This window comes from Dioscorea cayenensis, chromosome 19 (assembly GCF_009730915.1).
Source record: "Dioscorea cayenensis subsp. rotundata cultivar TDr96_F1 chromosome 19, TDr96_F1_v2_PseudoChromosome.rev07_lg8_w22 25.fasta, whole genome shotgun sequence".
NCBI lineage: Eukaryota > Viridiplantae > Streptophyta > Magnoliopsida > Dioscoreales > Dioscoreaceae > Dioscorea > Dioscorea cayenensis.
Genome location: NC_052489.1, coordinates 16,955,201 through 17,027,289, shown reverse-complemented (window position 1 = coordinate 17,027,289; position 72,089 = coordinate 16,955,201). Strand labels below are relative to the sequence as shown.

The following is a 72,089-nucleotide window of genomic DNA, read 5'->3' as shown; positions in this document are numbered from 1 at the left end:
AACTAAAGTTGTATAAGTTCGAGCGACGCAAGCTGCGAACCACATAGAGGTTATGGCGCATCTCGACATCCTACAGCAGCTGTCAGAGCGAGACGCCGCTTCATCATTCATTATGAGAGCCAGGACACCTCATGCACCTCCAGCATCACCATCACCAGATCCACCGGCACCATTTGACTTAGCACCAGCAGCACCAGTGCCGACCACCAAGGACACCGACGCTTGATGCGTTGTTACTTTTCTTTTAGTTTCTTTATATTTTTCGTTTTTCATTTCCATTATTATTTTTTATTTGTATCACTCAAAAAGGATCTTCCTTCTGAGTTTATAATTTATTTTTGTCTCGAGTTGAATTTCATTGCCTTATCTTTATATACTCGAGTTGTTTTTGTTTTTGTTGAGCTTCACTGAACCCCCTTGTGTATATGTGCAAATGGTCTTGTGAGTATGGAATTTAAGAACTAATCATGGACCCGATCTTATGGCCGTTTGTGCTCCACAACCCATTGGGACTCAACTCTTAATGAATATAGCTCCATCAAACGTACTATTCGGAGTTTTTTTGTTGCCTCCATTAAAAGTGTGGATTCGGGAGTGTTTTTGGCATAGTACTGTAGCATGACTGTAGCAATCATCGTAGCAATTTAATGCATTAATTACTATTCACAGCCCGCTAAAAAACCAAGTTCCGCAGATTTACGCGGGCATGTGGAATTTTCACACGCCGTGTGGATTCCCGATTCCAGCCTATATAAAGCCGCAATTCAACTCGATTTCAAAAGCCTCTTTTCCATCTGTTCTCCATCTTTTCAGCGACTTTGGAGAGTCCTGGAGCTAGGCTTTAGAGAGGCTTTGGCATGGTTCTAGAGTGGTTCTATGGCCATCGACACCGCATTCCTTTGGAAGAGAGTTATTGTGGGAGCTTTCGTCGGCACCGATCCGGTAAGGTGTGCCGTAAGCTTGACAAGGGAACCTTTGAAGAGGACGAGGCTACTCCACAAGACCATCGACACGAATACCGAGGGAGTTTTACTTATGGATTGTATGTTTTTTACTTTCGATTTCATTATTGATTGTATCTTGCTCAATGGAGATCTAAACCCCAAGTGGGTACCTGGACTTGTAAACCCTAAGATGTTATTGTTTCATTGATCTTTTATTATACTTTCATAAATTGATGTCTTTAATTGAGTTCCAATCTTGAATGCTGGTTGAATGATTTCTCCCTTAGAGTGACACTAGGGTTGAGAGTCTACATTGGTAGTCTTTGTGAGTGAGTGACACACCATATGGGTTAGAAAAAGCAAGATTGGAGAAAGTCGAGAGGGTGAGTTGAGAGGTAGCGGAGAGTCCCCCTTTCCACTTCGTTGTGATTAATCCTACCTACGTGTTCCAAGAGTTCTTTGCGGTCACAATAAAGTGAAGTACTAAGAGAGGAACTCCGCTGGGGCTTAGTTGCGCAAGCAACTGAGTGAAGCTTCGACGTAATCCTCAGTGCTGGGGTTTAATTGTGACTAGAGGTCTTTTCCCTGGACCAAAGGGTTAGACCTACATTAGGGAATATGGTTTATCACTTGGAATCCCTAGCGCTTCTTGTAATTGTACACAGTGTGAGGTGTTGAGACTGATTGATTTCTCCACCGAGGCATAGTGTAGAGTTAGTCACGGTTGACCTTAGGTTTGGGACCGTGTATTTTAGTATTTCCATGTCTCATTAAGCATAAGTTAGGAGACATTGTAGTTGGTCTTGCACTTGAAGCAATAATACTATGGGAGCAATGTCCAAATGCCCCACTTTCTATCGATTGCCTTTCCTCTCACATTATTGTGCCCCTCTTTCTTTTCTTTTTTTTTTATTGATTTTTTTCACAACACTATTGATTCATTTTCACTTTAGTTAAATAGCAATCTTTGTGTTTCTGATCACTATTCTATATGGATTCGACTACCCTCTCACCGGGGTATTATTACTTCGATAAACCCGTGCACTTGCGGGTCACATGGAAGGGGTGTGTCACTCTTACGGAGCACAATACAATCAATAATGAAATCAAAAGTAAAGATTTGCAATCCGAGAATAAATCCCCTTGGTGTTCGTGTCGATGGTCTTGTGGAGTAGCCTAATCTTCTTCAAATGTTCTCTCTTCAAGCCTAGGGCACACCTCGCCGAAACGATATCGACGAAAGCTCCCCCTATAACTCTTTTCCGAAGGAATGCCGTGTCGAAGGCCGTAGAACCATTCCAAAAATCTTGCCAAAGCCTCCCTAACCCTAGAAGCGGGAGCCTCCAAAGATGGGGAAAAGATGAAGAAAGGATGGAAAGATGGATCCCCAAATTGATTGAAATCACGGCTTTAAATAACCTGGAATCTGGCATCCACACGGGATTATGGAATTTCCACACGCCCGTCTGAATTTCTAGAAAATCAGTTTTCTGCATGGAGGTTGGCACACATTCACGTATCTTAGAGCCCCACTTGTGTTTTCGCGTTTGTTGCTTCCAAGATTCCACTAAATAGTGCGTACACGATCTACTTTTGACTTCTTTTCTTAAAACAGAGCTTCACAACCCTCCATGCGCAAAAGAACACAAATACACATGTATTAGCGCTAAAACCTAATCAAAGTGATGCTCATTGTAAGGAAAGAACATTTACATTCTTAACACACAAGCACTTATCAAACTCCCCCACACTTAAGCTTTTGCTTGTCCTCAAGCAAAGAAATAAAACATTGAAGTGTAGAAGAAGGAAAGATTGAAAGTGCTCGGCCATAGGTTCACTAAAGCATGCAAAGAGAGCATTCTACAAGTAAAGGAAGTTTGAACACTAAATATGAAAAATCAATGCTCTAGCTAAAAACTCGAATAAGAAAAAAAGACAACAAACCCAAGATCATGTAAGTGTGTGTAAACTCACTCAAGTAAAACCAAAGTATACTCCTCAATGTTTCAAGTATAAGGGACTTATTTAACGACAAAAAGTAACAAAACAAAAAGATGGGCTTCACACATCCTCTAAAGTAGCCGTTTCCAAAGCGGCCGTTAAGGTGGCTTTCACACTTTCGAGGTGAAAATAAATGAAGATTGGGCGAAGAAAAGAGTAAGAGAAGCTTACCGACAAAATGAGAATGAAAGAATAGAAAACGGAAGGAAAACTCATGTAACAACCCTCTAAAACAAAGGTGAGACGTCAAGAGAGTGCAAGGATGCGTGCTCAGAATGTTTGGGAGTAAAAAGATGAAAAGGCAAAATAAATTTATAAAGAGGAAACGCAGCCTTTTGAGTTCTATACATCCCACGGGTGTGTGGAAATTACCCACGCCCGTGTAACTCCATAAGAGAGACCCACAGGGGCAGACGCACGCCCCTGTGGTTTCTCGAGATGACACCTTATGCTTCAGAACGCATCCACACGGGCGTACAGAAAATTCCCATGCCCATGCACCTGACCCACAGGGGCAAACGCACGCACCTGTGGCTTCCCTGTCCAATCGAGAAAATTCTCTAAGTGTTTAATACCCCCGTGCGGAAATTCCACACGGCGTGGATCCCTACTAGGCAATTCACAGGAGCAGAGACACGCCCCTGTGTCTTCTCAGGATGGAGGAGAAATTCTCAACAGAGAACCACACGGGCATGCAGAAATTATCCACACCTGTGCGTTTGTTGACAAAATAATCCACAGGGGCGAGTCCATGCCGCTATGTCTTCTCAGGAAAAATCTCTGTCTCTACAGGGAAACACACGCCCGTGCGGAAATTTTGCATGGGCGTGGACCATCACAAGGTCGCTCACAAGGTGAGTACACGCCCCTGTGCCGTCTCTGGATGAGCTCTGAACGAAAAACACACGCCCGTGCGAAAATTTTACACGGCCGTGTGTTTTCTCTGGACACTTAGAAAAACTTTGCAGGCTCTATAGAAAATTCTTGAACACAAACATACACTCAGAGCCTGCCTAAAAATCAATTTTAACCTGAGAAAACACAAAAAAAACATGCTCAAACGACCAAGATTCTTCGGCACACACGATTATTCACATGATAACACCACAATGTCCACAAGAAAATCACAGTGAAAGCATCTAAGAATCAAGACGCCAGCACTCAAAGCCTTATTCATGCAAATACTAACTAAAAACTAGAAAAATATTAAAAACTTGGGTTGCCTCCCAAGAAGCGCTTGTTTTACGTCACTTAGGTTGACGTACCTCTTCCTTACCCTATGGAGGCTTGAAAAGAGTATGTTCTTCTAGACTAGACATTGCAAAGCTACTTCCTTTAAACCAAAAATCTACTTTCCGAGGCGGAAAATTTGTTGGAGAGTCCAACCATCTTACATTTGGCCTCCAAGGAAACGATTTGGGTTGGGAATTATTCAAGCTTAGCACAGGTAGGTCATTGGATGGTTTCAATCTCCTACCCACATCTTCTTCCAAACCCAAAATCTCTTTCTCGCAATTTATGAGTTGATCAATCCCAAAGAGAGATGCTTGTTCCATTACCTTAGGTTTTGCTTCTTATTTCATTTCAACTTCAAAGCAATATGTCTTCACCAAGCCTTCTTGCATCATTCCTTGCTCACAAACACACTGTCCATTGAAGCAATCCCCACTTTGAAAGAAAGGTTCTTCTTGCATCCTCTCATTCTCTACAACATCATACACATTTTGTCCTACTTCTTCATTGTCATTCACTACCATATCATTTCTAGAAAGAACTTGAATTGCTTGCTCAAATACTTGTGGTTCCTTAGAGAGTGTGTCAAGTATCACTCCTAATTGATTCTCAAGGTTTTTAAAGGAGGCTTCATGACATCTAAATGTGGTCTCGATATTTTGGACACGGACATCGGTTGCTTCAATAAAATTAGCTAATACTTTTTGCAACTGAAGCGCATCCTCTCCAAGTAGCTCACCCTTTTGACATTCACCTTGAGGTGCTTTCCAATGATGTCCATCATTATTCAATAATGGGTTTGGGTAGCCCACTTCAATTGGATGATATGTGCCATAACATGGATTGCTCTGTTGTTGTGAAGTAACAATTCTATCAACTTTTTTACTTAGATCTTCAACTTGAGAATATAGAACAATGAGCGAATCAATCATCATTTAAGCTCCTTGCTAGAAAAAGTAAGACATGACAAAAGAAAACAAATGAGAATGATGGAAGAATAAGAAAGTGTGAAATAGAATGAATGATAAATAGCTAAAATAGCAAAACGCAAAGTGTTTTTAAAATGCCTATTCCCCGGCAACGGCGCCAAAAACTTGGCACGGCCAAATATGTGTGTAAACCGCAAGTGCATGGGTATCGAAGTAATAAATCCAAGGTGAGTGGGTATTGTATCCACATGGAATAGTGAATAGAATCAAAAAGATTGCTATCTAACTATGATGAGAATGAATCGATGGTATGATGAATGAGATTGATATAAAAAGAGATAAAAGAAATAAGAATGAGAGGCAGAATAAAATTGAGAGGAAAGGCAATCGATAGAAGTGGGGTACTCGGACAATGCTCCCCCTAGGGTTAATATTTCAAGTGCAAGACCACCTATTATGCTTCCTAACTGATGCTTAATAAGTCATGAAAATCCTAAAACACACGGTCCCAAACTTAAGGTCAACCATGACTAACTCTATCTACACTATGTCCCGGCGGAGAAATCGCTCATTCTCAACACCTCACACTGTGCAAAGTTGCATGGAGATCTAGGGATTCCAAGTGATAAACCCTATTCCTATGTGTAGATCTAACCCTTTGGTTCAGTGATACTAAACTCACTACAACGCTTCACTCTATTACTCACGCAATTAAGCCCCAACGGTGTTCATCCTTTAGCACTTCACTCTATTGTGACCGCAAAGAACTCTAGGAAATGGAGGCAGGATAAATCACACCGGACGGGAAAGGGGACTCTCAACCCTAGTATCACTGTAAGGGAGAAATCATTCAACAAGCATTCAATATTGGAACTCAATTAAATACATCAATTAAGGAAAGCATAATAAAAGGTCAATGAAATAATAGCATTCTAGGGTTTACAAAATCCAAGTACCCAGTAGGATGCTTAGCTCTCCATGGAGCACAATACAATCAACAATGAAATCGAAAGTGAAAATAAACAATCCATAGGAAAAGACCCTCGGTATTCGTATCGATGGTCTTGTGGAGTGGCATCATCCTCTCCAAAGGTCCCCTTGTCAAGCCTAGGGCACACCTAGCTGAAGCGGTGCCGATGAAAGCTCCCCAATTACTATCTTCCAAGATAATCGCGGTGTCAAAGCCGGAGAACCACTCCAAAAGCCTTGCCAAAACGCCTCTAAACCCTAGCTGCAAACTTTTCAAAAGATAGAGAAAAGATGGGAAAAAGAATGCTGAAATCAGGCTGAAAACGGCTTTAAATAGGCTGGAATCAGGCATCCATACGGGCCTGTGGATGTTCCATATGCCCCTGTGGAATTTACACACGCCCGTGTGGATTCTCTGGAATTCTGATTTTCGGCCTGCTGTGAACAGTAACTACTATATTAAATTGCTGCATTGATTGCTACAGTACCTGCTGCGTTACCCCCGCCAAAAACACTCCTGAATCCACTTTTCATCAAAGCAACGTAAACGGGCACACGTTTATAATGTAGATTGCGTCGCTTATTCAATAAACGGGTTCATTGGTTAAGATCTTGCTATCAATGCACAAGTTGGGATACACAAATATGACTGCCTTCGTGGCCCTCCAACTCATTGTAATGGCCTAAATACATGAAGGTTAGCACACATTCACGTATCTTAGAGCCCTACTTGTGTCTTCGCGTTTGTTGCTTCCAAGATTCCACCAAATAGTGCATACACGATCTATTTTTGGTTTCTTTTCTTAAAACACAGCTTCACAACCCTACATGTGCAAAAGAACACAAATACACATGTATTAGCGCTTAAACCTTATAAAAGTAATGCTCATTGTAAAGAAAAAATCATTTCGCATTCTTAACGCACAAGCACTTATCAATGCTCATAGATGCCAATGCAAACTTTTCAAACTGATCCAGCACATATCCAACTCGCAACTCTGATCTTGAATTCTGTCAATGTCATCAACGGGATGGTTAATGGTGAATTGCTCTTGCAGGGAACAACATGAAGTTTATTGTACTGCAAACAACTGAACTTTTTGTTTAATATTTTCAACTATTCCCGTTATTGTGTCAAATAAATCGGGTATCTTGATCATTTTTCCTAAAATCAAAGAAAAAGAACAAATTAGAATGATGAAAGAATAAGAAAGTGTGAAATAGAATGAATGATAAATAGCTAAATAGCAAAGTGCAAAGTTTTTCCAAAACGCCTATTCTCCCAACTGATGCTGAACGAGTCGTGGAGATCCTAAAATACACGGTCCCAAACCTAAGGTCAACCGTGACTAACGCTACACTATGCCCAGGCAGAGAAATCACTCAGTCTCAACACCTCACACTGTGTACAGTTCCAAGAAGCTCTAGAGATTCCAGGTGATATTCCTATATATAGAAATAACCCTTTGATTCAGGTGAAAGATCCCCAGTCACAATTAAGCCCCAGATACTAAGGATTATTTAACCGCTTTACTCTGTTGCTCATGAAACTAAGCCCCAGCGTAGGTCCTCTCTTAGCACTTCACTCTATTATGACCATAAAGAACTCTAGGAACATGAAGGTAAGATAAATCACACCGGACGGTGAAGGGGACGTTCCGCTACCTCTCGACTCACCCTCTCAACCCTCTCCAATCTAGCATTGTTTAACTCTCATGGTGTCTCACTCATCCACAAAGGCTACAAAAATGGCCTCTCAACCCTAGTTTCACTCTAAGGGAGAAATCATTCAATAAGCATTCAAGATTGGAACTCAATTAAAGACATCAATTAAGGAAAGCATAATAAAAGGTGAATAATAACATCTTAGGGTTTACAAATTCAAGTACCCAGTAGAGGGTTTAGCTCTCCATGGAGCAATATACAATCAATAATGAAATCGAAAGTAAAAACATGTAATCCATATGGAGATCCCCTCGGTATTCGTATGGTCTCATGGAGCAGCCTCGTCCTGTCAAAAGGTCCTCTTTTTAAGCCTAGGGCACAATACGCCGGATCAATGACGACGAAAGCTACCCCAATAACTATCTTCCAAGAGAAATGCGGTGTTGAAGCCGTAGAACCCCTCCAAAACCCTTACCAAATCCCCTCTAAACCCTAGCCGCAATGCTCTCAAAAGATTTAGAAAAGATGGAAAGATGGATGAAATATGGCTCCAAAAATCGGTACAAGTCACGGCTTTATAAAGGGCTAGAATAGGGCATCCAGATGGGCGTGGGTAATTTCCACAAGCCCATGTGATCTCCTTGATGAAGAGACTTTGGCAATTGAAAAGGGAAAACAATGTTGGCAGATGTACTTCGATGGAGCTTCTTCAATACAACCAGCTATTAGACCCAAAATTCCTCAAGTCAGAGCTGGTATTGGACTTATTTTCATTTCTCCTGATGGTGGGATCCTGAGATACTCTCTTTCTTTGTCAAAGCCATGTACTAACAATGAAGCAGAATATGAAGCTCTTATTGCTGGATTGGAGCTAGCAGTCAGTATGGGGGTTCAAAGCTTGCATATATATGGCGATTCACGACTCATTATAAATCAAGTTGAAGGGAGTTTCAAGATTCATAAGCAAGAACTCCTTCAGTATCATCAGAGAGTTATTGAATTATTGAAGCAAATTCCTGATGTTAAGCTGGAGAGAGTTTCCAGGTCGATTAATGGAAAAACAGATAGTTTAGCAAAATTGGCAAAAGAGTTGGCTGATCCAGATCAAGAGGAGATCCAAGTCACCATTCGAAACAGGCGAGTGCTGAGTTCATGCTTTGATGAAGAATTAGAAAACAAAAAGCTCAAAAAAGAAGAAATTCTGACAGTGGTTGAAGATGATTGGAGAGAGCCTTCCATTAAATACTTGAAGTATGGCGAGCTCCCAGATGAAAAGTCTCGAGCTACGCAGTTAAAGAAAAGGGCGATGAGGTTTACCCTTGTTAATGATGTTCTCTATCGAAGATCATATGATCAACTCCTGCTAAGATGTCTCTCGAAGGAGGAGTCTGTAGAAGTCATGCATGAAGTCCATTCTGGTATTTGTGGAGCTCACCAGTCTGGACCGAAGATGCGGTTGAAGATTAAACATATTGGGTACTATTGGCCAAGCATGATTAACGATTACCTACAATATGCAAGACGGTGCAAACTATGCCAAGCCCATGGGGATTTCATTCATCAACACCCCAATCCTTTACACCTTACAATCTCTTCATGGCCTTTCGATATGTGGGGGACTGATGTGATAGGCCCTATTGAGCCACCATCATCAAGAGGGCATCGCTTTATATTGGCTGCCACTGACTATTTCTCACGTTGGGCGGAAGCCATTCCTTTAAAGGAAGTAAAGGCAGAAAACATCATCAAATTCTTCAAAGATCATGTGCTATATAAATTTGGGACGCCTCGAAGGATTATCTCTGACAACGGGCGAGCATTCAAAAGTTTCAAGGTTGGAAGGTTTGCTCAACATCACAAAATAGATTGGAGGTATTCCTCTATCTATAATGCTCTAAATGGTCTTGCTGAAGCATTCAATAAAACATTATCCAAATTGTTGAAGAAAGCAGTTTCGAAAAGTCAAAGGGATTGGCACGAAAGGCTTCCTGAAGTTTTATGGGCATACCGGACAACATACCGAACACCAACTCAATCAACACCATATCGTTGGTATTTGGTACAGAAGTTGTTCTTCCACTTGAAGTCCAAATTCCATCTTTAAAAATTGACTTACAAAATGAACTCACAAATGAAGATAGAGTTCGCTTGCGTTTGGATGAGCTTGATGCTTTAGATGAAAGAAGGCTAGAGGCTCAACAAAATCTTGAAGTCTACAAAGCAAGGATGGCTCGAGCTTACAATAAAATGGCTCGTATTTGAACTTTCGAGAAAGGAGAGATGGTATGGGTGTTAAGAAGACCAATCATCACCAACAAGCATGCTGGGGGCAAGTTCAGGTCGAATTGGGAAGGCCCGTACATCATAGAGGTCGTCTACGAAGGTGGAGCATATCAGCTAATCGACGCAGATGGAAGGAGACCTTTGGCACCCATCAATGCGCGTTTTTTGAAAAATATTATCCATGATGTACATGTAATGCATGATTTGGAAATGCTAAAAAAAAGAAGCAAAAAAAAAACCAAAAAAAGAAACAAAAAACAACAAAAACAACAAAAAAAAAACAAAAAACAAACAAAAAAATAATAATAATATAAAAAATAAAATAAAAATAGAAGAAGAAGAACTTGTGTTTGCCTATGACGGAATGTTCAGTGCTCTTGTTTGAGCAGGTTGGTCAAGCATGGTATATGCTTCTCGAGGCAAATTACGAGTTCTATTATCTTGTTTCTCTTTTTCATTTGAATAAAAACACATTGAAGGAAAATTTGTGTTTGCCTATGACGGAATGTCCAGTGCTCTTGTTTCAGCAGGTTGGTCAAGCATGGTATATGCTTCTCAAGGCAAATTACGAGTTCTATTATCTTGTTTCTCTTTTTCATTTGAATAAAAAACACATTGTAAAAGGAAAACTTGTGTTTATCTATGACGGAACGTCCGGTGCTCTTATTTGAGCAGGTGGTCAAGCATGATATATGCTCTTTGAGGCAAAGTACAAAATTTCATCACATTGTTTTCTTTGTCAAATCGAATAAAGATATGATTCTATGAATTTTGAAATGATGCTCGTAAATTTCGCTCAGAGAGATTACATGCAAATCCTATAAGAAACTATAAGATCAAAAAGTAAAAAAAGTCGTAGAAAAAAACAAAAAAACAAAAACAAAAACAAAAACAAAAACAGAAAAACAAAGAAAAAGGGAAAGAAAAAGCGAAAAACAAACAATCAAAGAAATAAGTTGGAAGGCAAATTCTACAATTTTTCATAGAAAAAGATATTTTGATCAAGTAGCTCATCGGGTATCTAGATCAGCTTTGATCGTCATGAAATTTTGAACACATCATGAACACATGACAATAGGCAATATGAACGGCGGAGATTGAGGTTGAGGTCCATTTACCTCTCATAGAAATTCATAAGTTCAAGTCAAATTTTGTTAAACATTGCGGTATCCATTGTTGTTCTTTAAGTTGATGATCAGGTGGCTAAATCTTTCCTGGTACTCATGAATTTTTTTTAGGCTCATAGATTATTTTTCTTTGAGTTGGATGGTCGAAATCATGTTTGAAGTGCAGTAAACAAAAACAAATCAAACAAAAAAATAGAAAGAAAAATAGAAAGAGAGAAAAACAGAAGAAAAATTCTATAAAAAGTAAAAAGAAAAAAGGAAGAAGCTGCACATGAAGTCAAAGTTTTAGTTGAAAAAAAAAGAAGAAAAGAAAAAGTTTCTAAATTGGGGAAATTGAGCAAAATATCATTCAATATGGTATTTAAAAAAAAAAATTATCTCAAGTGGGCTGAAAATTTTTGAAGTTTGAAAGTACTTGTACCTTCCTCCCTCAACTATTGTGTGTGAGTAAGCTACAAGGGGGGGCATTTGTTTATAAGGTTTTCTTTTAATTCCTAATTCCATTTGGAATTTATTATTAAAATAAAAAATAATAATAAGATATTTTAAAAAATGAAAATGAATAAAAGAGAGAGGGAAAAAGAGGAGTTTGAAGTTTTTTTAAAAAAAAGAATTTAAATTCAAAAAAAAAAAAAGAAGAAGAGATAAGAATTGAAAAAAATTTGAATTTAAATTTTGAAAAAAGATTCTCACGTAATTAAGGATTTTCTGGGGGTGTTGAGGATTTTTGGGGGAACAGATGCTAAAAAAAAGAAGAAAAAGGAACAGAAAAGGAAGAGGAAAGAGAATATATATATATATTTATATATTTAAAGATATATACGATATATATATATATATATATATATTCGTTTGAAATTTCAAATATATATATATGAATAATAATAAAAAAGGGAGGGAAATTCAAAAAATAATAATAATAATAATAAATATTAAAAAAAAGGAGATTATGGATAGGGATCGGAAATTTTGAATTCAAAATTTTTTTTAAAAAAAAAACAAAATCTCTCCCGGGAGTTGGAGATTCTTCGGGGTGTTGAGGATTTTTGGGACAAAAAGAGGGACAAGAAGAGAGACTGAAAGAAGTTAGAAAAAAAAAAGAATAAAAATACAGAGAGTTTTGAAGGGAGATGTGAGAAGAAAAAAAGGAGAGGGGAGAAGGAAGAAGAAAAAGAAAGCGGGGAGAAGAAGGTGTAAAGAAGTCGAAGAAAGCTTGACGGACGACAAAAGAAAGCCTGTAGAAAAAACGGGATTATTTTTTACAGGAAAAAAAGGGTACAATATTTGTTTTTTTAAATACTTCCCGTCTAAATAATGAAAAGAAAAAAAATAATGAAGTGTCTTATTTTTGCATGATGAACATGCCTAAGATCATACATTTATATTCAACGGACCCCACCTTTTTTATTTTTTATTTTTTATTTTTTTGAATGCATGTCATGCATGTATATGCTGCACATGATCCATCTCTCATGCATTAAGAAGAAAAAAAGCAATGGGTCCCACCTTTTAATAATTTTTTGGAATACATGTCATGCATGCATATGCTGCCCATGATCCATCTCTCATGCATTAAGAAGAAAAAAATGCAATGGGCCCCACTATTTTGTGATTCTTTCATGCATTTAAAGAATAAAAAAAAAACACATGCACGTACATGCATCATGATCCAAGTTAGCATAAATTTCTTTTCTTCTCTCCCGTGTTTTCTCTCTCTCATGCTCTCTCTCTTTATTTTATCATTATCTTTTCCATCAAAACCGGATCTGATCGGCGATGGGCGCCGTCGAGGTCAAAGTGAAGTGCGTCGTCGACCTCAAGATGGGTTCCATCACAAGGAATAAGGTTCGGAACAAGTATAAGCAGTGCCGGTTTTTTTCTGGCGATTACCGAAGGAGACAGCCGGCAACTATACCAGCGTCCCTGTGTTCGTCAACACCTTGTACAACCTCGTCACCGACGTCTACGAGTGGGGATGGGGCCAAAGCTTCCACTTTTCCTTTTCCAGCCCTAACCTCTCTTACCGCGACGCTGTGCACATCCATGAAAAACACGCTGACGATCTCATCAACGCGCATCCGGGCCTCAAGGTCCTCAACGTTGGGTGCGAAGTCAGTGGTCTGATGCGTGCAATCACGGCCCGCCTCCGTTCCAACATCACGAGAACCACCATCAACGAGTACCAAGTTGCTCGTGTGTGCACTCATAACCAGAAAGCCGGTCTTGACTTAATCTGCGATCTGGTGTGCGACAACTTCCTTTCGATACCCTCCGTCTTCTCTCTCTCTCTCTCCCTCACTGTGCTTGTGCTAGAAACCATTTTCAATCGGTGATGGTTGTATGGCCTCATAGAGTCTATAAGAAGTTGTATATTCCTATAGAAGAGAACCCATAATATAAGCTTCTCGGTCTTATTATTGATCCTCGTGAGAACACTCAAGGGAGAATGGACAAGGAAACGGGTGTTAGGATCCTTATCCGAAGTAAAGGTTCTGCTAAAGATGGAAGACTGAGAAAGGACGAGAGACCCGATCTATGAAGAGAGACACAAGAGTTTGCATGTCTGTGTAGATGCAGAGGCACAGGATTCTTTGGGTGCATCTCAGAAGATGGTTGAGAATCTCCTAGTTCCCCGTTGAAGATGAAGCTAATGAGTACAAGCATCCTAGGCTATTGAGTCGGGCTAAGTTGAGATAGAGAGTAATCTATGCAAAGAGTAACCAGGGCCAATTCCTTGTGTGATATTTGTGAGGTCGGAGATGAAGGTGTGTCTCCATTCAACCGTCCCTTCGCCTCCCTATTCCAAAAGAGGCCATGCTAAGTCGAGTATAGTATTGAATTCTTTATTGGAATAAAGACGGCAAGAATAAGAAAGTGATTGATCAGGGTTAATAACCATGTTATTTCTCTTCCATGCACTCGGGATGATAATAGACCCGATAGAATAATATTCATCGTTTGGTGCGTGTGATCAAGGACAAACAAACAAGCTTGAGCAGAGGATAATTGCATCCACTTTAAGTCCTATTACACAAATGAATGCCTGCAAGCTCGAAAGGAAGATATTGTCTGTTCGTGTTGCGAGGCTACTGCTTTTTATTCTCACCAGCAGTTTACATATGGTTCTTCTTAGAGAGAACAATGATATTTTGTTTTGGAAAAGAGAGATGGAGGAGCCTATTGGCGAGGGGCATATCTGGTAAAAAAATGATGATGAAAATGATGAAAAATGAAGAAAAAAAATATATGAAGGGGGTGAGTAAAAAAAAAAGAGAAGAAAAAAAAGTGAAAAAAAAAGAAGAAAAGAGGAAAGAATGATGAATGGAGAGTAAAAAAAAAAGAAAGAGAAAAATAAAAAAAATGAAGGGTGAGTTTAAAAAAAAGGAGAGTAAAAAAAATGAGAAAAAAAAAGTAAAGGATGGATTTGAGTAGGGGTATTTTGGTAATTTTTTTTACAGGGCCTTCTCTAGGACAATCCTATAAAATTTTCTCTAATTCCACCTTGGGTCTTGACTTTCTTGGGGTAACGAGAAATTTTCTTAAATTTCTCTAATTCCACCTTGAGTCTTAACTTTCTTGGGGTAACGAAAAAATTTTCATAAAATTTTTCTAATTCCACCTTCAAGTCTTGACTTCCTTGGGGTAACGAGAAATTTTCTTAAATTTCTCTAATTCCACCTTTAGTCTTGACTTTCTTGGGGTAACGAGAAAATTTTTCATAAAAATTCTCTCTAATTCCACCTTGAAGTTTTGACTTTCTTGGGGTAACGAGAAATTTTCTTAAATTTCTCTAATTCCACCTCGAAGTCTTGATTTTCTTGGGGTAACGAGAAAATTTTTCTTAAATTTCTCTAATTCCACCTCGAAGTCTTGACTTTCTTGAGGTAACGAGAAAATTTTCTTAAATTTCTCGTATTTCACCTTGAAGTCTTAACTTTCTTGGGCGTAACGAGAAATTTTTCATAATTTCTCTAATTCCACCTTTGAAGTTTTGACACTCTTGGGGTAAAGAGAAATTTTTCATAAAAAAATTAAACCTTCTCTTCAAGCTCACTTTGAGGTTTTTTGACACTCATTGGAGTAATAAAAGTGAGATGAAAAGAAGAATAAAAAATATTTCTTGAAGTGAAAAGAAGAGTAAAAAAAAATATGAAAAGTTCACAAAAAATATCTCTCATCAACACTCATTAAAAAAAAGAGAAGAGTTGACAAAGATTTTTTTGAAGCTCGCTTGGATGTCTTTTGACACTCGTTGGAGTGAAAAGAGGTGAAATGGAAAGTGCAAAAAAATTAAAAAAAAAAAACTTTTCTTGAAATGAAAGGAAGAGTAAAAAATGAAAATTTCACCAGAAAGAGATAAAAAATGATGATGAAGGAGAAAAAAAAATGAATGGAAATTTTCACAAAAAAAGAAGGAAAAAATGTTTTCGTAAACACTCATTGAAAAAGTTGAGTTGACAAAGATTTTCCTAAGTCCATTATGAGGTCTCTTTAGGTTTGAGATCCATTTTAAAATCAAGTCAAAATTATCAATTTAATGACCTAACCATGTTGAAGGTCATGACTAAAATCAAATGTTCAACATTCATGGAAAAAAAATGATGATGAAAAAAAAATGAATGAATAAAAATTTTCACAAAAAGGAGGAAAATGTTTCTCGTCAACACTCCTTAAAAATGTTGAGTTGGCAAAGATGTCCATTACGAGGTCTCTTTCGAGAAAAAAATGAGTTTGAGACAAGTCAAAATTATCAAGTTAAAGACCTAACCATGTTGAAGGTCATGACTTAAAAAAAATCCAACGGTCAAGTCTCAAAAGCATTGAAGAGTCAAGACCAAAATGCCTTATATAAGCGACAAATGCAACTTTGAAGTTTCAAGACACCAAGAAGTCAAAGACTTGAGGAGTTTCACAAGTCAAGGAGCTGGAGATTTTACAAGCGCAAGAGCCAAAGTCATCAGCGATAAAAGAAGCAAAAGTGACCAAGTAGGCAACTTGTAAATGTAGAGTGGCTGCAGCTTTGACTAAGCTATGTGTCAAGACACAAACCCACATAAAAAAAAGAGAAATCGAGGAGAGCTACATCCACAAAGCTAAAAGGATCTTCTGACATACTTTCAGTATAGGAGTTAAGAGCGCCAGCTAAAAACTTTTTTTGAAGAGCATGATAGAAATAACTCTTTCTAAAAAATTTCTTGTTAAGCTCTCTTAGAGAATAACTCTCTTACTTTTGTATTCCTGTCTATGATCATGTATTCGTATGCATCTTTGAAATTAAATATAAAAAAATTATTATGTTTACTCAGTTACATCTCATTCACACTTGTTTCTTAATCGAAGATTGCCATGACATTGTCTAGGGTAATTAATATTAGGGGCTTTCCTCTAATAAGAGTCATGAACCTGCAATCATCTGAAATATAAAAAAAAAATTAAATTTGATTTGTGATCCATGCTTTTTAACCGGTCATACCCTAATTAAAGGCCGGGTGAAAAGAAAGGAGCCCACAGTCACGATTGACCTCAGGTTTGGGACCGTGTACTTTAGGATTTCTACAGCTCCTTAAGCATCAGTCAGGAGCTTAATAGTTGGTCTTGCACTTGAAGCAATAGTCCTAGGGGGAGATGATAAGTGCTTGTATGTTAATAATGCGAACTATTCTTTCTTTACGTTGAGCATTACTTTTATCAGGTTTAATCGGTAATACATGTGTATTTGTGTTCTTTTGCGCATGTAAGGTGGTGAAACTAAGTATTAAGAAATGATGGAAAAAGTAGATTGTGAACACACCTTTGTGGAATCTTAGAAGAAACAAACGCGAAGACACAAGTAGGGTTTTAAGATATGTGAATTTGTGCTAACCTCCATGTATTCAAGCTATTACAATGAATCGGAGGGCCCCAAAGGCAATCACATTTACGTATCCCGACTTGTGCATTGATAACAAGATCTTCACCAATGAGGCCTATGATTGAAGTAGAGTTGTGATCTACGGCATAAACGTCTACCGGTTTATGTTGCCTCAATGAAAATTGTGCAAGGTATTGTAGCAAATCACAGTAGCAAAATACTGTTTCAGTTCTTGTTCACATATGTACTAAAATATAGTTTTATAGAGAATCCACTTTGGCGTGTGGAAATTCCACATGCCCGTGGGAAAAATCCACAGGGGCGTGTGGATTCCTGATTCCAGCCCTATTTAAGCCACGATTCAGCCCGATTTTTGGAATCTTTCTCCCCTCTTCTCTCCAAATATTCTCCATCTTTTAAGATTCCGTTGGCTAGGGTTTGACATTGCAAGATTGGAGAGGGTCGAGAGGGTGAGTCGAGAGGTAGCGGAGCGTCCCCTTTCCCCTCCGGTGTGATTTTTCCTACCTCCACGTTCCAAGAGTTCTTTGCGGTCATAGCAGAGTGAATGGGCTAAGAGATGACCCTATTGGGGCTTAGTTGCACAGGCAACAGAGTGATGCGTTGAAGTAACTTTAGCACTTAGGGCTTAATTGCGACTAGGGGTCTTTCGCTATGACCAAATTGTTAGATCTATACATTGGAATAGGGTTTATCACTTGGAACCCCTAGAGTGTCTTGCAACTCTACACAGTGTAAGGTGTTGAGATTGATCGATTTCTCCGCTTAGAGGTGCAAACTGGGCCATGCCGGCCTGAGCCCGGCACGGCCTATCACGGTTTGGGTGGTGCCTGGCCTGGTACGGTCACCTATAAATACCCTCAAACACTTACATATTTCTCCACACCAAATTACTCATTCTTGTTCTAATCTCTCAAGCATTGAAGACTCCAAGCTCTCTTAGTTCTCAATCTCTTCAAGTTCAAGATTTGAAGTATGTCAAATTTGGCTCAAGTGTTTCATCAATCCGGCAATTCCCCCACCTTTTCATCAATTCATCAATTCGGAATTTTCAAAAAATCCACAAATTAAATATACATCATCAAGGTTGAGGTAGCCCTAAACCCTTTTTTTAAAATTTTATAATGGCCGGCTCTCCCAATTTTCCTTTCGATACACCTTTTTTTTTAATGAAAACAACTCCGAAAATTGTTTCGAAGTTTGTAATTTTCTAAGTTGTTTTCATAGTTATAAATGGCAAATTTTTTTTTTATATCTATTTGTAATTTATTTTTAGTTTATCTCTATTTTTTCTATGTAATTTTATTTTCTAATATTATGTTAAATTTTAAAAAATTATCGTTTTTGTATTCATGTAAATTTAAATTTTTTGCATATTTTTAATTATTTTTTCTATAGTCTTTATGTGTTGTATATTTTTTACAATCAAGAAACTTATATTTTATGATATTTAGATTTTTTTAAAAAAAATTCCTTAATTTTTAGTATTTTTATAGTATTTTATACAATTTTTACAATATTTTTAAAGAATTTATATTTTAAAATAAAAAAGGTGGGCCGGCCCATCTTGCAACTCTATCTCCGCTAGGACATAGTGTAGAGTTAGTCACGGTTGACCTTTGGTTTGGGACCGTGTGTTTAAGGATTTCCACTACTCATTAAATGTCAATTAGGAGATATAATTGTTGATTTTGCACTTGAAGCAATTGTCCTGCGTGGAACAATATTTGAGTACCCTACTTCTATCGATTGCCTTACCTCTCATCTATTTGTGCTTCTCTCTTTCTTATTTCTTTTATTCTTGCTTTCACTACATTTTATCAACAAAATCATTATTCCGTCTTCGTTTAGTTAGATAGCAATCTTGGTATTTTTATTCCCTACTTCCTGTGGATACGATACCCACTCACCTGGGATTTATTACTTCAACAAACCCGTGCACTTGCAGGTCACACGCAAGGGCTACTGTCAAATTTTTAGCGTCGTTGCCTGGGAGTAGACGTTTATAGATACTTTGCACTTTGCTAGTTTAGCTATTTAGTATTCATTGTATTTCACATTTTCTTATTCTATCATCGTTCTGATTTTTCATTTCTTTTAGTTGCAGCTCCAGGTTATGACCCAAGGGGACCCTTCACAAATTGTTGAAGGAGATCCTGAGCTTTAGCGTACACTTAGAAGAAGAGGGAAAGAACCTGTACAAGAGCCATCAATCCGAGTTAAAGTAGAAGGTCAAGGGTCGGATAATATAGCAAAACAGAATGAGCAATAGAGAACATTTTCTGACTATGCCAAACCTTCAGTTTTAGGCACACAATCGAGTATTGTGCGACAACAGATCGCACCCCGAAGTTTGAGCTTAAACCGGCATTCATCCAAATGATTCAACAGTCACCGCAGTTCAATGGTTTGGCCGATAAAGATCCGAACAATCATATTGAGAACTTCTTGGAAGTTTGTGATATGTTGAAGATTAATGGACTGTCTGATGATGCTATCAGATTGAGGGATTTCCTATTTTCTCTCAAAGGAAAAGCCAAGCAGTCACTTCATTCATTCCCAAAGGCTTCCATCACGACTTGAAATGAAATGGTCGAAGCCTTTCTTGCGAGATACTTTCCCCCGGGAAAGTCAGTAAGGCTTCATAATGAGATATCCACATTCATACAAATGGAGCTCGAATCATTGTTTGAGACATGGGAGCGATTTCAGGACCTCTTGCGGAAGTGTCCGCAACACGGTTTCCCCGACTGGATGATGATTCAAACTTTTTACAACGGGTTGAATCCAAGTACAAGACAGCTTCTAGATGCTGCCGCAGGAGGTACAATGGGGAACAAGACCCCTGATGAAGCTCGGCAATTTGTAGAGGAAATGGCCGTGAACAGCTACCAGTGGAACACGCGGGAAAGGGGGAAAGTAGTCGGACTCCACAAAATCGATGCAGTTACTTCTTTGGCGGCCCAAGTGGAATCATTGAGCAAGAAGTTAGACCTTCTAACTTCTAATAGATTGGCGGTCGTCACTACTTACATAGGTTGTGGGAGAGGACATGATCCAACCGATTGCCCTATTTCTATTAGTGATGCATCTTTAGTTGAGCAAGTCGATTTTGTGTGTAATGCCATGAGGAACCAAGGTAATCTATATAGAAACACCTATAATCCGGGTTGGAAGAACCACCCCAACTTTTCGTGGAGTAACCACCAAGGGCAGTAGAAGGCCATAGCACCACCGGGTCTCCAACAATAACAACAAGCTTAAAACATGGAGAATCGTGTTTCAGGTTTAGAGACCGGGATAAATGATTTAGAGAAAATTTTGACCAGATTTTTGCAGACATCGGACAATCGGTTTCAGTCGGTCGAAGCTACACTTCGCAACCACACCACTTCATTGCACAATCTAGAAACCAAGTGGGGCAGATTGCGAAGTCTCTATCGGCGAGACCACAAGGAAGCCTACCAAGTAATACCGAGACTAATTCGAGAAAACATGTGAACATGATCACTTTGAGAAGTGGTCGTGAGGTTGAGGGTAGACCTCCTAGTATGAAGACCAATGCTGAAGTGCCCGAATTCGTGGAGGTTGAGGAGAGAGCAAACGAAAAGAAGGAGGTGGCACCCCCACCTTACAAGCCGAGAATTCCCTACCCTTCAAGATTGAAGAACGACCAAAATGATAAGCAATACAAGAAGTTCTTGGGTCTATTTAAGCAATTGCATATCAAAATTCCTTTTATGGAGGCGTTGTCTCAAATGCCTCGGTATGCTAAGTTCTTGAAAGATTTATTGACCAACAAGAGGAATTGGAGGAGAGTGCATCGGTGATCTTAGATGCCTCTTGTTCGGCGGTGTTGCAAAATAATATACTAAACAAGAAGAAAGACCCGGAAGCTTCATCATCCAATACAACATTGGTAATATGGATGAAGAAATGGCATTGGTGGACTCTGGGGCTAGTATCAACGTCATGCCATATACCTTTTTCAAGAAGCTAGACTTGGGAGAGCCTAGGCCCATTCGGATGACATTGCAATTGGCTGACCAAGCAGTGAGACATCCGAAGGGCATCATTTAAGACATACTTGTCAAGGTGGACAAGTACATCTTTCCTGTAGAGTTCGTAGTGTTGGATGTCGACGAGGATGTAGATGTTCCTTTGATACTTGGGAGGTCATTCTTGCGTACTTCCAAGGCATTAATCGACATGGATGGCGGGGAGTTGACACTGAGGTTTGGAGATGATAAGCTCACATACCGGCTCGCCAAAGCCATGCGACATTCTCTTGACTTTGATGATACTCTATATTTTCTTGACACTACTGATGAGATAATTGATGGATATGTGCAGAAAATGTTGAATCCGGGCCCGTACAAGGGGTTGCTAGAAGAAGAGGTGGATAATGAAGAAGTAATAATGGAAAAGTACCATCTACTCCGAGGATCATGAAGAAGGTGCTCCGGAAGATGAAGAGGGCAAGGAGACACTTGAAGAAATGCCCCAAGGCTGTTGGGAATGCGCAAGAACACAACAAGGTTGACGAACCCTTATTAAGTGGTACCAAGCTCGACAACTCTCCCTCTACCGTCAAAAGACTATGTTCATCGTGCTTCCAAGTCTTGGGTAAGAGCGAAACCTTCATCTATGAGCCCCGGTGAGGTAAAACAAGGTACGTCAACCTAAGTGACGTTAAACAAGCGCTTCTTTGTAAGCAACCCAAGTCTTTATTGTTTTCTTAGTTTTAGTTTAGTGTTTGCATGAATAACGCTTTAAGTGTTGGTGTCTTGATTTTTAGATGCTTTTGTTGTGATTTTCTCATGGACATTGTGGTGTTATCTTGTGCCTGATCGCCTATGGTGAAGAATCTTGGTCGTTTGAGCGTGTTTTTCATGTTTTCTTTGGTTAAAATTGAATTCTTTGGTAGGTTCTGAGTTTATATTTGTGTTCAGGAATTTTCTGCAGAGCTTGCAAAGTTTTCTAAATGTCTAGAGAAAATACACGCCCGTGTGGAATTTCCGGATGAGCATGCATTTTCGTTTAGACCTCATCCAGAGACGGAACAGGGGCGTGGACTCGCCACTGTGAACGACCTTGTGATGGTCCATTCTCGTGCGTAATTCCCGCAAGGGCGTGTGTTTCCTTGCAGAGACTTAGAGATTTTTCCCGAGAAGACAGAGGAACATAGACTCACCCCTTTGGATGATTCTATCACAAACGCACGGTCACGCCCGTGTGGTTCTCTGCAGAGGATTTCTCCTCAATAACGAAAAGACACAGGGGTGTGCGTCTACCCTAGTGAATTGCCTAGTAAGGATCCACGCCGTAGGGAATTTCCGCACGGGCGTGGGAAACATTTAGAGATTTTTCTCAAGAGGACAGTGAGCGACAGGGGCATGCGTCTGCCCCTGTGGGTCGGGCACACGGGCGTGGGTATTTTCTGCACGCCCGTGTGGATGCATTCAGAGCAAAGGAGTGTTATCCCGAGAGCACACAAGGGCGTGCGTCTGCCCCTGTTGATGCTCTCCTGTGGAGCTGGTTGTTTGCTCACATGCAAGTGTACAGGGTCGCCAAGTAATACCTTGTGCAATAGCCCAAGGATCATATTCCACGGGGCTAAAGATCTCCTATTACTCCTCCATTACTAACATTCTAACCTACAACTTAAACATGGTATTTCACTCTAATACATGCAATAATACAAATAAATCGCAAGTATAATAATTACAAGGCAAGGAAGAAATCACAAGAGCAATGATAATGATAAATAGGCCTAGGGATCTAATCCCATACGAATAATGACAAGGATCTCTCCCTAATCACATTCCTATGATTGCATTAAGTAAAGGAAGATCACGCAATAAGGATACACTTAATCTAAGTCTACCCTTATAGTTCGGAGGGGCTACCGACACCCAATTTCTCAGCATATCGATTCAAGAAAAACCCGTTCTAGCTCATTAATAATCTAGTACATGCGAGTAGGTCACATCTACATGTACAACTCAACAAAGAACTAAGGATCTCTCCATTGTATAGTTCTAGACATGAAGAACAATAAGCCAAACCATAAATCACACCAATGCACTCTAAATAGAAGTATAGCATCCACAATACATGATGAACCCCCCAAGATTCACCTACATCTGGTGCCCTTGGGGATCTAGTATGCCATCATACAAACAAGTATCACAAACTCAAAAAAAACAAGAGACAAATGCATAAATGTCACTCCCTAGTTCGAAAGATGATGAAGAACAATAATGCCCGTTGAATGACGCTTCCTAAAGCCCAAGGAATGCCGAACTCTCCTCCTCCCTTGATGATGAAACTCTCCCCTTGAGATCTAAGCTCTTGATCACCTCCAAGCTTTAAGCCAAGCTCCACCAAGATGATGTCTTGATTTTTCCTCTTCTTTCCTCAGTGTTGGCTGCCAAAAGTCCCCCAAAAAACTCCCAAAAGTTCCCCAAGAAGAGCCTCCAAATGCCCTCATATACTTTCGGTATACCCTCTCTCAAAAACAGCCAGTATGCCCATCAAAATAGAATCAAAAGCCCCCAAAATGGCCTCCATACTGGCTCCATACTGCCTCAATGCGGGGGTGCATTGAGGCAGTATGAAGTAGGAAAACTCCATTTTAGCTCTCGTAACAGTATCCATACTGGCTCAATGAGCACCTCATTGACCTAGTATGCCTTCAAACAAACTCTCCTCTTCTCTGTCTACAGTATTTATCCTGGGGTCAATCCAGGGCAGCAATGAGGCCGTATGGCCTAGATTAAATCCTAACTCGAAAACACTCCAGGTGATATAGTGGAAGCTACAGTGTTCTTGCTACAGAATAAATGGTATAGTACTCCAGCTATAGTAATCTGCTTCAGTGAATATGCTACAGTACTGCGACCTGGTTTTCTTCTCTTTTTCGTCAGAATCATATCTTCGTATCCTCCATGGCTCTCTCATGCCCTACAAAGCAAATAATACACGATTAAGCATGAAACGGGCATCAATTCTTACAGAAATACATGCTAGAGATAACAGATACTTATACTAAAATACGTACATTTAGACACTTATCAGGAGCCACACCGGCATGGGTAATTTCCATACACTTGTGTGGATGTACAGAACATCAAGATGCGCGAGTTTCCTTTAAAGTCTCATCGTGTTTCTTCATTCTCACACTCCTAATCAATCAAAGAGCGCACACTTACTCTCTCCCGACCTCGCATCGTCATTTTAGAAGGATTTTTACTTGTTTTTCCGGCCGATTCCAAGTTCTACATCTTCAACTTGTCGGTAAACAGTCTTTCCTTCTTTTCTTCATCAATTCTTGATTTTAATTGATGAAACTAGTAAATGTTGCTTCGTTTCTTCATTTAGAAGGGGTATGCATGCTTAGGAAAAAATTATAAGAGATTTAATGATGTATTTGTGAGTTTTTAGCATGCGGCCGTGTGGTTTTCACTCCCCATGGATCCACACGACCGTGTGGATTTCTGCAACATTAACCTGTGAGTACTCTTAATCAGATTTCTTTTCAAATCTCACAGGCATGGCTCCCCGGTCAAAGAAGCAAGCTAACAAATGTCCACATGAGCAGTCCCTTGAAATATATCACATAAAGTTTTCTATTCCTGAGCATCAGGCCATGTTTGAGCGGCTATCTAAGCTCAGGTTCGGTTAAACCCGATTCCTGAACATGAGCACGCTCAGGGAAATTCAATTAGCAGAAGACATGGCAGATGAGGTTAAAGAGATGTTGTCGATCCGAGAGCCAGCTATTCATCAACTCACTTTTGGAGGTGCTTTCGACCTTTGAGTTTGACCAATCTTACTCGAGATTCGACAGTGTCGATGTTATACAATTTAGAGCACTCGGACATCATTATAATATGAGTGTTACACAGATCTCCATCCGTCTGGGCTTGTATGATGAGTGCTACACAGATACAGAGGAGTATGATCGATTACCCACAGATTATCGGGCAGTCTGACAACCCAGAGAGCATATAGAGCACTTTCTGGGTAGGGGTAGTATGAGCCAGGAGTGTCCAAGGCTACTTGCCTTTCTCGGCCAGCATATAGATACATCCACGTCGTTCTTAGCCGATCAGTGAACGGGCATGGTGATAGCACAGGAGTACTAAGTAGACAGGAGCTACTATACCTGTACTCCATGGTGCATAGAGAGCCGATTCATTTGGGGCACATTCTGGCTGAGTACATGCGCCACCAGAGCCAGTACGCCAAAGTAGTAGTCATTTTGTCCAGCCCATATATCACGAGACTCGTCATGGGTATGGGTCTCCTAGATGCGATTCGAGGGACCGAGAAGGCGAGTATACCTGCTCCCCTGGCATAGAGACGATGAGGTTGATGGGGATGGTTCGCAGGGTTCAGCCGTGAGTGTATGCTTTGATTACACCCGCCCTAGAGATAGGGTGAGGGTGATGATGCCGAGAGTTCTCAGAATGCCCCCGAGCCTCAGCCTACACTGATAGAGACCGAGGCACATCATGCGACACAGGAGCCACCCCTAGTATGCATGTTGTCACCTTCTCGAGCTTATGATCATATTGAGAGGTTCGAAAGTGCTATAGGGGTGCTTCGGACAGAGATCGCCGAGGTTCAGGCGACACAGGTTATGCAGTACACAGAGTTTATCGCACGTTTTGATACTTTACAGCAGATCCTTGAGCGAGACGTTACCTCCCCATTTGTTCTGAGGCCGTGGACCCCTCAGGCATCTCCGGCACCACCATCACCCGTCCTAGCACCAGTTGATCCACATAATACATCATCGCCACCAGCAGCAACGGCAGAGGAGTCCCAGCCATACACCGACGCTTGATGCGTCTTTCTTTTTCTTTATTTCCTTCTTGTTTTTGTATTTTATTTTGTATTGTTGCTTGATTTGCACTACTCACAAAGGATTTTCCTTCTGAGTATGTCTTTTACTTTCATTTTGTTATCTCGAGTTGCATTCATTACCTTATATTTTATATACTCGAGCTATTTTTGTTTTTATTGAGCTTCACTTAACCCATTTGTGTATGCGTACAGATGGTCTTGTCAGTATGGGATTTCAGAACTAGTGAAGGACACGGCCAATGTGGGTCGTGTGTGCTTCACAAACCTGTTGGAACTTCACCACGAAGGATTTAGCTCCATCAAACGCAACATTAGGAGTCAGGTGAGTATTGTTTCAATTGTCCACTCCCACATATTTGCTTGATTGCTATACTTTCTATTGTGCTTGCATGTGTACGTTAAAGGCAATATACATCTTAAGTGTTGGGGGGAGTTCACGTTGCACATGTCTTTTACACAAGTTTGATTGACATACATGCTCACGTAGTCAATGGAGGTTCACCTTGGTTGCAATATTTGTATTCTTGAGTTTAGGAGAAGTTTTAACATTGAATGTTCTCATGCTCTAGTTTTCACTTGAATTTCTAGGAATTTTTGCACGATTAATATTTGTGCACCACACACTTATGAAACTCTTTTGGAAACTCAAGTTTGATGTTTAAAGGACTAATTAGTTTTGTTTCTTGTTCCATTTTGCTACAAAAACAAATAGATTGTGTAAGTTGTGCATTGGGGGTGGAAAGAGCTACCACCTATGAAGTATAAAGTTGCTCTCATAAGTCGGATACTAGTTATGCCCTAATGAGAGAAAGAGCTATCTCATGTGATGAGTGAAAGCTACCACCCCGGTAGAAAGAGCTTCCACCTCGAAAGTGTGAAAGCCACCTTAGCGGTCGCTTGGGAAAGGGCTACCTTAGAGGATGTGTGAAGCTACTTCCATCCTTTTGCTTTGGTTTTCTTGTAGATGAATAAGTCCTTTGTACTTAGAACTTTGAGGAGTATACTTTGGGTTTACTTGAGTGAGTTTACACACACTTACATGAGTTTGGGTTTATTCTCCTTTTTTATTCAAGTGTTTCGCTAGAGCATTGATTTTTTTCGTATTTAGTGTTGAAATTTCCCTTACTCATAGAATGCTATTCTTTCATGCTTTGGTGAACCTAAGGCCGAGCACTTTCAATCTTTCCTTTTTCTATGCTTCATTGTTTATTTCTTTGCTTGAGGACAAGCAAAAGCTTAAGTGTGGGGGAGTTTGATAAGTGCTTGTGTGTTAAGAATGTGAAGTATTGTTTCCTTATGTTGAGCATTACTTTTATCAGGTTTAATCGCTAATACATGTGTATTTATGTTCTTTTACGCATATAGGGTTGTGAAGCTAAGCAATAAGAAAAGAAGCCAAAACTAGATCGTGAACGTACTATTTGGTGGATGTGTGCCAACTTCATGTATTTAAGCTATTACAATGAGTCGGAGGGGCACGAAGGCAGTCACATTTGCGTATCCCGACTTGTGCATTAATAGCAAGATCTTCATCAATAACGCCTTTGATTGAAGAACAGTTGAGATCTACGGCATAAACGTGTGCCTGTTTATGTTGCCTCAATGAAAAGTGTGTAATTGGGAGCGTTTTGACGGAGTACTATAGCAGGGTACTATAGAAAATCACTGTACCAAAATACTATAGCAGTTCCTGTTCACAGCCGGACGAAAATACAGTTTTCTAGAGAATCCACACGTGGATGTGGAAATTCCCCACGCCCGTGTGGAAATTCAACAGGCCCGTGGGAAAAATCCACAGGGGCATGTGGATTCCCAATTCCATCAATATTTAAGCCGTGATTCAGCCCGATTTTTGGAATCTTCTTCCCCTCTTCTCTCCAATTTTTCTCCATCTTCTGAGAGGCGGTCGGCTAGGGTTTGGAGAGGCTTTTGGAAAGTCTTTGGAGTAGTTCTACAGATTCGACAACGCGCTTCGCTTGGAAGAAGGTTATTGGGGGAGCTTTCGTTGGCATAGATCCGACAAGGTGTAGGGGCCCTTTGGAGAGACTAGACTACTCCACAAGACCATCGACATGAATACCGAGGGGGTTTTTCTATGGATTACTTGTTTTTACATTTGCTTTCATTGTTGATTGTAACTAGCTCTATGGAGAGCTAAACTCCTAGTGGGTACTTGGATTTGTGAATCCTAGGATGCATTTGTTTGATTAATCTTCTATTATGTTTTCCTTAATTGATGTCTTTAATTGAGTTTCAATCTTGAATGCGTGTTGAATGATTTCTCCCTTAGAGTGACACTAAGGTTGAAAGTCTACATTGGTAACCTTTGTGAGTGAGTGGCACACCATGAGGGTTAGACATTGCAAGATTGGAGAGGGTCGAGAGGATGAGTCGACAGGTAGTGGAGCGTCCCCTTTCCCCTTTGACATGATTTATCATACCTCCACGTTCCAAGTGTTCTTTGCTATCATAGTAAAATGAATGGGCTAAGGGATGACCTCCGGTGGGGATTAGTTGCACAGGCAACGGAGTGAAGCATTGAAGTGACTTTGGCACCTAGGGCTTAATTGCGAGTATGGGTCTTTCGCCTGGACCAAAGGGTTAGATCTATACATTGGGATAGGGTTTATCATATGGAACCCCTAGAGTGTCTTACAACTCTACACAGTTTAAGGTGTTGAGATTGATCGATTTCTCCCCCTGGACATAGTGTGTTTAAGGATTTGCACGACCCATTAAGCGTCAATTAGGAGATATAATAGTTGATTTTGCACTTGAAGCAATTGTCCTAGGTGGAACAATATCTGAGTACCCCACTTCTATCGATTGCCTTACCTCTCATCTATTTGTGCTTCTCTCTTTCTTGTTTCTTTTATTCTTGCCTTCATTACATTTTATCAACCAAAGCATTATTCCATCTTCGTTTATTTAGATAGCAATCTTGGTATTTTTATTCCCTACTCCCTATGTATATGATACCCACTCACCTGATATTTATAACTTCGACAAACCCGTGCACTTACAGGTCACACGCAAGGGGCGCTGTCAGGAGCAATGTCTGAGTTCCCCATTTTCTATCGATTGCCTTTCCTTTCATTTTATTGCGCCCCTCTTTCTTATTTTGTTTAGTTGTTTTCATATTGATTTTGTTCACACCACTATTGAGATAGTGGAGTATTCCCTTTCTCTTCCGATGAGTGTTTCCTATCTCCGGATTCCCTAGACTCTATGCAACAATATTTGGTGTGAGGCGTGAGATTGATAGATTTCTCAGGCAGGACCTTGTAGGCGGTTAGGGATCCTTCGCCTAAAAATAGGGTTGGATTTATCTTTATGAATCATTTTCACGTTTAGGTATCCCATAGAGCTTGGTGCAGTCATATGGGTTGTGAGGTGTTGAGATTGAATGATTTCTTTACCAGGACCTTGTAGAGGACTAGTATCGGTGGCTTGGAAGCAAGGGCCGATTGTTCTTGGATCACCTCAACTCATTAAACTTGGTTAGAGGCATTTAGCAAATCTTGAGCGTCATGTTAGATCGTAGGGGGAGCATTGCCCGAGTACCTCACCTTTATTGATTGAGATCTCCTTTACTTTCTATCTTGCCCATTTGTTTGCTTATTAATATTCTTGCAATTAGTTCATTTCGTCACATCCATTAATTTCGACAAGATAACTAAGAATTGGTTATTACTAATACTTCCGTTCCCTGTGGAGTCGACTACCCACTCACTAGGGTAATTATTACTTTGACACCCGTACACTAGCGGTTCATACGCAATTCAGATACATGTCAAATGCCAACTACCCCCGAACCTCGGTAGTGTAGCCCTAATCTAATACAGGTTCCTCCATCCGATTGATACCCCTATGATGTCTTTGGGAATAGGGAGTCTTGGTTAGGGTAATTCTAATGCTCACTTTCGGCTAAAATTTCCCTAACTTCACGGCACATTGAATCCCCCTTCAATCATTGTGCAACCTAATATATTCAAGCATCCCTCCATACATATACAATTTATGAATCAAAACCTATGGAATCCATCCATTGTAGTTTGAATGACAAGTAAAGAATGTGAAGTGTTCTTTCCTTATATTGAGCATTACTTTTAGCAGGTTTAAGAGCTAATACAAGTGTATTTGTGTTCTATTGCGCATGTAAGGTTGTGAAGCTAAGTATTGAGAAAAGAAGGCAAAAGTAGATCGTAAACACATTATTTGGTGAAATCTTAGAAGGAACAAACGCGAAGACACAAGTGGGAATCCAAGATACGTGCATGTGTGCCAACCTCTATGAATTCAAGTCACTACAATGAGTTGGAGAGGTACAAAGGCAGTCACATTTGCGTATCCCGACTTGTGCATTGATAACAATGTAACAAATTCTGTAGTAGTTACTATTCATATCCGTCCGAAAATAGAATTTCCAGAGAATCCACATTAGCATGTGGAAATTCCCCATGCCGGTGTGGAATTTCCACAAACCCGTGGGAAAAATCCACAGGGACGTGTGGAATCCTGATTCTAGCCTTCTAGTGTTGCGGCGAACTCGAGATGGGTCACCCATGCGTCCCCGCGGTACACGATAGCGCCATCCCACGGCGAGCTAGCGAGGGCTTCGTCGTCGAGGTCATCGTAGACTGTAGTGAAGTCGGTAATGTCAAAAACTTCGATGAATTTGGAGGAGTTGGGGGAGTTGAAAAGGGGTTTGATGGGAATGGAGGAGTAAAAAAATTCTACCAAAAGGCCCCAAACTATAGAAAAAATAATTAAAAATTATGCATAAAAATTAAATTTACATGAATACAAAATTGATAAAATTTATTAAAATTTAACATAATATCAGAAAATAAATTATATAGAAAAAATAAAGATAAATTTTTTTAATAGATAAATTTTTTTAATAAATAAATAAATTACAAAAAGATATATGTTTATGTTAAAAAAAATTGCATATCCTGATTCAAATCGAATAAAAATTTTAAAAAAATTACATACAGTCAAATCATAATCGAATTAGGACAACATGTGGTTCAAATAAATAAATTTCATTATATTTGGATATATTCAAGATAAGTCCATATGACATTTTCGAGATAATCTAAAACGTTAGAACTCCATGCAACTTTACACAGTGTGAGGTGTTGAGACTGAGCGATTTCTCCATTGGGACATAGTTTAGGGTTGGTCACGGTTGACCTTAGATTTGAGACCATGTGTTTAAGGATTTTCATGACTCATTGAGCATTGATTAGGAAGTATAATAGTGGGTCTTGCAATTGAAACATTAATCCTAGAGGGAGCATTGTCCGAGTACTCCAATTCTGTCGATTGCCTTACCTCTCACTTACTTGCGCCTCTCAATCTTGTTTCTTTTATCTTTGTTCATATTACATTTTATCGACACTATCATTGTTCACTTTCACGTGGTTAAGTAGCAATTTAAGTATTTTTCCTCCCTACTCCCTATGGATACGATACCCCACTCACCTGGGATTTATTACTCGACAAATCAGTGCACTTGCGGGTCACACGCAAGGCGTGTTGTCATTGAACATCAAAATAATAGATTCAAACCAGCAAACATGTCAGCATTCAATTAAAACTAACAATGATCATCCATCCATACAAAGAAGTTCCTCTCCCATGGTTCACCGGAGCCCGGTGGCCTTGGGATTCTGGTTCCACATCAAAGGATAGAATACACAAAATAATCAATAAAAATGCTCATAAGAAACTCCCTTAGATGTAGACTAGAAAGTGGTGACGAAAGCTATCCAGATCCGCACCGTCGAGCTTCTTGATTTGTTCCTTGAGTACAACCTTCTTCTTCCCTTGAGTTCTTGCTCTTCAGATTGTCTTCTAATCCGGTGATGGTGGTGGAGAATGATGGAGATGATGGCAGAGAACTATGGAGATGATGAGGGAATATGATGGAAGAGATGGTGGTGAAAGCCCCTTCTTCCCAAGCACTAGGTTGAATTTTAAAACCTAGAAAAAGAGTTATGCCCATGTGTGTGCAGCTGGTGTGAGGTTGCACACCAGGCTGCACACCTCTTGTCTCCTCTGTACAGGTCGTGCACTAGCCGTACACTGCAAGAGTGGAATTGCTACAGTGATGCAACTATAGTAACCATTGCTAAAGTAATCAGTACCTGAAAGTCCACTCTTTTCTTGCCTAGACCCTGAGGATGTGTGTAAGCTTCGATAAATTCTTTAATTTATACCAAAACAAAGCTCATTCATGCACTAAAACACACTAGAACACACTAGATGATCATTCGATATCCAAAAATAATAATAATAACAAATAAAAAGCGTAAAGTGCATCGGAATCATTGAAATATACATGAAAGTGCATAAAAAATATATAACAAAGGTGATGTATTTAGACACTTATCAATACTTCCTTTGATTTCAAAATATTTGCTAGCATTGTAGGAGCTCGCACACTGAATTATTCACCAGTAAATTGTGGCCTCTCATAATCTGACAAAGTCCTCCTTGGTTCTACCATGCCTAATGGTCACTTTATTCAATATGGACCTCTTGGTACACTAAACTCGCAGCCACTTCCCTTAACCATTTATGCAAGGTTATCTCAATTTTGTTGTCTGGCTCTACCAAGTTTGTTTGATTTGCACGTGTCATAAGATGAGTACCTTGCACAGTATTAAAAACCAACAATCAAGATTCAAAAAGAAAAAATAAAAATAAATAAAAGCAAAGAAATGAAAATATATGGATAACAAAATAAATAAAAACAAAGGAAACAAATAAACGAAACAATGGCCGAATCAACAAGCTCAAAGTTTTCCGAGTATTCCTTATGGTTCCCAAGAAACGGCTCCAAAAATAAGATTGTAATCCCGCAAGTGCAAGGGGTCGTCAAGTAGTACCCAGTCTATGTGACACACCGCTTGCATGTGCGTACTACAAGTGCACGGGTCATCAAAGTAATAAAATACCCCGGTGAGTGGGTAGTCTAATCCACTAGGAATAGTGTTCGGAAGCACAAAGTATTACTATTTAGCTAGGGTGAAAACCAATTTGTGAGTTAGTTCAAATAAGAGATGCAAATAAAAGTAAAAGAAGAAAAAGAAAGCAAGAAGAATGAGGAGAGATAATCGATGGTAAAATGGGGTACCGGAACAATGCTCAACCTTGGATTATTGTTTCAAGTGCAAGACTAATATTATATCTCTTAATAAGTTTAATGAGTTGTGGAGATCCAAAGACATACGTCCCAAACCTAAGGTCAACCGTGACTAGCCCTTTACACTACACCACGATGGAAAAGGATACTCTCAATGCCTCACACTATGTAGGACTGCTTGAAGCTCTAGGGATTCCAAGTGATAAACCCTATTCCCTAATATAGATATAACAATTTAGTCCAGGCGGAAGACCCCTAATCGCGATTAATCCCTAGCACTAATGTTACTTCAACACTTCACTTGGTTGCTCGCATAACTAAGCCCCAGTGGAGTTTGTCTCTTAGCACTTCACTTTTTCATGACTGTAAAGAACTCTTGCAACATGGAGGTAGGATAAATTACGTCGGAAGGGAAAAGGGCCGTTCCGCTACCTCTCGACTCACTCTCTCAATCCTCTTCAATCTCGCTAAGTCTAACCCTAATGAAGTTGTCACCCCTTCAAAGGATTACCTAGATAGATTCTCAACCCTAGTGTCACTCTAAGGGAAAATAAAAAAAATAAGCACACAAGATTGAAACTTAATTATAACATCAATTAAAGGAAACATAATAATAGTCATTGAAACAAAATCATCCTAGGGTTTATAAGTCCAAGCACCCACTAGGGGTTTAGCTCTCCATGGAGAAAAACAAAATCAATAATGAAGTCAAAAGTAAGTGCAAGCAATACATAGAGATACCTCCCTTGTTGTTCGTGTCGATTGTCTTGAGGACCCCACCTTGTCTTCTCCAAGTACTTTGTCAAGCCTAGGGCACACCTCACCGAATCAATACCGATGAAAGCTCCCAAAATAGCTCTCCTAGAAAGGACCTCAATGTTAAATGCCGTAGGAACACTCTAAAATCCCAGCAAAAACCTCTCGAAACCCTAGCCACACTCTCCCCAAAAGATAGGCCAAAGATAGGAAGAAGATCCCTAAATAAAACCCTCAAAGCGGTATTTATAGGGCTGAAATTAGACATCCACACGGGCGTGTGGATTTCCAAGCTTCATTTTCCTGCGCGTTGTGAACAGTAGATCACGTCGCGTTTTGAACACAACCATGCGGTAGATCACGTTGTGTTGGGCACACAACCATAAATAACTGCTACAGTACTTTAGCTACAATGCTCTCGACTTCATCTTTTTTATTGAGGCCGCCATGTTGAGTATACAACCAAGAGGTAGATCATGTCGTGTCTTGCTTTCAAATGCATTGACAAAGCTCTTGACAATGTTGCACAAGTCGAAACACATGAGTGTGATTGCCTTTGTCCCCCACCACCTTATGTATTCAATTGACCATTTTCTAGGTTGGCACACACCCACATGTCTATAAAGCACAACTTATGCCTTGATCCTTGTTCAGTCCAAGAATTCCCTCAAAAATTACATCCATGATCTATTTTTGCTTCCTTTCTTCCAAAATTATCTCCACAACCCTAAACGCACAAAAGAACATAAATACACATGATTAAGCCATAAAATCTGATAAAAGTGATGCTCAATATAAGAAAAGTATACTTTGTAATAATTATACACAAGTGATAAGTGCTTGTGTGATAGGAATGCGAAGTGTTCTTACGTTATGATGAGTATTACTTTTATCAGGTTTTAGCGCTAATATGTGTGCATTTATGTTACTTTCATGCATATAAGGTTGTAAAGCAGAATGGTAAAGAAAGAAGCCAATGCAGATCGTGAATGCACCATTTGGAGGAAATCTTGAGAAGGATCAAATGTGAAGACATAAGTCGGGCTTAAGATGCGAGAATGTGTGCCAACCTCTGTGTATTCAAGTTAACACAATGATTTGGAGGGGTACAAAGACAGTCACATTCGAGTATCCCGGGTTGTGCATTAATGGCAAGATCTTCACCAGCGAAGCCGTTGTTGAAGAAGCAAAGCGGCCTACTATGTAAATGTGTGCCTGTTTACGTTACCTCGATGAAAACATGGATTCGGGAGTATTTCGGGACAACTGTAGCAGGGCACTGTAGCAATTCATTGTAGCATATACTGTTCATAGCCGCCTGTGAAAAGTGAATTCCAGAGAATCCACACGGGTGTGTGGAAATTCCTCGGGCCGTGTGGTGAATCCACAGGGGCGTGTGGATTCCGGATTCCAGCCCTATTTGGAGAGGTATTCGCTAGGGATTGAGAGAGGCTTTATGGCTCCGACATCGCGCTCCATTTGCAAGAAGGTTAGTGGGAGAGCTTTCATCGGCACCGATTCGGCGAGGTGTTTCCTAGGCCGGACAAGGAGACCCATGGACGAGTAGAGGCTTCTCCACAAATGAGCCCTAGAATGTATTTGTTTCATTAAACCTTTCATTATGCTTTCATTAATTGATGTTTTAATTGAGTTCCAATCTTCAATACTTGATTGTGTGAACACTAGGGTTGAGAATTCTTATTGCTAACCCTTGTGAGTGAGTGACATACCACGAGAATTAAACAAAGCTAGATTGGAGAGGGTTGAGAGTGTGAGTCGAGAAGTAGCGGAGCGTCCCCTTTCCCCTCCGATGTGATTTATCTTACCTCCATTTTCTCGAGTTCTTTGCGGTAATAGTAGAGTGAATGGGCTAAGGGATGATCTTCCATTGGGGCTTAGTTGCAGAGGCAACGGAGTGAAGCGTTGTAGTGATTTTACAACCTAGGGCTTAATTGTCACTAGGGACCTTCCACCTGAACCAAAGGGTTAGTTCTACATTTAGGAAGAGGATTTATCACTTGGAATCTCTAGAACTCATTGCGATTCTATGCGAGTGCGAGGTTGAGAGATTGTTCAATTTTTTCTCCGGGACATATATAGAGTTAGGCATGGTTGACCTTAGATTTGGGACCATGTATTGAACGATCTCCACAACTCGTTAATGCATTAGATAGAAAGCAAATAGAGGGGTTTTCACTTGAAACGAGTGTCGTAGGCGGAACAATATCCGGTACCCCATTTTTATCGATTGCCTTACTTCCCCTTTTATGTGTGCTCTCTTCCTTGTCTCTTTTACTTTTGTTATGTTATATCTTGTCACACAACTATTGTTCACTTTACACTTAGTTAAGAAACAATTTAAGTGTTTTTATTCCCTTCTCCCTGTGGATACGATACCCACTCATTTGAGATTTATTATTTCGACAAAACCGTGCACTTGCGGGATATACACAAGAGGCATTTGTCAAGTTTTTGGCGCCGTTGACAGGGAGTAGGTGTTTTAAAAATACTTTGCACTTTGTTTTGTTAGCTATTTATACATTCATTCTATTTCACATCTTCTTTTTCTATCATCGTTCTTGTTTGTTTTATTTCTTTGGGTGCAGCTCCAGGTTATGACCTGATGGAAACCTTCGATATTGATTGAAGGAGATCCTTAACTTGAACGTACACTCAAAAGAAGTAGAAAACAACCTGTGCAAGAACCAAATCAAGTTGAAATAGAAGTTAAAGGGTCAGATAATATGGCATAACAGAATGAGCAACAGAGGACACTTTCTGATTATGCTAGACCCTCAGTTTTGGGCACACAATCGAGTATTGTGCAACCGCCGATTACAGCTCTGAATTTCGCGCTGAAGCCAGTATTCATCCAAATGATTCTGCAATCAGCGCAGTTTAATGGTTTGGTAGATGAGGATCCAAGCAACCATATAGAGAACTTCTTGGAAGTTTGTGATATGCTGATGATTAACGGTGTATCGGATAATGCTATTAGATTGAGGGCTTTCCCATTCTCTTTCAAGGGAAGAGCCAAGCAGTGGCTACATTCTTTGCCCAAGGCCTACATCACGACTTGGAATGAGATGGTCGAAGCTTTTCTTGCTAGATACTTTCCTCCAGGGAAGTCAACTAAGCTTCGTAATAAGATATCGTTGTTTGTGCAGATGGAGTTAGAGTCATTGTTTGAGACATGGGAGCGCTTCAAGGATCTTTTGCGGAGGTGCCCGCAATATGGATTTTCCGAATAGATGATTATTCATACTTTCTACAATGGGTTGAATCCGAGTACAAGGCAATTGCTAGATGTCGCAGCAGGAGATGCAATTGGGAGTAAAACGTAAATACAGTTAGTAGAAGACATGGCCATGAACAGTTATCATTGGAATGCTGACATGACTGAATATGCGTGTAAACCGTAAATACACGGGTGTCGAAGTAATAAATCCCAAGTGAGTGGGTATCGTATCCATAGAGAATAGTGAATAGAAATACAGTGATTGCTATCTAATTATGATGAGAATAAATCGATGGTATGATGAATGAGAGTGATATAAAAAGAGATAAAAGAAATAAGAGAGAGAGGCTCAATAATTTAGAGGAAAAAGGCAATCGATGTAAATGGGTTACTCGGATATTGTTCCGGCTAGGATTATTGCTTCAAGTGCAAAACCAACTATTATGGTTCTTAAATAATGCATTAATGAGTCGTGGAGATCCTAAAATACATGGTCCCAAATCTAAAGTCAACCATGCCTAACTCTATACATGTCCCGGAGGAGAAATTGAACAATCTCTAAACCTCGCACTCGTATAGAATCGCAATAACTTCTAGGGATTCCATGTGATAAACCCTATTCCTATGTGTAGACCTAACCCTTTGGTCCAGGTGGGAAGTCCTAGTCACAATTAAACCCTAGGTGCTAAAATCACCTCAACACTTCACTCCGTTACCTCTGCAACTAAGCCCCAGTGGAAGGTCATCCCTTAGCCCATTCACTCTACTATGACCGGAAAGAACTTGAGGAAATGGATTTAGGATGAATCAAATCGAAGGGGAAAGGGGATGCTCCGCTACCTCTGGACTCACCCTCTCAACCCTGTCCAATCTAGCTTTGTCAAGCCCGCATGGCATGTCACCCATCCACCAAGTTTACCAATATAGACTCTCAACCCTAGTGTCACTCTAAGGGAGAAATCATTCAACAAGCATTCCAGATTGAAACTCAATTAAAACATCAATTAAGGAAAGCATAATAAAAGGTTTAAAGAAACAATAGCATCCTAGGGTTCACAAATCCAAGTACCCACTAAGGGGTTTAGCTCTCTATGGAGCTAGTTACAATCAATAATGAAATCGAATGTAAAAACAAGTAATCCATAGAAAAACCCCATCGGTGCTTGTGTCGATGGTCTTGTGGAGTGGCCTCATCCTCTCCAAAGGTCCCCTTGTCAAGCCTAGAGCACACCTCAACGAATAGATGCCAACGAAAGCTCCCCCAATAACTTTCTTCCAAGTGGAGCGCGGTGTCGAAGCCTTGCCAAAAGCCTTGCCAAAACCCTTCTAAACCCTAGCCGCCACACTCTATCATGTTGCAGAAAAAGATGGAGAAAAGAATGCTGATATCGGGGCTGAAATCGGCCTTAAATAGGGCTGGAATCGGTCATCCACGCGGGCATGTGGATGTTCCACATACCCCGTGGAATTTCCACACGGGCATGTATAATTTCCACATGCCAGTGGAGATTCTCTGGAACTTTGATTTTCGGGCGGCTGTGAACAAACACTCCCGAATTCACTTTTCATCGAGGCAACATAAACGGCATATGTTTATGCTGTAGATTGCATCATTTCTTCAATAAACGGGTTCATTGGTGAAGATCTTATAATCATTACACAAGTTGGGATACACAAATGTGACTGCCTTTGTGCCCTTCCAACTCATTTTAATGGCTTGAATACATGGAGGTTGGCACACATTCACGTATCTTAGGGCCCTACTTATGTTTTCGCGTTTGCTGCTTCCAAGATTCCACCAAATAGTGCGTTCACGATCTACTTTTGGCTTCTTTTATTAATACTTAGCTTCACAACCCTACATGCGCAAAAGAACACAAATACACATGTATTAATGCTTAAACCTGCTAAAAGTAATGCTCATCATAAGAAAAGAACACTTGGCATTCTTATCACACAAGCACTTATCAAATGCGCGGGAAAGGAAAATGGCGGCCGGGCTCCATGAAATAGATGTTGTAATTTCATTGGTGGCTTAAGTGGAACCGTTGAGTAAGAAGTTAGACCTTTTAATTTCTAATAGAGTGGTGGCCGTGACTACTTGCACCAAATGTGGTGAACGACATGCTCCCTCCGATTGCCCGATCTCTATTGGTGATGCATCTTCAGTGGAGAAAGTCGATTTTGTGGGTAATGCAATGAGGAACCAAGGGAATCCACATAGGAACACCTACAATCCGGGTTGGAAGAGTCATCCCAATTTTTCGTGGAGCAACCAAGGACCACAAAAGGCCATGGCACCAACGGGTTTTCAACAACAACAAGCCCCAAACATGGAGAACCGAGTTTCAGGCTTGGAAACCTGAATGCCCGATTTAGAGAAGGCCTCGACTAGATTTGTACAATCATCGGATACAAGGTTTGAATCTGTCGAGCCTACACTTCGCAACCACACCGCTTCTTTGCACAATCTTGAGAATCAAGTGGGGCAAATTGCGAAATCTCTATTGGAAAGACCACAGGGAAGTTTACCAGGTAATACCGAAACCAATCCTAGAGAGCATGTGAAGGCCACTTTGAGAAGTGGTCGTGAGGTTGAGGGTAGGCTTCCGTGTGAGAAGCCCAATGTAGATGCACCCGAGGTCTTAGAGGTTGAGGAGGAAGCAAGCAAAGAGAAGGAGGTGGCACCCCCACCTTTCAAGCCAAGAATTCCTTATCCCTCTAGATTGAAGAATGACCAAGGGGATGATGAACAGTACAAGAAGTTTATGAGTTTGTTTAAGCAACTCCATATCAACATTCCCTTTGTTGAGGCATTGTCCCAAATACCGAAGCATGCAAAATTCCTGAAGGACTTGTTTGGCGGTTTTGCAAAAGAATATGCCGAACAAGAAGAAAGACCCCGGAAGCTTCATCATATCGTGCAACATTGGCAATTTGGGTGAAGAAATGACATTGGCAGACTCAGAGGCCAGTATCAACGTCATGTCATATTCTTTTTTTTAGAAGCTAGGCTTGGGAGAGCGTAAGCCCACTCGGATGACGTTACAACAAGCGTATCGAACGGTGAGACATCCGAGGGACATCATTGAAGACGTGCTTGTCAAGGTGGACAAGTAAATTTTTCCTGTAGATTTGTAGTGTTGGATGTCGATGAGGATCCGGATGTACCTTTGATACTTGGGAGGCCATTCTTGCCCACTTCCAAGGCATTGATCGACATGGACGGCGGGGAGTTGACACTGAGGGTTGGAGATGATAAGCTTACATACCGCTTAACCGAAGCCATGCGACATTCTCTTGACTTTGATGATACACTTTACTTTCTTCACACTACTGATGAGATTGTTGATGAATATATGTAGGAAATGTTCATGATCAGGGCAAGGAAATGTCATACAAGCACTTATCACATTTCTGGAGCACCTTCTTCACAATAGTGATAAGTGCTTGTATGATATTTTCTACATATGTGATAATAAAAGTATACTTTGTAATACTTATACACAAGTGATAAGTGCTTGTATGATAGGAATGCGAAGTTTTCTTTCCTTATGCTAAGCATTACTTTTATTAAGTTTTAGCGCTAATATGTGTGAATTTATATTAATAGCAAGATCTTCACTGATGAAGCCGTTATTGAAGAAGCAAAGCGACCTATGACGTAAATATGTGCCCGTTTATGTTACCTCGATGAAAACATGGATTTGGTAGTGTTTCGGGCCGGTATTGTAGTAGGGCACTATAGCAAACACCATAGCAATTCATTCATAGTCGGCCGAGAAAAGTGAATTCCAGAGAATCCACATGGGCGTGTGGAAATCATCCACGCCCATGTGGAAATTCCACGGGCCGTGTGATGAATCTACAGGGGCGTGCGGATTTCCGATTCCAGCCCTATTTAAAGCCGATTTCAGCCCCGATTTCAACATTCTTTTCTCCATCTTTTCCCCAACTTGAGAGGGGGCGTCGGCTAGGGTTTGGAGAGGTATTGGCTAGGGACTGGGAGAGGTTCTACGGCTCCGACATCGCGCTCCATTTGGAAGAAGGTTAGTGGGAGAGCTTTCTTCGGCATTGATCCATGCAACTTAAATGTTACTAGGGGCCTTTCGCTTGAACCAAAGAGTTAGGTCTATACATAGGAACAGGGTTTATCACTTGGATTTCCTAGAACTCCATGCAACTTTACACAGTGTGAGGTGTTGAGACTGAGCGATTTCCCCGCCGGGACATAGTGTAGAGTTAGTCACGGTTGACCTTAGATTTGGGACGGTGTGCTTAAGGTTTTTCACAACTTATTGAGCATTGATTAGGAAGTATAATAGTGGGTCTTGCACTTGAAACATTAATCGTACGGGGAGCATTGTCTGAGTACCCCACTTCTATCGATTGCCTTACCTCTCACTAACTTGCGATCCTCATTCTTGTTTCTTTTATCTTTGTTTACATTACATTTTATCGACACTATCATTGTTCACTTCCACGTGGTTAATTAGAAATTTAAGTATTTTTACTCTCTACTCCCTGTGGATACGATACCACACTCACCTGAGATTTATTACTCGACAAACTGTGTATTTCCGGTTCACACGCAAGGGGCACTGTCAAGTTTTTGGCGCCGTTGCCGGGGAGTAAAGAACCTGTGCCAAAACTGTTGAATCAAGCTGAAATAGACATTAAGGGGTCAGAAAACATGGCGGAACAGAATGAACGACGGAGAACACTCTCTGATTACGCCAGACTGTCAGTATTGGGGACACAATCTAGCATTATACGACCCCCGATTACAGCTCATATCTTTGAGCTGAAGCCAGCATTCATCCAGATGATTCAGCAGTCAGCACAATTTTGGCCGATGAGGATCCAAACAATCGCATTGAAAACTTCTTGGAAGTTTGTGACATGCTGAAAATCAACGGTGTTACGGATGATGATATTAGATTGAGGGCTTTCCCATTTTCTCTAAAAGGAAGAGCAAAGTAGTGGTTACATTCTTTACCACAAGCGTCGATCATGACTTGGAATGCGATGGTTGAAGCCTTCCTGGCTAGTTATCTCCCTCTAGGAAAGTTGACAAACTTCGCAATGAGATTTCGTCGTTTGTTCAGATGGAGCTCAAGTCCGTTTTTGAGACATGGGAGCGATTCAAGGACTTTTTGCGGATGTGTCCTCAACACAGATTCCCCAAGTGGATGATCATTCAGACTTTTTACAATGGGTTGAATCCAAGGACAAGACAACTTCTAGATGATGTCGCTAGAGGTACAATTTGGAATAAGACCGCTGATGAAGCCTGATAGTTAGTAGAAGAAATGGCCTTGAATAGTTACCAATAGAATGTGAGGGAAAGGAAGAAAGTGGCTGGACTCCATGAGATCAACGCAGTTACATCCTTGGCAGCCCAAGTAGAGGCATTGAGCAAGAAATTGGATACGTTGACTTCACCGAGGGTGGCCGTGATCACGAGTTTTGATGGTTGTAGGGGTTCACATATGCCATCTGATTGTCCTATTTCGATTGCTACTTCAGCCCCGACTGAACAAGTATACTTTGTGGGAAATTCGGGAAGAGTACAAGGTAACCCTTATAGCGACACCTACGACCAAGGGTGGAGACAACACCCTAATTTCACATGTAACAACCAAGGGTAATAAAAGGCCACTGCACCACTAGGTTTCTAACAACAATAAGCCCCGAACATGGAGAATAGAGTTTTAGGCTTCGAGACCTGGATGACCGATTTGGAGAAAGCCTTGACTAGATTTGTACAATCATCGGATACACGGTTTCAATCGGTTAAGGCTACACTTCGCAACCACACCGCTTCATTGCACAACCTAGAGAATCAAGTGGTGCAAATCGCGAAGTCTCAATCAGAGAGACAACAAGGTTGTGAAGGCGATTAATTTGAGAAGTAGTCATAAGGTGGAGGGCAAACTTCCTAGTGAGAAGACCAATGTTAAGGCAGCGGAGGTCGTGGAGGTTGAGGAGAGAGTTAACAAAGAAAAAGAGGTGGCACCCCCACCTTACAAACCAAGAATCCCTTATCTTTCAAGATTGAAGAACGACCAAAATGATGAGCAATACAAGAAGTTCTTGGGTCTATTTAAGCAATTGTACATCAACATTCCTTTTGTAGAGGTGTTGTCTCAAATGCCTCGGTATACTAAGTTCTTGAAAGATTTTTAACTAACAAGAGGAAATTGGAAGAGAGTACATCAGTGATCTTAGATGCATCTTGATCGGCGGTCTTGTAAAATAATATGCCGAATAAGAAGAAAGACCCAGGAAGTTTCATTATCCTGCACAACATTGGTAATTTGGGTGAAGAGATGACATTGGCGGACTCAGGGGCCAGTATCAACGTCATGCCATACTCTTTCTTTCAGAAGCTAGGCTTGGGAGAGCGTAGGCCCACTCGGATGGCATTGCAATTGGCGGACCGAACAGTGGGACATCTGAGGGCATCATTGAAGATGTGCTTTTCAAGATGGACAAGTAAATATTTCCTATAGACTTCATAGTGTTGGATGTCGATGAGGATGCAAATGTTCCTTTGATACTTGGGAGGCCATTTTTGTGCACTTCCAAGGCATTGACCGACATGGACAGCGGGGAGTTGACACTGAGGGTTGGAGATGACAAGCTCACATACCGCCTTGCCAAAGCCATGCGACATTCTCTTGACTTTGATGTTACTTTATATTTTCTTGACACTACTAATGAACTTATCGATGAATATGTGCAGGAAATGTTGAATCCGGACCCGTACGAGGGGTTGCTAGACCAAGATGAGGAGAACGAGGAGTTGATGATGCTTGGTCTAGAGGAGAAAGTACTACCTACTCCGAGGATCACGAAAAATATGCTCTGAAAGATGAATCAAGCGAGAAGACGCCACAAGAAACACCTCAAGGCTGTTTGGAATGTGTATGAAAGGAACAAGGGTGACAAGCCCTCAAGTGGTAACAAGCTCGATGACTATCCCTCTACCTTCAAGAGGTTATGTTCATCATGCTTCCAAGTCATGGGTAAGAGGGAAACCTTCATCTATTAGCCCCTGTGAGGTAAGACAGGTACGTCAACCTTAGTGACGTTAAACAAGCGCTTCTTGTAAGGCAACCCAAGTCTTTAATGTTTTTCTAGTTTTTAGTTTAGTGTTTGCATAAATAAGGTTTTGAGTGTTGGTGCCCTGATTTTGAGATGCTATGTTGTGATTTTCTTGTGGATTTTTAGTGCACACACGTGTTTAAATGAGTACGGCGAAGTTTTTGGTCGTTTGAGCATGCCGTGCGTTTTTTTTCTGGTGCAATTGAATGATGAAAGCAGGCTCTTAGTGTTTTTATATGTTCAGGAATTTTCTGCAGAGCATGCAAAGTTTTCTAAGGCATCCAGAGAAACACACGGGCGTGTGGAATTTTCACACGCCCGTGGGACTCTACTGAGAGCTCATCCAGAGAAGGCACAAGGGCGTGGACTCGCCCCTATGAATGACTTTGTGAGATTCACACGTCTGTGGGTAATTTCCACACGGGCGTGTGTCTTCCTGTAGAGAGTTAGAGATTTTTCCCGAGAAGACACAGGGGCATGGACTCGCCCTTGTGGATGACCCTATGATAAACACAAGGGCATGGGTAATTTCTGCACGCTCGTGTGTATCTCTGCAGAGGAGCTCCCTTTCATCCAGATAAGACACAGGGGTGTGTGAGTGCCCCTGTGAGCTGGCCTGTACAAGTCCAGGTCCGAGGGAAATTTTCGCACGGGCGTGTGAAACACTTAGAATTTTCTCGGGTTGGACAGAGAAGCCACAGGGGCGTGGGTCTGCTCCTTTGGGTCGGGCGCATGGGCGTAGGTAATTTTCGCACGCCCATGTGACTGCGTTCAGAAGCATTGAGTGTTAGCCTGAAAGCACATAGGGGTGTGTGTCGGCCATTGTGGGTCTCCCCTGTCGAGTCACACGGGCATGGGTAATTTCCACACGCCCGTGTGGATGTACAGAAACTCTAGAGTCGCGGGTTTTCTTTAAAATCCTTTTGAGTTTCTTAATCTTCACACTCCCATGCATTCAGAAAACACTTTCCTTTTACTCTCCTGATCTAGCACCGGTGATTTAGAGGTGTTTTACATGAATTTTGGGCCGAATTTGAAGGTTTTTATCTTCAGCTTTTGGTAAACCCTTAATTCCTCCTTTGTTCGCTATAACTTAATTTTAGTCGATTAAAATGATGAATGTTGCTTCATTTCTATGTTTATACGGTTTATACATGTTTAGAGTGAAGTTAGAAATAACATTAAGGTGTATTTTTGGTTTTGTGAGGTGCGGCCGTTCAGTTTTCACGACCCGTGGATCCACACGGGCGTGTGGAAATCTACAGAATCAAAGAAGCAAGCTGAGAAGCATCTGCGTCAATCATCCCTGAGCCAGAGAATATGGGATTTGCTGTTCCCGAGCACCAAGTTCGTTTTGAACGATTATCAAGACTTACGTTCGGACAGACTCGCTTCTTAGATGCGAGTGTATTGCGAGATATACAGCAGGGAGATGAGTTGGCGGATGAGGTAGAGGATCTCGTCTCGGTGGGAGGTTGGAGACAGTTACTGACGTTTAGAGAGCCTGCCATCCGTGCGTTTACAGTTGAGTTTCTATCCTCGTTCGAGTTCGACAGGTCCTATGCCAGATTTGATAGTGTCGATGCTATACAGTTTAGAGCACTTGGGCAGTACCATGTTATGAGCGTCACACAGTTCTCCATCCGGTTGGGCCTCTATGATGAGACCTTTATGGCCACTGAGGAGTACGAGCGACTTCCGACCGATTATCATGGTTCTTTGACTCCTCAGAGAGCATATAGCAGTCTATGCGGCCAGAGACAGTATGAGCCAGGTGTGTCCACAGCGACGGGACTTTCCCAACCTGTGTACCGCCATCTTCTAAGCAGGTTGGTGAATGGCTTTGGTGACAGTACCGGCGTCCTGAGCCGACAGGAGCTTTTGTACCTTTACTCAATGGTTCAGAGACAGCCGATCCATTTGGCCCACATACTAGCAAGTATCTATGACACCAGGGCCAGCAATTCGGAGTTGGTGTCATCTTCTCATTCCCGTACATCACCAAACTCGTTTCGGCATCGGTTTGTTAGAGGCCATACGAGGGGCTGAGAAGATGACTGTGCCTTCACTGTTAGGCCTGGACACATTGCGATTAATAGGATTGGTGCGCAGACATAGTACGAGGGTGTATATACTAGTTACACTTGTTCCAGAGGTAGTAGAGGGAGGAGATGATGATACAGAGGTTCCTCTGTTGATCCCCGAGCCTCAGCCCTTGTAGATGGATATAGAGGCACCTCTCCAGCACAAGAGCCACCTCCGGTGCACATTTTCTCTCCATCTCGAGCCCATGATCGATTTGAGAGGGTTTAAACTGCTTGTGGGTGCACCAAAGTGATCTAGCCGAAGTTCGTACGCTACATGCGGCGCACCACGCGGAGGTGATGTCCCATCTCGATATTCTACAGTAGTTATTAGATCGAGATGAGGCGTCACCGTTTGTGATGAGACCCCGAACTCCTCCGGCTCCTCCAGCACCATCATCACCAGTTCATTCACCGATCGATCCACCTGTTCCACCACTGATAGCAGCAGTAGAGCCAACCTCCACGACACCGATGCTTGATGCGTCTTTGCTTAACTTTGTGCTTTTAGTTTTTTTTTCGTTCCTTTCTACATTCTATTTTGGACTTGTACATTCAAAAAGGATTTTAGTTCTGAGTTTATCTTTTATTTTTGTTTTGTTGTCTTGAGTTGTAGTTTATTGCTCTATCTTTTATATATACTCAAGTTGTATTTGATTTTTGCTATTGAGCTTCACTGAACCCCTTGCGTATGCGTGTAGATGGTCTTGTCAGTATGGGAAATGAGAACTAGTCATGGACATAGCCAATGTGGACCGTGTGTGCTTCACAACCCGTTGGAACTTTACTCCCAAGCATTTAGCTCAATCAAATGCAACAATAGGATTCAGGTGAGTATTGTTTCAATTGCCACTACATTTATGCTTGATTGATTTGTTTTCTATTGTGCTTGCATGGTACATTGAGGACAATGTTAAGTGTGGGGGAGTTCACATTGCACATGTCCTTTATATAAATTTTGATTGACATACATGTTCACGTAGCCAGTGGCGGTTTACCTTAGTTGCAATGATTGTATTCTCGAGTTTATGAGAGTTTTAACATTGGATGTTTTCATGCTCTAGTTTGTTCTTGAATTTCTAGGAATTTTCACCCGATTGATACTTTTTGCACTACTCACTCTTGAAACTCTTTTGGAAACTCAAGTTTGATGTTTAAGGGAAATCCTAAAGCACACGGTCCCAAACCTAAGGTCAACCGTGACTAACCCTACACTATGTCCAAGAAGAGAAATTGCTCAGTCTCAACACCTCACACTGCACAAAGTTGCATGGAGTTCTAGGGATTCCAAGTGATAAACCCTATTCCTATGTGTAGATCTAACACTTTAGTCCAGGCGAAAGACCCCTAGTTACAATTAAACCCCAGATACTAATGTTACTTCAACGCTTCACTCTGTTGCTTGCGCAACTAAGCCCCAGCGGAGTTCATCCCTTAGCACTTCACTCTATTGCAACCACAAAGAACTCTAGGAAATGGAGGTAGGATAAATCACATAAGAGGAGAAAGGGGACGCTCCGCTACCTCTTGACTCACCCTCTCAACCCTCTCAATCTAGCTTTGTCTAACCCCTCATTGCGTGTCACCCATCCACAAAAATTTACCAATATTGACTCCCAACCCTAATCTCACTCTAAGGGAGAAATCATTGAACAAGCATTCAAGATTGGAACTCAAATAAAAGCATCAATTAAGGAAAGCATAATGGAAAGTCAATGAAACAATAACATTCTAGGGTTTACAAAATCCAAGTTCCCACTAGGGGGTTTAGCTCTCCATGGAGCACAATACAATCAATAATGAAATCGAAAGTAAAGATCAGAAATCCATAGGAAAAACCCCCTTGGTATTCGTGTCAATGGTCTTATGGAGTAGCCTCGTCTTCTCCAAAGGTCCCCTTGTCCGGTCTAGGGCATACCTCGCCGGATCGGTGCCGACAAAAGCTCTCCCAATAATCTTCTTCCAAGCGAAGCGCGGTGTCGAATCTAGAGAACCACCCTAAAGACGTACCAAAATCCTCTTAAAATCCTAGCCAACAGCCTCTCAAAAGATGGGAAAAAGTTGGAGAGAAGGGGGAAAGAAGATCCCCAAAATCGGGCTGAATCTCGGCTTAAATAGGGCTGGAATCAGGCAGCCACACGGCCCTGTGGAATTTCCACACGGGTGTGGATAATTTCCACACGCCCGTGTGGATTCTCTGTAAATCTAATTTTCGACCGGCTATAAACAGTAACTACTATAGTGTCTTGCTGTAGTGATTTACTACAGTACCTGCTGTAGTACTCCGCTGAAACTCCCAATTCCACAGTTTTCATCGAGCACACGTTTATGCCGTAGATCGCAACTCTTCTTCAATCTTGCTATCAATGCACAAGTCGGGATATGCAAATGTGACTGCTTTCGTGTCCCTCCAACTCATTGTAATGGCTTGAATACATGGTGGTTGGCACACATTCGCGTATCTTAGAGCCCCACTTGTGTTTACTCGTTTTTCCTTCCAAGATTCCACCAAATATTGCATTAATGATTTACTTTTGGCATCTTTTCTCAAAACATAGCTTCACAACTCTACATGCGCAAAAGAACACAATTACGTATGTATTAGCGTTTAAACCTGGTAAAAGTAATGCTCATTGTAAGGAAAGAACACACCTCATTCTTAACACACAAGCATTTATCAGGCGTTGTCAGTTTCGCTGAAGTAACTGCTGTAATGTGTTGAGATGCACCATCACCTCGCCGTGGTTCGCAATTTGTGTCGCGCAAACCTCAGCCAAATCTGACTATAACAATCCCACAACACTTTTAAGCCTCTCAAAATGATCATGGCCTCAAGATGGAGAAAACATACGCACGTACAAAAGTCTTGGAAATTCCAGGCTCATACTGTCCCTGCCCATACAACATCTTGTAGGCACGCTGCGGAGTCAAGCTGCTAGGATAATCCATCGGTAACTGCTCATACTTTTTTTCATTGACACATCATTTCAAAAGTCTTGCATTCTTCACAAATAGAAGGAGCATGGAGATGTAACTGCTTTTGTGCCCTTCCAACTGGCAAATTGGCTTGAATCCTCTTAAAAGTTGGCACACACCTCCATATTCATGAACTCTTCTTGTCTCTTGATCCTTAAATTGAACAAGAACTCACAAAATGTGTCTTTATAGTTTATCTTTGCTTCTTTTTCTCCTTTCAAGACATTCACAACGTAATTACACAAAAGAACACCAAATACACTATATAAGACATAAACTATGGTGAAAATGATGCTCAATGCATGTAAAACATATAACAAAATATGTCTACTTAAGCACTTATCAGGATGCAATGGTGGCAGCTTCCCTCATCGTCTTCAAGATTCTACAAGTCAGATCAAGGGTGGATCATGGTAGATTATGCTTCTCCGATCTATTTCCTCTTGAAAAATGTTTTTGTCCACTTTCCTTCAGCTTAGATCTTAAAAATGGAGTTAAGAGCTGACACACCCCTTGCGTGTGTGAGTACACAAGTCGTCGAAATAATAAAATACCCCAGTGAGTGGGTAGTCGAATCCACAGGGAATAGATGTTCAAAAACAAGAAATTTTGCTAATTAGCTAGAATGAAAACCAATTTGTGATGTTAATTCAGAATATTAATGCAAATAAAATTAAAATATAAAAGAGAAAGCAAGAGGAATAAATAGAGGTAATTGATGGTAAAATGGGGTACTTGGACAATGCTCACCCTAGGACATTGTTTCAAGTGCAAGACCAATATTTTGCCTCCTAATTGAATTTTAATTAGTCGTGGAAATCAAAAGACACAAGGTCCCAAACCTAAAGTCATTCATGACTTACCTTCTACACTATACCCCCGCGGAAAGGGATACTCTCAACGCCTTATACTGTGTGGGATTACTTATAGTTCTAGGAACTCCAAGTGATAAACCCTATTCCCTAGCTTAGATCTAATCCTTAGGTCCAGGGGAAAGATCCCTAACCACAATTAACCCCCAGAAGTAAGGATAACTCAACACTTCACTCTGTCACTCTCGCAACTAAAGAAGGTCTCTTTGACCGGGTAATACCCTCTTTGACTGGGTACGGGTACGGGTAAGGGTATTACCCGTTAGTTTTTGAGCGGGTACGGGTCGGGTAAGTGTATGCCCCTACCCTACCCATACCCATACCCTTACCCTTACCCGTTGAAGAGGGTACGGGTAAAACCCGTACCCGTACCCTTACCCTCTCATATATATATATATATATATAATTTTTTTATATATAATTTTTTATTTAAACTAAACATTTACTCACAATTTACTCAATATCTATTTTCATGGTGATTAATTTGAAAATAATACTTCAAATTTTCTCTTAATATATTATTTTAAATTTTATTTAATTTCTATATTTATGTTTGATAATATTATCAAAATTGAATTTTAGATATATATATTAAGAATCATAATTAAATTAAAAAATAAACAAATATAAAAAATAATGTTATAATAATTTATTCTATAAATTATAAGAACATCCTGATACTAATAAAAAATCAATTGGATATAACTTATGAGAATTACTTATAATGTTTTTAATATTCAAAATCTTACTAGATATTTATAAAATTTGAAGCTATATACAATATAAATAATAGATATATGAAAAAATTTTAAACAAAAACCAAGATGGTTAAACATGAATAAAACAAAAGATAGAGTTACCATTGAGTCCTAAATAGACATCATTTTTATGTGATTATATAATTTAAGATAAACAAATATATATCAACTTGTAATTTTGAATTTATGGACATGTGTTTAAAGATTGTAATATAATGTATAATTAATTTATTTTTATTATTATTTAAATTTAATTCGATAATTTGAACAACGGGTAAGCGGGTACCCTGCGGGTAAGGGTAAGGGTATGATTTTTTTTTACTCTGAAGGGTACGGGTATGGGGTAGGGGTTACGGGTAAGGGTTTTGGCATACCCTACCCATACCCTACCTGTTGCCATCCCTACTCTTAAAACTTCACTCTATTATGATCGCAAAGAACTCTTGGAACATGGAGGTAGGATAAATCATGTTGGAGGGGAAAAGGGGCGTTCCTATACCTCTCGACTCACCCTCTCAACTCTCTTCAATCTTGCTAAGTCTAACACAAGTGAAGTTGTCACCCCTTCAAAGGGTTACCTAGATAGATTCTCAAGCCTAGTGTCACTCTAAGGGAAAATCAAATCAATAAGCACACAAGATTCAAACTCAATTAAAACATTAATTAAAGTAGCATAATAGAAGTCAGTGAAACAAAATCATCCTAAGGTTTACAAGTCCAAGCACCCACTAGGGGTTTAACTCTCCATGGAGCAATATAAGGTCAAAAATGAAATCAAAAGTAAGTGCAAGCAATCCATAGAGATAATCCCCTTGTTGTCCGTGTCGATGGTCTTCAAGATCCTCCTCGTCTTCTCCAAAGACTCCTTCATCAAGCCTAGGGCACACCCCCAAATCCAAGCCGTCGGAAGCTCCCCCAATAACTTTCCTCCAAAGGAAATCGATGTTGAATACCATAGGAAAGCTCCAAAATCCCAGCAAAAACATCTCCAAACCCTAGCCACACTCTCCCCAAAAGATAGGCAAAAGATAGGAAGAATATCTCCTAATTAAACTCTCAAAGTGGTATTTAAAGGGCTAAATTCGGGCATCCACGCACCCCTGTGGAATTTCCACAAAGGCGTGTGGATTTCCAAGCTTCAATTTTCTTGCTGCTATGAATACTAACTATCGAGGCTGCATGATTGGGCACACATCCATACAGTAGATCATTTTGCATCTTCACTTTCGAACACATTGGAGCTCTTGACAACATTACACAAGTCGGAACATATGAGTGTGACTACCTTTGTGCCCCTCCAATTTGTGTATTCACTTGAGCATTTTAGAGGTTGGCACACGCCCACATATCTATGAGCAGAACTTATACCTTGATCCTTTTTCGGTCCAAGAGTTTCCTCAACAATTGCATCCATGATCAATTTTTGCTTCTTTTCTTCTAAACTTATCTCCACAACCCTAAATACACAAAAACACAAATACACATGAATGAGCCATAAAATCTGATAAAAGTTGATGCTCAATGCAACAAAATTATACTTAGTAATACTCATACATAAGCACTTATCAAGGGCTCAAAGAGAGGGAAGAAGAGTGGTGTAAAATGCCTTAAGACTCCTTTTAAAACCCCTCTCAGGATGGCTTCACGGTCTAGTTTACAAGCGTGAAAATGCCTGTGAGAGACTTGGCATTTCTGTCGAAATTTTCATAAAGTACTACAGTAAAATGCTGAAGTAAAATTACTACATTGCTGAAGTTTCTTCAGCTGCTTGCGTGCGTCTTCACGGCCATTAGGTTACCCATTAACAAAACCGAATACTTCGCATATTCTTTATCCTGTTGAGCTATAGTGTTTGCTACAGTACTGCTATAGTGCTTGAGGCAGTAAAACACCATTTTTGGTGTAGATTTCTTCACGAATGCGTTCTTGGGCTCACCTAGGCTTCTTCTAACCCTATAACAGAAATTAAAATGATTAAACCACACAAAGGGTATCGATTCATCCAAATACAGATAAATAGTCACAAACGTATATGTATAAAATACATACATTTAGGCGTTTATCAATTGGTAAGGTGGAGGGATTCGGAGTACCTTCTCACTATGGTCGATGGTTCCACCTTCAACTTGGACATAAAGCCACCCACGCTATGCATCATCAGGCGGCTGATCCTAGTATTGAAGTCATATTTGCTGGCCCTTACATCTCCCGACTCATCCAGGATATGGGACTTCGAGCAGGGACCCACGGTATGAGGATTGAGGATGGTAAAATCTTAATCACTCTTGACACCCTCCGAGCTATAAGGATGGTCCAGCCGATCCAAACTACCTACGGGACAAGATATCATGTAACTCCTACTCTTACTCCCACTCCACTACTGAGCCAGTTCCTCCATCATCTCCTCCAACTCCTTGCTCCCCATCGACACCATAGACTCAATCCTCCACCAGCCATGTTGAAGAATCGACGAGTTCATCACTTTAGCGGCAGTGGCTTAGACGGAGTATAATGAGAATTGCTACACATCTCGAGGTCCAATTATCTCCTCCACCAGCTCCTCCATCCCCCCACACCACATTATCGGTGATCGACACTACTGATTTGGAGTCAGAGGGGTCGGAGTCATCTGATTCCAAGAGTGAAGATGATTCTGGGAGCAAGGAAGGATCACCTACATCCTGAGATAAGCCAGATGCTAATGCTGATACTTCTAGTGCTAATAACCTTGATGCAGCAGACTCCAAGTCCGACTGAGCAGCATTCACCCTTTCATCATTTACGTTCTTATTTCTAGTCTTGGACTTAATGTTTTAGTTTCATTTTGGACTTGTATTTGTGGTATAGTTAGTAAGGGGAGTCCACTATTAAACTATTTATCATATTATTTTCTATTTTCAATTTAGTACTTTATTTTACTTTATTTTATTTTTCTTTTGAGCCTCACATTGTACCCTTCTTTATTTACAGGATGTAAGCCATATTTGGAATTTTGAGCTGAACACCTTGAGACAATCATCATCACTTCCCGTGTCCTAGGAAGCTCTTATAACTCTCCTCAATTTTCATTATTGTTTTCTTCCCTATAATTGTGTGTTTACATGGTGAACATTGAGGATGACACACCAATTTGCGTATATGTACCGCAAGTGCACAAGTGTCAAAGTAATAAAGTACCCAATGAGTCGGGTAGTCGAATCCACATGGAACGAAAGTATTAGTAGTAGGTACTTCTCAATTATCTAATCAGAATCAAGATTATGATAAAATGAACTCAATTGCAAGAATATGAATATTGCAAGCAAGGAAGGAATAGTCAAAATAAGTGAAGTCTCAATCAATAAAGATGAGGTACCCAGGCAATACTCCCTTATGATCTAACATAAAGCGCACGATTTACCATATATTTCTAACATGAGTTACACGAGTCGAGGTAATCCAAGAACAATCTGTCCTTGCCTCCAGGCCACCGACACTAATCCTCTATGAGGTCCCGGTGGAGAAATCACTTAATCTCAACACTTCACACCACATATGACCACAATAAACTCTAGGGACACCTAAGAGTGCACCCGATTCCTAAGGATAGACTTAACCCTACTTCTAGATGAAAGATCCCTAATCCCTACAAGGTCCCAGTGGAAAAATCTCTCAATCTCACGCCTCACACCAAATATGGTTGCATAAAGCTTAGGCAATACAGAAATAGGATGCACTCATCGTTGAGGAAAGGGGACACTCCACTATCTCATGACTCACCCTCTCAACCCTCTTCAATCTTGGAGTTCTAACCCTAATGGAGACCTCTCTCTAACCAAGGTAACATATCATGCAATACAAATCAATCACAAGGATTAATACGACATGCAAGCAATAAGAAAACAAGATTGAAACTCAATTAAACTCAGATTTAATAGAAAACACAAAAGTAAATCAATTCAAAGATAAGATCCTTGCGTTCACATGCTCAAATACCTACTAGGGTTTAGCCCTTCATGGGACAAATTACAAAGCAAATAATAGTGCAATGAAGAGCAATGAAAACTATGGAATAAAACCCCCTTGAATTCGTGATGATGGCCTTGATGGGTCACTCAACGTCTTCCTGGATCCCTCTCTGAAGCTCGGTTGTCGAACGATCCCTTGATGCTATGACAAAAAAAAGATCTATCAAAGTTGGTGAAGAACGCCCCCAAGACCTCTGCACAAAACCTTAGCCAGAGTTTGCCTTTCAAACGCTAGCTAAATGTCTCCAAAGAAACCAGGTCTGTCATGTGTCTCCAAAGGACCGTGTGGGCTGGAATCCCCCCACCTCCCAACCGCTCCCGCCCCCGCAACCGCATGGAAAATTCACATGATCCTATGAACAGTGGTTTTGCTATAGTACTCTTTATAACAAGGCTTCACACTCTTCTCTTGAGGCCACATGAATAGGGACATGTCTGCATGGTAGGTTATAAGGCTTCTCATCATCTATACATCATTGGGAAAGTTATTTACTTCTTTACACAAGTGGGGACATAGTAGTGTGATTACCTTTGTACCCTTCCAACTCATAATTTAGCTTGAATTCTCTTGAAAGTTGGCACACACCCCATGTACATGAGCTCCTCTTGTGACTTGATCCTTATATTGTACAAAACTCCCAAAATGTGCCTTTATAACCTATCTTTGCTTCCTTTTCTTCTTTCAAGGCATTCACAACCTATTTGCACAAGGGAACACCAAATACACTTTATGAGACATAAACTATGGTAAAAATGATGCTCAATGTATGTAAAACATATAGAGAAATATATCTACTCAAGCACTTATCAGAGGACAATGTAAATTTTGAGTGTGAGAGAGGGTTATCTTTATGTTCATTGTAATGATGTATGACTTAGGAGAATCTATGACATGTTAGTGATTTATAGGACTAAGGGTGACATTGGAGTTAGTGTACTTTGTTGTTTTAATTGGTGATTCACCCGTGCTTCGGAAACCCTTTTTAGTTCACTCTTCACTCTAGTTCTGGGTATACTTGTCTCCTAGGGAGGCTTGTAGCTTGTGGACCAATTCCTTCTTGTGTTATTTGAAAAAACAGGTGTCAAAGAACTTGATTTTCATTTTAGTTATAGGAATGTCTGATTCAAATGAATGGCCTACTGATGTTTTGAAAATAGTTTGTGCAAAAGATGGTAGAAAGAGCTATCTCCTTTTGAAGTGTTAAACCCACCGTTGAGTAGTTGGATCTTGGGCATTACCGATGCTTACTTGATGACCTACCGAGGGAAAAGGATACCTCTAAGGAGTATGAAGCTACTATCAACTTACTTTTTGTGAAAATAAGGTCTGTTGAGCTAGATTTCTTCTTTCAAGGAACATGCGGCACATTCCAAGGGTGAACACACACACACACACACACACATGGTATATACGGAGTTTGGGTGAATTTATTTGTTGAGGAATCAACTGTTTACTGATGAACTCTACGTAAGTACACAGATCATTACCAGTAATAAAGTGGTACCCCACTAGGGGGGTAGAGCTGTCAAACCATAGAGACTAGACTTCTAGTACTAGTTGATCCTCTAATGTCTAGTTAACTGCAAAGGTGATGAAGAAATTAACTACTATGGAAATAAAACAAAGGGATGGAAGAACTAAGTAGACTAGGGTTGAGTGTCGATAGCAAAAGGACAATGCCCTTGGTTGATAATTAAATACCTAAGAGATTGACTTGAGTCTAATGCCTGCCAAGGTGCATTCTAAGATCTTTATGTGTGCTTAGAAGCAATGTTACATCTATGGCTATCAAATGCACCAAGTTCTGCAAGTATAACTACGGACTTTATACATGCCAAGTTTTGTGACCATACAAGGTAATCATAACTATGGTAATCCACACACGCCAAGTATTATACAAGCATCTACACAAATGACACACCTTCCGTGTGTCTACCTCAAGTGCAGGGGTATCGCAGTTATAAAGTATCCAAGTGTGGGGTAGATGAATCCACAGGGGATAGAGTCTCAAAAAAAGTAGTATTTCTAATTAGCTAGAGTTATAATTAATTAGTGATTATGTTCAAGATATTAATAGAAGGCAAGAAAATGAGTAAAGAGTATAAAAGGAAGAGGCAATCAATGATAAAGCGGGGTACTCAGACAATGCTCCCGCTAGAACTATTATTTCAAGTGCAAGATTAACACTATGCTTCCCTAATTGAGATTTAAAGAGTCATGGAAATCTAAAAGCATATGTCCCAAATACAAGGTCAACAGTGACTAGCCCTCTACGTATGCCCCAGCGGAAAAGAAGGCTCTAACACCTCACACTGCATGGAACTGGTTGGGGTTCTAGGGACTAATGACACACCCCTTGTGTATGTGTACCGCAAGTGCACGGGTTGTCGAAGTAATAAAGTAACTTGGTGAGTGGGTAGTCGTATCCATAGAGAATAGTGCTTAGAAACACAAGAATTGCTATTTAACTATAGTGAAGATGATTCAATAGTGAAAATAAAAATTATAAAAGAAAGAAGAAAGAGACGCAATAGAAATAAGGAGAGGCAATTGATAGAAAATAGGGCACCTGGACATTGCTCACCCTCAGACTATTGTTTCAAGTGTAAAACTTCTCATTATGCCTCCTAACTGATGTCTAATGAGTCATGAAAATCCTAAGACACACGGTCCCAAACCTAAGGTCAACCGTGACTAACCCTCACACTATGCCTCGGCAGAAATAGTTACTCTCGATGCCTCACACTGTGTGGAGTTGCATGAGATTCTGGGGACTCCAAGTGATAAACCATATTTTCTAGTATAGATCTAACCCTTTGGTCTAGGCGAAAGAACCTTAGGCACAATTAAGCCCTAGCACCAAGGATTACTTCAACGCTTCACTCTTTTGCTTGCGCAACTAAGCCCCAGCGGAGTTTGTCTCTTAGCACTTCACTCTATCATGACCGCAAAGAACTCTTGGAACGCGTAAGTTAAATCACATCGAAAGAGAAAGTGGACATTCCGCTATCTCTCGACTCACCCTCTCGACCATCTCCAACCTTGCTTTGTCTAATAGTCATAGTGTGTCACTCATCCACAAGGATTACCAAGATGGACTCTCAATCCAAGTGTCAGTCTAAGGGAAAATCAATACAACTAGCATTCAAGTATGGAACTCAATTAAATCATCAATTAATGAAGCATAATAAAAGTCAATGAAACAAAATCATCCTAGGGTTTGCAAGTTTAAGCACCCACGAGGAGTTTAGCTCTCCATAGAGCTATATACACTTAACAATGAAACAAAAGTAAGAGCATGCTATCCATAGATAAAACCTCCTTCTAGTCCATATCGATGGTCTTGTGGAGCCACCTCGTCTTCTCCAAAGGTTCCCTCGTCAAGCCTGGGCACACCTTGCCGAATCGATGCCGACGAAAGCTCTGCCAATAACTCTCTTCCGAAGAACGCGATGTCAAAGGCCCTAGAACCAATCCAAAGACCCAAAGCCTCTCCAAACCCTAGTCGTGAGCGTCTCCAAAGATGTTAAAAAAATGAGAAAAGGATTTTTAAAACGTCTAAAATCGCAGCTTTTATAGGGGCAGAAATCGGGCATCTACACAGGTGTGTGGAATTTCCACACGCTCGTGTTAATTTCCAGAAATCGATTTCCAACGAGCTGAGAACAGTAACTGCTACAGTACTGCGATTGTGCTCCTCCAAATTGTGTAATCACTTGAGCACGATAGAGCTTGGCACACACCCACATGTCTTTGAGCACAACTGTGTCTTCACATTTGTTCACTCCAAGACTTCATCAACAAATGCATCCATGATCTACTTTTGGTTCAATTCTTCCACTATTGTCTCCACAACCCTAAATGCACAAAAGAACACAAATACACATGCATAAACGATAAAATCTGAGAAAAGTAATGCTCAATGTAAGAAAAGAATACGTCATACTACTAATGTACAAGCACTTATCAAACTCCCCCATACTTAAGCTTTTGTTTGTCCTCAAGAAAAATTAAACATTAAAGCATATACGAAGGAAAATTGAAAGTATGATAAGTGCTTGAGTAAGCATATTTTTATATATGTTTTACATGCATTGAGCATCATTTTTATCATGGCTTATGTCTCATATTGTGTATTTGGTGTTCTTTCATGCATATAGGTTGTGAATGCCTTGAAGAGTAAAAAAGAGGCAAAGATAGGCTATAAAGACATAATGTTGGGAGTTCCTGTTCAACTCAAGGACCAAGACACGAGAGGAGTTCATGAACGTGGAGATGTGTGCCAACTTCCAAGAGGATTCAAGTCAATTCACTAGTTGGAAGGGCACAAAGGCAGCCACATCTTCATGTTCTTTTTGTGAAAATTGCACGACCTCTCAAAGATACGTCGATGAAGAAAAGTCTTATAGCCTACCACATGGACATGTGCCAGGATATGTGGCCTCAAGAGAAAAGTATTTGGACCGCGTTTTGTGAAAAGTACTGTAGTAAAACACTAACAAAGTAATGTAGCAAAACACTGTAGAAATCTTGTTGTATCATTACTCATCACTGTAGCAAAATTACTGTTTACGCGCCAGCGTGGAAATTACTGCAGCCCACGCGGGCGCGTGGAAAATCCACATGGGCGCATGGGGGCACCTGACAGACGCGGTCTAAGGCCTATAAATAGCCGTTTTACCCTATTCTTTCTCATTTTTTTGTGCGGCTCTTGAGAGGTGAGACGGCTAGGGTTTGGAGAGGAGATCTTTGCCGATTTGGAGGGTGTTCTTCAACAACTTTGATAGTTTCCTTCGCCGTCATAGCATTTGGGAAGCCACCGGCGACCTAGCTTCGTAGAGGAATCCTTCAAGACATTGAACTACCCATCAAGGCCAATCATCACGAATCCAAGGGGGTTTTCTCTATGGTTTTTGTTGCTTTTCATTGTATTAATCATTGTTTTGTAACTTGCCCCATGGAGGGCTAAACCCTAGTAGTTATTTGGGCATGTGAACCCTAGGATCTATTCTTTTGTATTGATTTGCTTTATGTTTCTAGTTAATCCGAGTTGATTTGAGTTTTAATCTTGTGTTCCCATTGCTTGCATGCATGATTTGTATGCATGATTTATCACTCTAATGAGAGAGAGGTCTCCATTAGAGTTAGAACTTCAAGGTTAAAAAGAGTTGAGAGATGAGTCATGAGATAGTGGAGTGTCCCCTTTTCCTTCCGATTGAGTGTTTCCTATCTCCGTATTCCCTAAACTCTATGCAACCATATTTGGTGTGAGGCGTGAGATTGAGAGATTTCTCCGCCGGAACCTTTTAGGGGGTTAGGGATCCTTCGCCGGGAATTAGGGTTGGATCTATCTTTAGGAATCGGTTTCACTCTTAGGTGTCCCTAGAGCGTATCGCGGTCATATGGGGTGCAAGGTGTTGAGATTGAGCGATTTCTCCACCGGGACCTTGTAGGGGACTAGTACCGCTGGCTTGGAGGCAAGGGCCGGTTGTTCTTGGATTGCCTCAACTCATTAGACTCAGCTTAGAAGCATTTAGCGAATCTTGAACTTCATGTTAGATCCTAGGGGGAGTATTGCCCGGATACCTTATCTTTATTGATTGAGATTCTTCCTTCATTTCACTCTTGCATATTTGTCTCCGGTATTCATTTCTTCGCACATTAGATCACCATACATTTCCATTTATTATTAGGCTTGAAAGAAAAGAAGAAGTTAGTACTAGTATCCCTGTTCCCTGTGGATTCGACTACCCGACTCACCGGGTAATTATTACTTCGACACCCGTGCACTTGCCTTTTACACGCATATTCGGACGTGTCAAAGTACTTGGTCTTAGGTTCACCAAAACAATACAAGGGAAGCATTCTACAAGTAAGGAAAATTTTAACACCGAATAAGAAAAGTCAATGCTCTAGCTAAAACTTGAATAAAAAAGGACAACAACCCAATATCTTGTAAGTGTGTATAAATTCACTCAAGTCAACCCAACGTATACTTCTCAAAGCTCTAAGTAAGAGGGATTTATTTATTTACAAAAAGGAAACAAAAGGTAGTAGGTTCACACATCCTCTAAGGTAGCCCTTTCCTAAGCGGCCGCTAAGGTGGCTTTCACACTTGCGAGGTGGTAGCTCTTTCCACCTGGGTAGTAGCTTTCACTCATCCCATGAGATAGCTATTTCTCTCATTAGGGCATAACTGATATCCAACTTATGAGAGTAGCTTAATACTTTATTGGCAGTAGCTCTTTCCATCCCCCAATGCAAAACTAAACACACATATACTATTTTTTTCAACGAAATTAAAACAAGAAACAAACTAAAACAGTCCCTTAAACATTGAACTTGAGTTTCCACAAGGTTTAATGAGTGAGTAGTGCAACAAGTGTCAATCTGGCAAAAATTCCTAAGAATTCAAGTAAAACTAGAGCATGAGAAAATTCAACATTAAAAAGTCCTCCTAAACTCAAGAATACAAATAATGCATCTAAGGTGAGCTGCCATTGGCTACATGAGCATGAATAATGAAGCATAAGGAAAGAACATGTGTAATGTGAACTTTTCCCCACACTTAAAATGTACATTGCTCTCAATGTACGCATGCAAGCATAATAAAATATATAAAGCAATCAACACGTGTGGAGATGGGAAATTGAAACAATACTCCCCTGAACTCCTAATGGGACATTTAATAGAGCTAATTTCATTGAGAGTTGAGTTCCAATCGGTTGTAGAGCACACACAGCCATGTGAATGCCACATTGACCGTGTCCATAACTATTCCTCAAATTCCAGACTCAAAAGACCATCTGCACGTATACACAAGGTGGTTCAGTGAAGCTCAACAAAAACAAAATAAACTCGAGTCTATAAAGATATGAAAATGAAATACAACTTGAAAAAACTGAAAATACAAGATAAACTCAAAAAGAGAATCCTTTCTGAGTAGTACAAGTCCAAAATAAATGGAGAAAGAAAATACTAAAAATAAAAGCAATTAAGAATAAGGACGCCTCAAGCGTCGGTGTCAACAGCTGGCTCTGCTGGTACTGTTAGATCAACTAATGCTGATGGTGGTGATGGAGGCATAGGAGATGCTGCAGAAGCAGGTGTAGCTCGAGGTCTCATAATAAACAGCGAGTTCATGTCTCTCTCAAGTAACTGCTGTACACTGTCTAGATGTGCCATCACCTCGGTGTAGTTCACGGCCTGTGTCACATGAACATCTGCCAGATCTATCTGTAACACCCACACCACACTCTCGAGCCTCTCAAAATGATCATGGGCTCAAGTAGAAGAGAAAATGTGCAGTAGAGGTAGCTTTGTGCCGCGGAGGGTACCTCGGTCTCTATCGGCTCCTACTGCGGCTCAAGAGTAGATTGAGAGCCTTCTCCGGCATCTCCCTCTCCCTCGGCTGTCTCTGACGGCGGGGGGAATGATCATCACATATACGCTCGGCCTATATCTCCTCATCATGCCCATCAAACACGTGGTATCTATACCGAGGGGAGATGGTACAATCGTCTTCTCAGTCCCTTGAATGGTGTCCAGAAGACCCATCCCTATGATGAGTCTAATAATATAGTGGCCTAAGAAGAGGACGCCGACTCTCATATATTACCCCCTGGTGCCTCAGGTACTCTGCTACAATGTGCCCAAGGTGAATCAGCTTACTTTGCACCATCGAGTACAAGTACAATAGCTTCTGACGGCTCAACACCCCTTACCTATCACCCAGGGCTACCGTATAGACAATAATCTCCTCTAGCTACCGACTGAGATGAGTTCATCAACTTCCTCAGCCACCTCATCTTCTCTTTGGATCTCTCTTAGTGAATTCAAGTCCGGGAAAATGTGATTGCCCGAACTTGAGCTTCGATAGACGCTCAAACCGAACCTGGTGTTGGGGGATCGTAAATTCCTACTGCTCCGGCACGAGAGAAGACTCTCGTGGACACTTGCCGGCCACTTTCTTGGTCCAAGGAGCCATATCTGCATGAATTGAAAAAGAATCGATCAAATAAACTCAAGAAATCAATACTGCAGAAATCCACACTGTTATGTGGAAATTCCACACACTCGTGTGGTTCTTCGGGGCGTTAAAGCCGCACAGCCACTATGCAAAAATCCCATAAATACATCACAAATTCATTCTAAAATTACTCTAAAACATGCACCACCTATTTAATAATGAAATCGAAGCAGCATTCATCAATTTAAGTAAAATCAATCAAGAGCAGCTAATAAAAAGAAAAAGAGGGCTTACTGACGAAATGGGAATAGAAAACCTTAAAAATGGCAGGAAAACACCCTAAAATCCCCTCCAATAAATGGCAACAAAGTCAGGAAAGCAAGATAAAGTCTTCTCTGAGTGTTTGGGAGTGAAAGAATGAAGGGGCGCGAGTAGATTTAAAAGGAAAGCCGCACCTCTTGGCGTTCTATGCATCCACTCGGGCGTGTGGAAACTACCCATGCCCGTGTGACTCCACAGGTGAGCTTCACAAGGGAAGATATACGCCCCTGTGTTCTTTTGGGATAGCTTAAGTTGCCTCTGAAAGACTTTTTCAGAGAATTGGCTAAGTGTGCCCAACCCACAGGGGCACCCACACACCCTTGTGTGCTCTCTGTCCTCCCGAGAATTGGCTTAAGTGTTCCACACATCCCTGTGAAAATTCCACACGGGTGTGTGGATGCTCACAGGGGTACTCACAGGGGCACTCAGACGCCCCTTTGTGCTTCGGGATGGAGGAAAAGTCTCTGCCGAGTTTCACACGGGCGTGTGGAAATTACCCACACCCGTGTGTTGTTCACAGGGTTATCTACAGGGGCATTCAAATGCCCCTGTGTCTTCTTGGGATGGAGTCTGAGAACTCTGCAAAGATCCACACGCCCATGTGGAAATTACCCACGGGCGTGTGACCGTCACAAGGCTATTCACAGGGGCATTCACACATTCCTTTGTCCTCTCGAGATGAGCTCTGAACGAAAACACACGCTCGTGTGTCTTCTCTAGATGACTTAGAAAAAATTGCAAACTCTGTAGAAAATTTCTGCACACTTATACACGCACAGAGACTGCAAATACGATAAAGAACTGACCAGAGAATCATGGAAAACATACTCAAATGACCAAGAAACTTCACCAATCACAATTAAGCAAACTAAAACACCAACAATCCATGAGTAAAACACGGCAATAGCATGTAAAAGATCAAGACTCCAACACTCAAGCTCTTATTCATGCAAGTACTAAACTAAAACTGAGAAAAACAATAAAGACTTGGGTTGCCTCCCAAAAAGTGCTTATTTAACGTCACTAAGCTTGACATACCTAACCATACCTCACGGGGGCTCATTAATGAAGGTTGCCCTCTTACCTACAACCTAAAAGCATGATGCACATAATTGTTTCAAGGTAGAGGGAGAGTTGTCGTCCATGTTGCCACTCAAGGGTCCGTCACAGTTAATCCGTGCTTGAACATCCCCATTAGCCTTGGGTCGCTTCTTGTGATGTCTCCTTGTTCGCTTCATCTTTTGGACCATCATCTTCATGATCCCCGGGGTAGGTTGCACCTTTTCCTCTAGACCAAGTGTCAAAACTTCTTCATTCTCCATCTCTTGATCTAGCAAGCCCTCAAACGGGTCTAGACACATCATTTCCTACACATATTCTTCAATTAGCTCATCAGTAATGTCGAGAAAATACAATGTATTATCAAAATCAAAAGAATGTCGCATGGCTTCGGCGAGGCGTTATGCCAACTTGTCATCACCAACTCGTAATGTCAACTCCCCACCGTCCATGTCAATGAAAGCCTTGGAAGTGGGCAAGAATGACATCCCAAGTATCAATGGAACCTCTGCATCCTCATCAACATCCGACACCACAAAGTCCACAGGAAATATGTACTCGTCAACTTTCACAAGTACGTCTTCAATGATGTCCCTCGGATGTCTAACTGTTAAATCAACCAATTGAAGTGTTATCCGAATGGGTCTAGGCTCTCCCAAGCCTAACTTCTGAAAGAAAGTATTAGGCATGATGTTGATGCTAGCCCCTTAATCCGCCAATGGGTTTTCTTCCCCAAATTACCAATGTTGCACAGAATAATAAAGCTTCCGGGATCCTTGTTCTTGTTCGGCATATTCTTTTGCAACACAGCAAAACAAGAGGCATCTAAAATCACAGATGCACTCTCCTCCAACTTCCTCTTGTTGGTCAAGAGGTTCATGAGAAACTTTGCATAGCGAGGCATTTGAGACAACGCCGCTATAAATGGAATGTGATGTGCAACTGCTTGAATAGTCCCAAGAACTTCTTGTATTGCTAATCATTTTGGTTGTTCTTCAATCTTGAAGGATAGGGTATTCTTGGCTTGTATGGTGGAGGTGCCACTTCCTTCTCTTTGGTTCTCTCCTCAACCTCCAAGATCTCGGGCAGCTCAACATTGGTCTTCTCACTAGGGAGTCATCTCTCAACTTCACGACCACTTCTCAAAGTGATTGACTTCACATGCTCTCTTGGATTGGTCTCCATGTTGCTAGGCAAACTCCCTTAAGGTCTTTCTAAGAGTAACTTTACAATTTGTCCCACTTGGTTCTCCAAGTTGTGCAATGAAGCGGTGTGGTTGCGAAGTGTGGCTTCAATTGATTGAAATCTTGTATCCGACAATTGAATGAACTTGGTCAAAGAATTCTCTAAGTCAGTTATCTGGTTTTACAACCTTGAAACTCTATTCTCCATGTTCGGGGCTTGTTGTTGTAGTTAAAAATCCGGTGGTGCTATAGTCTTCTGTTACCCTGAATTACTCCACGAAAGATTTGGGTGGCTCCTCCACCCCGGATTGCATGTATTGCTATACGGATTTCTTTGACCTCTCATTGCATTTTTACAAAATCAACCTGTTCCATGAAAGTAGTACCACCAATCAAAATAGGGCAATCAGATGGCGCATGTCCTCTTCCACACCTAGTTTAGCTCATCGTGGCCACCACTCTAGGAGAAGTTAGAGTGTCTAACTTCCTGCTCAATGACTCAACCTAGGCCGCTAATGATGTCATGAAGTCCGGCTACCTTCTTTCTGTCCTATGTGTTCCACTGATAACTGTTCATAGCTATTTCTTTGATGAGATGTCAGATTCATCGGGGGTCTTGCTTCCTAAGGCACCTCCTGCTGCAGCATCAAGTAACTGCTTCGTGCTTGGGTTCAAACCACCATAGAAAGTTTGAATAATCATACACTCAGGGAACCCATGTTGAGTACATTTCCGCTGGAGCTTCAGAACCTGTCCCATGTCTCAAAAACATACCCCAATTCCATATGCACAAAATATCGGGGAAGAAAAGCTTCTACCATCTCTACCATGTAGTGATTGACGCTCTAGGTAATGAATGTAGCCATTGCTTTGCTCTCCCTCTCAAGAAAAATGGGAAGGCCCTCAACTTGATAGGATCATTCGTGACACCATTAATCTTGAGCATGTCGCACACTTCTAAAAAGTTCTCAATATGATTGTTTGGATCCTCATTGGCCAAACCATTAAACTATAATGACTGCTGTAACATCTGGATGAAGACTGTCTTAAGCTCAAAACTCTGAGCTATAATCGGTGGTCGCACAATACTAGACTGCGTGCCAAGAACTGTGGGTCTTGCATAATTTGAAAGTGTCCTCCATTGCTTATTCTGTTCTATCGTATTATCAGATCCTTCACATTCTATCTCAGCTTAATTAGACTGTTCTTGCACATGTTCTTTTCCCCTTCTATGAATTCTCCTTCCAATGTCAGAATCACCTTCAACCAATGTCGAAGGGTTGCCTTGGGTCATAACCTGGAGCTACAACCAAAGAAAGAAAAAAAATAAATCAGAATGATGAGAGAATAAGAAAGTGTGAAACAAAACAAGTGATGAATAGCTAAAATAGCAAAGTACAAAATACTTCCAAAATGAATATTAACCGGCAACCGCGCCAAAAACTTGACACGCCCCATGCATGTGTGTACCGCAAGTGCACGGGTTGTCTAAGTAATAAAGTACCCTAGTGAGTGGGTGATCATATCCGCAGGGAATAGTGCATGGAAACACAAGAATTGCTATTAACTATATAGTGAAGATGATTCAAGAGTGATATGAACAATATCAATGCAAATAAAAATAATAAAAGAAAGAAGATAGAGACGCAATAGAAATAAGGAGAGATAATCGATAGAAAATGGGGCACCTATACATTGCTCATTCTCAGACTATTGTTTCAAGTGCAAGACTTCTCATTATGCCTTCTAATTGATGTTTAATGGGTCGTGAAAATCCTAAGACACACGGTCCCAAACCTAAGGTCAACTGTGACTAACCCTCACACTATGCCCCGGTAAAAATGGATACTCTCAACGCCTCACAATGTGTGGAGTTGCATGAGATTCTGGGGATTCAAGGTGATAAATCTAACCATTTGGTCGAGGCGAAAGACCCATAGCAACAATTAAGCCCAGCACTAATGATTACTTCAACGCTTCACTCTGTTGCTTGGGCAACTAACCAATAGCGGAATTTGTCTCTTACTTAGCATTTCACTCTATCATGACCACAAAGAACTCTTGAAATGTGGAGGTAGGATAAATCACATCATAAGGGAAAGGGGATGTTCCGCTACCGCTCGACTCACCCTCTTAACCCTCTCGAACCTTGCTTTGTCTAACCCTCATGGAGTGTCACTCATCCACAAAGATTACCAAGATGGACTCTCAACCCTAGTTTCACTCTAATAGAAAATCAATACAACAAGCATTCAAGGATGGAACTCAATTAAAACATCAATTAACGAAGCATAATAAAAAGTCAATGAAACAAAATCATCCTAGGGTTTACAAGTCCAAGCACCCACGAGGAGTTTAGCACTCCATGGAGCTATATACACTCAACAATCCAAGCGAAAGAAAGAGCATGCTATCCATATATAAAACCTCCTTCTGGTCCGTATCGATGGTCTTGTGGAGCCGCCTAATCTTCTCCAAAGGTTCCCTCGTTAACCCCAGGGCACACTTCGCTGAATCGATGCCAACAAAAGCTCCCCCCAATAACTCTCTTCTGATGGAACGCGATATCGAAGGCCGTAGAACCACTCCAAAAACTTTACCAAAGCGTCTCCAAACCCTAGCCGCGAGCGCCTCCAAAGATGGGGAAAAAATGAGAAAAGGATCCTTTAAAATGTCTGAAATCGTGGCTTTTATATTGGTGGGAATCGGGCATCCATACGGGTGTATGGAATTTCCACACGCTAATGTGAATTTCCAGAAGTCAATTTCCTGCGAGCTGTGAACAGTAACTATTACAGTGATTTTGCAACAGTGATTTACTACAATACTGCTACAGTACTTCACCAAAATACTCCTGAATCCACACTTTTCATCGAGGCCACATGAATGGCCACACATCCATGTGGTAGACAGTGATGCATCTTCAACTAAACCACATTGACGAATGATCTCGCGAACATTACACAAGTCGGAACACATGAGTGTGACTGCCCTTCTGCCCTTCCAAATTACGTAATTGCTTGAGCACAATGGAGGTTGGCACACACCCACAAGTCTTTGAGCACAACTTGTGTCTTCACGTTTGTTCACTCCAAGACTTAGTCAACAAATGCATCCACGATCAATTTTTGGTTCATTTCTTCCACAATTGTCTCCACAACCATAAATGTACAAAACAACACAAATACACATGTATAAGTAATAAAATTTGAGAAAAATAATGCTCAATGTAAGAAAAAAATACTTTGTGTTACTAATGCACAAGTACTTATCAACTACAAGTGATAAATCCTATTCCTAAATCTAGATCACACCCTTTGGTCTAGATGAATCACAACTAAGCCCCCAGCGGAGAGGATCTCTCAACACTTACAATAGAAATTACTGTTCACATAGTGCGGAAGATGAAGAACCTGGAAATCCACACGCCTGTGTTAAAATTCGACAAGTACGTGTAAAATTCCAATTTCTGCCTTTTAAATACCGCTTCAAAGAGTCATTTTAGGGGATCTTTTTCTATCTTCTGGAGAGAGCATGGCTAGGGTTTGGAGAGGTTTTTGCTGGGATTTTGGAGTGTTCTATGGCTTTTGACATCGATTTCCTTCAAAGGAGAGTATTGGGGGAGTTTTCGACGGCATTGATTTGACGAAGTGCACCCTAGGCTCGACGGAGGAGTCTTTGGAGAAGAAGAAGTGGCTTTTTGAGACTGATAAGTGCTTGTGTATAAGTAATATGAAGTATTTTTTCTTACATTGAGCATCACTTTTATCAGATTTTATCGTTTACGTATGTGTATTTGTGTTCTTTTGTACATTTAGGGTTGTGGAGATAATTTTATAAGAAAAGGAAGCAAAAGTAGATTGTGGATGTGACTGTTGATGAAGATCTTAGATTTAACAAAGGTGAAGACACAAGTTGTGCTCAAACACATGTGGGTGTGTGCCGATCTCCATTGTGGCCACTATGAAAAGAGTGGAATCGGGAACATTTTGGGAAGTACTATAGCTAGTTTCTGGAAATTCATAAGGCCATGTGAAAATTCCACATGCCTGTATGGATGCCCGATTCCAGCCCCTATAAATACCATTTTTTGAGAGTTATTAAAAATATCTTTTTCCCATCTTTCACCCATCTTTGGAGGCGGTCGCGGTTAGGGTTTGGAGAGGCTTTGCCTAGGTTTTTGGAGCAGTTTTACGGCCTTCGACATCAAATTCCTTTAGAAGAGAGCTATTGGGGGAGCTTTTATCGGCATTGATTTGGCGAGGTGTGCCCTAGGCTTGACAAGAGAACTGTTAGAGAAGACGAGGCAACTCCACAAGACCATCGATACGGACTACAAGGTAATCTTATCTATGGATAGCATGCTTTTACTTTCGATTTCATTGTTGATTTTGTATAGCTCCATGGAGAACTAAACAACTAGTGGGTGCTTGGACTTGTAAATCCTAGGATGATTTTGTTTCATTGACTCTTATTTTGCTTCTTCAATTGATGTTTTAATTGAGTTTCAACCTTGAATGCTTGTTGTTTTGATTTTTCCTTAAAGTGACACTAGGGTTGAGAATCTATCTTGATAATTATTGTGGATGAGTGACACGCCTTTAGGATTAGGCAAAGCAAGGTTGGAGAGGGTCGAGAGAGTGAGTGGAGAGGTAGTGGAATGTCCCCTTTCCCTTCTGATATGATTTATCCTACCTCGACATTCCAAGAGTTCTTTGCAGTCATGATAGAGTAAAGTGGTAAGAGACAAACTCCACTTGGGCTTAGATGCGCAAGCAACAGAGTGAAGTATTGAAGTAATCCTTATTGCTTGCCCTTAATTGTGACTAGGGGTCTTTCGCCTTGACCAAAGGGTTTGATTTATATATTAGGGAATAAGGTTGATCACTTGGATTCCCTAGATCTTCATGCAACCCCGCATAATGTGAGGCATCAAGAGCATACCTTTTCTAGGACTATGTGTTTTTGTATTTCTAGGACTCATTAAACTTTAATTAGGTGGCATAATTAATAGTCTTGCACTTGAAACAATAGTCCTAGGGTGAGCAATGTTCAGGTATACCATTTTCTTGTCGATTGCCTCTCCTTATTCCTATTGCGCTTTCCCTTCTTTTCTTTACTTTTATTTGTATTGATATTGTTCACTCACTCACAAATTAGTTCACTCTTTAGCTAAATAGCATCACTATTTGCTTCCTAACAACTATTCCCTATGGATATGACTATCCACTCACCATGGTACTTTATTACTTCGACAACCCATGCACTTATAGTACACACACGTAAGGGGTGTATCAAGTTTTTAGTGCTGTTACTGGGGAATAGGCATTTTGCACGCATTTTTCACTTGGATATTTTAGTTATTCATCACTTGTTCTATTTCACACTTTCTTATTTTTCCATCATTCAGATTTGCTTTTATTTCTTCCTTTGATTGCAGCTCCAGGTTATGACCCGAGGTAACCCTTCGATATTGGTTGAAGGTGATTCGGATATTGGAAGGAGAATTAATAGAAGGGGAAAAGAACATGTGCAAGAACAATCTAATCAAGCTAAGATAGAAGGTGAAGGGCCTGATAATATGACAGAACAGAATGAGCAGTAGAGAACACTGTCAAATTATGCAAGACCCGTAGTTCTTGGCACGCAGTCTAGTATTATGCGGCCACAGATTATAGCTCAGAATTTTGAGCTTAAGCCAGGCTTCATCCAGATATTATAGTAGTCAGCACAGTTTAATGGTTTGGCCGATCAGGATCCAAACATTTATATTGAGAACTTTTTAGAAGTGTGCAACATGCTCAAGATTAATGGTGTCACGGATGATGCTATCAAGTTGAGGGCCTTCGCATTTTCCTAGAATTGGAGAGCAAAGCAATGGCTACAATCATTACCTAGAGCATCGAGCACTCTTTGGGAGGAGATAATAGAAGCTTTTCTTGCCCGATATTTCCCTTCTAAAAAATCTGCAAAGCTCAGGAATGAAATATTCTCCTTTGTGCAAATGGAATTGGAGTCTCTTTTCGAGACATGAGATTTCAAGGATCTAATGCGAAAATGTCCTCCGCATGGGTTCCACGAGTGGATGATTATCCACACTTTCTACAATGGTTTGAACACAAGCACGAAGCTATTACTTGATGCTACAGCAAGAGGTACCTTAGGAAGCAAGACCGCTGAAGAAGCTCAATAGCTCATTGAAGAGATGGCTATAAACAGTTATTAGTGGAATACATGAGACAAGAAGAAGGTAGTCGAACTTCATGAGATCGATGCAGTCACATCATTGGCGACCCAGGTTGAGTCATCGAGCAAGAAGTTAGACATTCTAATTTCTTCTAGATTAACGGCAGTGATGAGTTGCACCGGGTGTGGGGGAGGACATGCTCCATCTGATTGTTGAATTGCTATTGGTGGAACCCCTTCAATGGAAAAGATGGATTTTGTAGGCAATGCAATAAGAAGTCAAGGAAATCCATATAGCAATACCCACAATCCGGGGTGGAAGACCCACCCAAACCTTTCTTGGAGTAATCAAGGGCAACAGAAGGCTATGGCACCACTCGGTTTCCAACAATAACAACAAGCCCCGAACATGGAGAATAAAGTTTCAGTGTTGGAAAACCGGATGACCGGCTTAGAGAAGGCTTTGACAAAGTTTATTCAATCATCGGATACGAGATTTCAATCTGTTGAACCCACAC

The 72,089-nt window shown here is 40.7% G+C and overlaps 1 protein-coding gene and 4 non-coding genes across 5 annotated transcripts; 1 reads left to right on the top strand and 4 right to left on the bottom strand.

Annotated features, from left to right (window-relative positions):
- The first annotated feature begins 12,927 nt into the window (after nucleotides 1-12,927).
- On the top strand, nucleotides 12,928-13,484 carry LOC120284094 (24-methylenesterol C-methyltransferase 2-like). Its single transcript, XM_039290901.1, has 2 exons — nucleotides 12,928-12,996; nucleotides 13,047-13,484. Exons 1-2 carry the CDS (start codon nucleotides 12,928-12,930, stop codon nucleotides 13,482-13,484), a joined length of 507 nt encoding a protein of 168 aa, XP_039146835.1.
- A 6,173-nt stretch (nucleotides 13,485-19,657) lies between these two features.
- Nucleotides 19,658-19,764, bottom strand: LOC120250949. The gene has a single exon (XR_005533278.1). It is a non-coding gene; the product is annotated as a small nucleolar RNA R71 (small nucleolar RNA).
- Nucleotides 19,765-36,940: 17,176 nt separating this feature from the next.
- On the bottom strand, nucleotides 36,941-37,047 carry LOC120250916. The gene has a single exon (XR_005533246.1). It is a non-coding gene; the product is annotated as a small nucleolar RNA R71 (small nucleolar RNA).
- A 5,072-nt stretch (nucleotides 37,048-42,119) lies between these two features.
- On the bottom strand, nucleotides 42,120-42,226 carry LOC120251019. The gene has a single exon (XR_005533343.1). It is a non-coding gene; the product is annotated as a small nucleolar RNA R71 (small nucleolar RNA).
- A 29,130-nt stretch (nucleotides 42,227-71,356) lies between these two features.
- Nucleotides 71,357-71,460, bottom strand: LOC120250938. The gene has a single exon (XR_005533267.1). It is a non-coding gene; the product is annotated as a small nucleolar RNA R71 (small nucleolar RNA).
- Between the last annotated feature and the right edge of the window lie 629 nt (nucleotides 71,461-72,089).

Bases quoted from the DNA above. Each gene is read 5' to 3' on its own strand.
- LOC120284094 (XM_039290901.1), top strand. From the start codon at position 12,928: ATGGGCGCCGTCGAGGTCAAAGTGAAGTGCGTCGTCGACCTCAAGATG. The intron at 12,997-13,046 runs GTTCGGAACAAG...CGATTACCGAAG, and splicing joins GTTCCATCACAAGGAATAAG to GAGACAGCCGGCAACTATAC.